Source organism: Chlorocebus sabaeus, chromosome 22 (genome assembly GCF_047675955.1).
Source record: "Chlorocebus sabaeus isolate Y175 chromosome 22, mChlSab1.0.hap1, whole genome shotgun sequence".
NCBI lineage: Eukaryota > Metazoa > Chordata > Mammalia > Primates > Cercopithecidae > Chlorocebus > Chlorocebus sabaeus.
In genome coordinates, this window is record NC_132925.1 from 15818377 (window position 1) to 15890465 (window position 72089).

The 72089-nt window shown below is 34.5% G+C and overlaps 1 pseudogene; it reads right to left on the bottom strand.

Moving 5' to 3' along the window:
- Window positions 1-30668: 30668 nt before the first annotated feature.
- LOC119625710 (bifunctional methylenetetrahydrofolate dehydrogenase/cyclohydrolase, mitochondrial pseudogene) lies at window positions 30669-55111 on the bottom strand (annotated as a pseudogene).
- Between the last annotated feature and the right edge of the window lie 16978 nt (window positions 55112-72089).

Genomic DNA, 72089 nt, shown 5'->3' on the forward strand with positions numbered 1-72089 from the left:
TGATTTTAGCTTTCCAAATAGATTAAATTGACATACACCTGGGAATACTGTGTTGGTTACAGGAAATCCAGGAGTGAAGAGACATTATTAATTTTAAGAGTTTGTATTTTTGGAATAATAAATGTGTATGTAATGCACAGAGTAGAACAGTGTCAGTGGCTATCATTTACTGAGCATTCACTTTGTCCCATATTCCTTACAGACATTTCATGTGATATTAATTTAATCAGCAGAAATAGCAATAATTTATGCTTGGGGTAATTAGGGTACAAAGAGAGTAAATAAATTTACTAAATAGGTAACATTACATTTTGAAAATACTTTTACTGATATAGGACCAATTTAATTTTTTAACCAGCTTGCTTATGATTAAACTATATATATACACACACACACACACACACACACCCATCTTCTTGATCTATTATACTAATAAAAAAATAAGAGGAGTGAGTCAAACATTTGTATTCAATTTTGTAGCATTATCTACATACGTACATCTAACACAAAAGTATCAAAATCAAATTTTATTATATACAGGGATCACTGCTTAAATTATCAGATATTTACTAAGATGTTACCCACCCCAAGGCATTTGGATATATTTTTTTCAACAGATTACTAATTAATGATAGAGTAGCAGAAAAGTTCAAATGATTTCAAATCTAGACATATCGTGAGAAATATTCAGATATATGTAAAATAGTAAAAATGAGCAACTTTTGCATCTTAATTATTCCGGTAAAACATAATAAATTCAACAGTGAAGCAAATCGTGAAGTGAGGGTGTCACAGGGAGATTGTTGCCCAGATATTCCCCAAGGCAACTGGGGAAAAATTCACCGGAGACATTGCTCATCTAATTCTAATGAATAACAGGAACCTTACCAGGTAAATAAGCAGAGAGAAAAAATATCCGACAGAAAATTTACGGAAAGATGATTTTAAAAGAAGAAAATTGCCTAGCAGTGAGAGCATAGCAAGTGAAAGGCAGAGTGGTACAAAATGAAGATGAACAGTTTCCCTAAGGTAACTTATGATTTCTACTAAGAAATGCATGACACATTGACTCTATCCTGTAGCCCAAATAAATGGTAATTTGATGAAATTTTGAGTTAATAATTCTCATATATTAGAGATAAGGAGTCTTCCTACATCTCCCCTATAATTTCTGCATTCAGGTTTTGTTTCCAGTGGGTTAGAGCTAGTAACGGATAGACACTAGGATCCTGGATTACAGGTGTTAGCTTGTTCTCACATTGTTATAAAGCTACTACCTGAGACGGAATAGTTTATAAAGGAAGGATATATAGTTTAATTAACTCACAGTTCTCCTTGGCTGGGGAGGCCTCAGACAACTTACAGTCATGGTAGAAGGCAAACAGGAAGTAGGCTTGGACTTTCTAACATGGTGGCAGGAGGGAGAAGTTCTAGCAAGAACAGGGAAAACTGCCTTATAAAACCATCAGCTCTTGTGAGAAGTCACTCACTATCATGAGAAGTGCACGGGGAATCATCCCCATGATCCAATCACCTCTCACCAGGTCTCTCCCTTAACATCTGGGAATCACAATTCAAGATGATATTTGGGTGGGGACACAATGCCTAACCATATCCTCAGGCTAACTCCTACCCTGATATATGACATATGACATGAGGATGAACGGAGGCAGGGACTGACCTTCCTCCAGATTGGAAAGGATTGGGTTGTGGTGTCATTAATTTAGGAAGGAGCACAAGCCTGCTAACTCTTGCCCTGCTGACCTTTGTGGCTGCTCTGTTAGCGTGTCTGAGTGGCTTCTGTACTGTTGTTAAGCTCTTTCTCCCTATGCAGTACTTCTTCCTGTAGACCTCAATGGCTGCCCTACCACTTCCCATTGGATTTGTCAGCTTTAACCTGCCCCTTTTTTTTTTTTTTTTTTTTTTTTTGGTTCTGATAATCCTTCACATAATTCCAGTGAATAAACCAGAGGTCATTGAACTCAATTTTTCTTCCCACCTCTGATTTGAATTACTGTATTTAGAAGCTTATTTGCCTAGATCAGTCAAAATGTTTCTCATTTTAAGCTTATTGCATTCCTACTATTCATATTTCAAACATATTCATGGTCCCTGAACCCTCACTTTTTCCTTCAGATACTCCTTTTCCCTCTAAAAGAGTGAAATAACTTGCTTTCAGAAATAAGAAATGCCTGCCAATCTTCACTGGTATTTGAAGATGTTGTCACATCAACAGCCTGACTCATCTACTGAGTCTGCAGTGATGGGAATAGGGTCTTTCTTGGATAACCCAGCACATTCCTTCCTTGCAGGGGCTTAGATATACAGAGATCAAGGAGGAAGTCTGTGTTATGCTACTGTTCTGCTATAGTATCATCATTTACCAGCTGCATGTGCTTTGACATTTTGCCTTTCTGTTTATTCATTGATAGAATGGTCACCATAATACATTTTTTTCTTCTGAGGTAAATAGATTCCTGTGTTAGAAATTTCTTTCCAAATGTCTACTGTAAATCATTGCAATCCCTGTACATCCCTCTACAATAAATGCAGCACTGTTTATTTGGGTCAGGCAGATAACCTCCAGACTCTAACCAGGAAGTAGAGATAGCATAGAACTTTGAGGAGGATGTTATACTGGGGAAAAGAACAACAGAAAGAGTTGGTGAGAAAAAAAATATTACAGAGATTTTATGGATAAGGAACCATTAAAAGGAAAGTACAGAGCACACAATTTAAGGCATGAGATTTATGATCACAAAGATATTTAAAAGACGCTCTGCTGTCCCGACTGCAGCTTCTGGGCAAGAAGTGGAAGATGCATCGTGGAAGACCTCCACAGGACCCTTCCACCATCTCTGGTGTTCAGCATTTCTGGTATTAGTATCTGTTGCTCCCTCTATCTTGCTAACCTGACTTGACTTCATTCTTTCCAAAACATTGTGGGTAAAATCTCCTACTGGAAGGCTGTCTTGGAATTCTCAAGTTGTACCACTCCTCTTAGCTCTTATGTCTTCCTGAGCATTATTTAATAATATTTATCACTATATTATATTGAAACCATTAATAAATCAGTCAGCTATTTTCACAGAAAAGACAATGTGTGTTCTTTGGCCTCTGAAAGCACAGGACAATGCCTGGCTGAATTGTTCATATTAGATTCTTTACAATCTAAACGGAACTGCAATTAATTCCTGTAATCTTTAGCCTATATTAAATGTACAGTCTTTGGTCTTCAACCATTTCAGTACTAAGATTTTATCATTCTAATTCTATGCCTAACTCCATTAACACAAGCTGAATTTTTCACTTCCTTTTCTGGAACTTTTCAGAGATTATTTCCTTTAACTGAAATATTTTCATCCAAAGACACCTGTCAAATTCCTCGCCTCTTTGCAGACTTAACTCAAATCTCATTTATAAAGGAGCTGTTTATAAAAAACTCTTTTTGACTTCTCCAGTAACAAAAAAATTATACTATTTTCTCATTGCTTTCCCCCTCCTCAGTTCAATGTACCAGGTCAGTTCTTGTCTCACAGCCCCAAAAGGAGTTTACATTTGTTTTAAAACTGTAAAGCCACTGAAAGGACAAAAGCTACAAGTGAAAAGAATTTGGATTGAGTCCTAGCTCTGCTATTAACTAGTTTGTGGACTTCACCACGCCATAATTTTTGAAAAATTGATTTCCCTTATATTGAAACTATACACATACTCAAATATATTATTTGCATTAATATAACATTTGATGTTATGCTATGTTTCGAGTACGTTACTAGAAAATACGGCTTTAAAAAGCTGACTCATTTGATACTCCTTTAACAAGTGTGGGAACTGGAAGTAATATTTAAGAGAGTAAAAAGTAATATAAAAATCAAAATATGTGTTCCGCTCCTATGGAAAAATATATAACATCATCTAGTTACTCCTTGTCCTAGAAGAATGTGTGGTGTATTTGTTAGAATACATAGTACAATTCAGAATGCATGGTCTATAAATTTCAAATTATAAGTATGAAAAAAATACTGCAACAAAGGATTTATTAGTAAAATGCTTATTTTTTATCATTTCTTGAGGGAGATACTATGCTTGCTGTAATTTCAAACTCTGATTATGATTGATGGAGTCTTTGCTGTGCTAAGTAATAACTTTATAGGAAGGGACCTATCTACTATACAGTATAATCTAAAATGCTTTATTTACTTTCTGTCCCATCCTCCACTTCCCATAATTCAGTTCAAGGTATTTCTATGGTCATATATGATTTTTCTCATTTATTTTAATATATATTAATAACATAAAATCATTAGCACTCAATTTAATTGGAAATCATTCAAAATTATATAATATCATAATTTATTATTAATGTATTACTATTATTATTCCTAGTTTCTGTTATACATGACATGTTGTGGCTGCTGTGTTATTACTGCTTTTTAATGAACACTTGCAGATTTTAGCTAATCTGCAACTTCACATGGTAAAATGTAGACAACAGTAATATTCTGTAGTTTTGAAAATGGCTTTGACTATATTATTCTGTTTGTTTAAAATGTGCTTCATGTCATAAGTATCATGTCCTATAATATGATAATGTAAAACACCAAGGTCAATAAACCAGATCAAATAAATGTAGAAATATTTTTTAAAAATTATGCATGTAGATAATATTTTTGTTTTGACAGTATAACAAAGAGCTAATCAAAAATTGGAGAAAATTTCTTTCCAAATTGGTATAAATGCTGAATTAGAGTTTTTTTTTTAAATATATAGTTTTAGTCTAATGCCACCAAATTTATATTGTATATCTTGGGAACAATCCTTACTTAGTGGAATCCCTTGGGGCAAGTGTTTTACTGCTTAGCTAAGAACTATTTAAGATTAACGTTTCAATTATTTGACAGCAAATGTGATCTTAAAAAGTACTTTAAGAGCTCTAAAACACTTATTATCTTAAGTAGTTTGAAATGGTCTTTCGCTTTATGTACACTATTAATTTGATTAACAAATCATTTTCTTATAGAGCTTATAGAGATAAATGTCAGCCTAAAACCAGGCTGAAGTGCTAAAAATTTTGAATTAAACAAATGCAACTTAATGAGACCTTACTGCAGATCTTCACAAAACCCACATAGAAATGCTCGATGTCTTGGCACTTTGAGTTACTATTAGAATGATATGGAGTCAATACAAGATTATTCTTAAATTATATATTTTCAGTTTATTGTTTTAATATTCTGAAGTGTTTGCATAATAAAATAAATGACTTATATATGTTGTAGAGTAGTATTCCTACACTTATAAAGTTAGAAAAAGAAAGGAAAAATTTTCATTTCTGATAAAATCGACACAGCAGAAAACTCACCCTCTCTTTGAAATATAATCAAAAGATTCACATATTTCAAATCAAGCTATATAATTTTAAGTACTTATCAGAGTTTGAAATTGCAATTAGTATTTTAAATAAAATAAAGTAGAATAGTGACATTACGAGAAAGGATTAATATTCTCCTAGAAATAAGACATATTTATTGACTCTTATGTGTTGTCTGGCATACCCTATTCCCCATGACAATAAAGGTGAAGATGTAACTTTCTACTTGGATTGTTCTGATCTCAGGTGAATTCATGCAGCATGTCGGGAGAGACTTTCTAGAACAATGTTAGACCAAGCAGATGAGAATATTTATACATACAGTGGAAGTTTTTCTTGATATATAAAATGCAATTGAAGACGTATCATAAAGTTGCATTATATTTGACATATTTAAAACAATGCCATGATATTTATAAGTATCAGTGGTATATTTGTGGTATATCTATTTGGCCAATAGATACCAATTTGCATAAAATATACCCTTATGCTTGCAGCATTCTAATTAGAAGGAAAGTGTTAGTACCATCTTAAATAACTTGTTTCAAAAGTTTAAAACAAATAGATTTTAAGAGAAAAAAAAATCTCAGCCTTGTTAATCAGTTTGTTAGCATTTTCTTAAGTAGAAGCTTTCAATGATAATAGTTCAAATGAGAGAAACAAATCAAAGCAACAACAACAAAAATTACTTATTCCAGAGTTTTCTCAAACAGCCCTACCAACTAATTCGAACAATGGGCACTGCAATGAGAATAGATCAAAAAGATGTATTAACTACCCATCAATAACAGAGTCAATGGGAGAAGTATAGCACATCAGCGGAAGTAACAGGCTTTCAGATCTCCAGAAATTCTTTAATCAGTATGCGTAGCTATCCCCAATTTTATATAATCAAACACATTTTCCTTTGTTTTCTCTTTTAGCTCCAGTTCCAAAATCTGTAAAGAATTACATACCACCCAGCATTGCCACCATAGTGCTGCTTGCTTCAGCACCCAACTAACACCTCAACACCCACTTCCTTTTATTACCAAGGTCCTTCTTTGATAAGAAAACATAACAACATATCTATTAAAGAGCATTTAAACCTACACATGATAATATATTTTATGGTCAATTTTATTTCTTTTTATTTTTACACATCACTGGTGTCCATATGATTATTGAGTTGTGGGAGGTATCATTGGACTTGCATTTTTTCTGAATCAGCACGTTAATGTTCTCAGTTGTAACCAGATGACACTGTAATTTTTCTCACTCAGAAGAGGATGCTGTTATGATTAACCTAGACACCAGACAATGTTCCACAGGGCATGGTGTTCTTCTTATGAAATCGCTGAAGTCTTTAAACCGTGTGTGGAAAAATTGAGTGGATTACTTCTGAACTTATAATTAAGGATGTGACAGTTGATTCATGCTTGTTCTTAGGAGAAGGACTCACAGGTGATACTCCGTGACTTATTCATTTAAGTAGGTATGTTATGGATTAAATGTGATTACACAATTTTTAAAACCATAAATTCCTTTATTAAGTAAAAAGAGCTTTTTTAAAAGATGCTCTTAAGATGCATATAGTAAGATGCTAGTGGTGGTAGAACTAATTAGTTTGATAATTATGTAGGAACTTATAATATGACCCTTTCCAAATCACTACAATTTGTATTTAAAACAATGTTAGACCAAGTAGATGAGAATATTTATACATGCTGTGGAAGTTTTTCATGTTATCTAAAATGCAATTGAAGACGTGTGATAAAGTTACATTATATTTGACATATTTGAAACAATGCCATGATGTTATAAATATCAGTGGTATATTCGTGGTATATCTATTTGACCAATAGATAACAATTTGCATAAAATATACCCTTATGCTTGCAGCATTCTAATTAGAAGGAAAGTATTAGTACCATCTTAAATAACTTGTTTCAAAAGTTTAAAACAAATAGATTTTAAGACAAAAAAAAATCTCAGCCTTGTTAAATCAGTTTGTTAGCATTTTCTTAAATGGAAGTTTTCAATGATAATAGTTCAAATGACAGAAACAAACCAAAACAACAACAAAAAAAATTACTTTCAGGCAATATTATTTTCTATCTCCAACAAATGAAGTAATACTTAACATTTTAGTTAATAAAATGTTAAACGGGACTTATGGCTTAAAATTTTTTAGTTTAATGTCAGATTCAATATCTTTTTTCTTTCAAATTTAGTGTAGTTCTACAAAGAAGTATTCAAAATTTGGATAAAGTGAGCATAGTGGTAAGAAAATCTAGAGTTTAACAATTTACTGCAACGATCTCAAGACATCCATTCTTAGTAGAGCTTAGTAAGAGAAACACTAGTAGTGTACTAGTAGTAACTAGAATTAACTCAGTAAGTTACTACTTACTAAGTAGTAAGAGAAACTTAGTAAACTTAGTAGTGCTAGTGTTAGAAACAGCATTCTGAGTGCCTAAAGTGAGCCCCACCCTGTCTCAGGAAGAAATAAGTTAACTTAGCCAGCTCTTTATATCTCTAAATCAGGCATCCTTGTAACTCCAGCTATAGAGGAAGAAATCTAAGGTGAGAGCTAGAAGCTTTTGCTTGAAGTCATATAATCAGTAGGAAAACCAACGCTCACGTGACTTATATTAGCCATTTTCCTTCCTAACTCTAATGAGATTAACTACGATCTCGTCATGACAAACCAAAATTGGTTTGGAGAAATGTGTATCCCAATATAATACAGGAAATTCAATCAACTGTTATATTTGATGCAGAGAACATAGTGCCCTATGGTATTAGAGATGATCTTAAGAAATACGTCTTTGTCTGAACATGCACAGAGAGGTTGAACTAGAAAAAAGAACAAAGAAGTAGCTTCATGTAAGGGGATTTTCAAGTTAATGTTAGTTAATAATTACAGTTGGCCTGGATTCTTAGTCTTTTAAACATCTTGCCCAATCCACAAAAACTATTACTACTTTGTTCATAAATCATAACTAGTTTAACCAGGGGTCAGATATACTTCCAGAGAAAATGTGCACCCTTTCCAAATGATATTCTGAACCAGAAACCTTTCTCCAATGAAACTGTAAGCACATCTTTCAGCCTTCTTGTCTGTGATTTAGAACTCTGCAACAGCTGCTTTTATTCTCCCTCACCATCTCAACATTGCCGTGGTTCTCTTTGCCTAGACTTGCACACCTATAATTTAGTTTTAAGAGGAACTTAACGGAAACTTATGTTACTCCACACTGGCATAAGTGATATCTGCGCTATATGTGGGTAGATCATATTTTTGTTATTATTAACAAAATTTTATTATTTATTTTTTAATTTTGTAATTATTCATAACTATTAATTTTAATTTTGTCATTAGTAACATTTTGTTAAAATTTACATGCAGAGAAATCCACACTTTTTAAGTGTAACTTTTTTTTTTTTTCTTTTTGTTGAGAAGGAGTCTCGCTCTGTGGCCCAGATTGGAGTGCAGTGGTGCGATCTCAGCTCACTGCAAGCTCCGCCCCCCAGGTTCCCGCCATTCTCCTGCCTCAGCCTCCGAGTAGCTGGGACTACAGGCGCCGCCACCTCGCCCGGCTAGTTTTTTGTATTTTTAGTAGAGACGGGGTTTCACCGTGTTAGCCAGGATGGTCTAGATCTCCTGACCTCTGACCTCATGATCCGCCAACCTCGGCCTCCCAAAGTGCTGGGATTACGAGTGTGAGCCACCGCGCCCAGCCTTAAGTGTAACATTTGATGATTTTTTGCCAAGATGACACGAACAAAATCCAAACCCTAATTAAGGTGGATGACTATAGCTAACAAAAATTTATAGAATATTTCAAAATACCTAGAAGATTTAGAATGCTTCTAACACAAAGACATAAAAAATGTTTGAGGTCGGATCACGAGGTCTGGAGATCGAGACCATCCTAGCTAATACAGCGAAACCCCATCTCTACTAAAAATACAAAAAAATTAGCTGGGCGTGGTGGCGGGAGCCTGTAGTTCCAGCTACTGAGGCAGGAGAATGGTGGGAACCCGGGAGGTGGAGGTTGCCATGAGCCGAGATTGCACCGCTGCGCTCCAGCCTGGGCGACAGAGCGTGAGTCCGTCTGAAAAAAAAAAAAAAAGAAGAAGAAAAAAGAAAAAAAGAAAAATGTTTTAGGTGATGGATATCCCACTTACCCTAATTTCATTATTACACATTGTATCAAAATATCACATGTACCTTAGAAATATGTACAATTACTATGAATCAATGAAAAATAAATAATCAGTTAAAAATATTTTCCTTATCTCAGGAAGTTTTTCTCTGCCTCCATTTTAGATACACTCTACCACTTCCGAAGTAAATACTGTTTTGATTTCTGTCATCATAAATTTGTTTATTCATGTAGTATCAGCAATATTTGGTAAAATAAGTATTCTTGAATTTAGCAATTTTAGGGGTACAAAATGTTATTTGATTGTGGGCTAAATATTCAATTTCCTAATAACTAATAATAATGAGCATCTTTTTCTGTGATTATTTTCCATATGTATACATCCTTTGTAGCCATTTTTTCTAAATGTTTGCCATTTAAAAAATATATATATATTCTTATTGAGCTTTTAGTGTTTTTATATATTCAAGTTCTTTCTCAGACATATGTATTGTGAATATTTTCTCTCATATTGATGTTTACATATGCATTTTCTTATTACTATGTTTGTATATGGTTTAAAACATTCAATGAGATCTAATGTTTGAAATTGTTTCACTTCTACTACAGTTAGTGCTTGCTGTGTCCTCTGATAATATTTTATTAACTTAAGGTGGGCACAATATTATCTTATTTTTTTTCCCAGATAATTTGTACTTTCAATTATTATGTTTAGAATTATGATCACGGCTCAAAGTCATTTTTGTATAGGATAAGCTTATTGTTTCTGTGTGGTTTCCAATGTCTCAACATCTTAATAAAATGTTTTATTTTTCAAAAATTTTCTCAGGGAATTTGTAGAAATTCAGATAACCATGGACATATGGATACATTTCTAGTTTCTATTCTTGTTCATTCATCTATAAGCCTTAACCAATACAAAAAGGCAAGAAAAGAAAATGAGAGGCACACACATTGGAAAGAAAGAAGTAAAATTATCCTTATCTGAAGAGATGATGATTGCATACCTAAGGATCAACAGAAACTCTATGAGCTAATAAATATGTTCTCAAGTGTGCAGAATATTTCTCAAACTATTAGGAATGATCTGTAATTTTACTAGTTTAACAAAATGTGAATATAAGCCCAGGGTATGACCAAAGGGAGAATCTAGTAAGTGATCCCAAGGGGCTATACTCTCAGTGTAAATGTAAATAAGAATTAAACCCACCACAACTACTCACCACTTTTAAACCCCTGCAAGAAAACCTGTCTTGGTACAGAGCACAGCAAAAAAAACAAGTGTGCCTGAGAAGTTAAATGACTAGCCAGCTCTCAACTGAATTCACAGCCTGGAGTAATTTTAAATATGTCACAAAACTATTTGATATGTTTCCCTTTAAGGGGTGGATGCTAATTTCCTTTTTCTTGACTGTGGACTGAACTTAGTGCCTTGTAATCAATAGAAAACACAAGTGGAAATGATAGTTTGTGACTTTAAATTCTGTATAATCAAAGATTCTTCCTCTGTCTCTTTCTTAGATTGCTCAACTCGGGGACATTGGATCTTATTTTGAGATCAGGTCAATGCAGAGTTACATTTATCAAAGAAATGCAGTTTCCAGAGAACAGTCAAGTGAGTGAGCTATCTTGTAAGGCAGTTCCCTAGCCCCAGTCAAGCCTTCAGATCATCATTGCCCAGATGACATCTTGACTGCAACATCATGAGAAACTGTAAACTGGTACCACTCAGACAAACTGTCCCTAGATTCTTGACTTTCAAAAACGCTGTGACGTGCTACACTTTATGGTTGTATGTCACACAACAAAAATGTCTATTTCACAGCCCAAATTGCTGTTACACAAGTGTTGAGAAAACTCATAAATTGAAAATAGGTTTAGAAACTTAGAAACCTTTAAACCTATAGATTTAGAAACTTAGAGACTTAGAAACTTAGAAGCTTAGAAACTTAGAGACTTAGAAACTTAGAAGCTTAGAAAAGCCACACCAGGTGGTTATCTAAAAGCACCCACCCAATGACCAGGTGGCCATCTAAAGCACCCGCCTGATGTCCGTGTGGCTATCTAAAACACCCACCCATATTCCTGGAACTCAAACAGAAGAACAAGTCCGGGAAATACCCCGCGCGGGTTCAAACCAGGTTCAAACCAACCAATTAAAGTAAGACATCTCGCTCAGGCCATAACCTGCTCCAATCATCTTGCGCCTCAAGCTTTGTAAAATTTTGTGGTTTTTTGCCTTTATAAACTGTCTGTAACAAGCATTCGGGGTCCTGTGGCCAACTTTGGACATAGGACCCTAGCGCGCTAGCAATAAATCTCTCCGCTGTGACTTCCGTGTCGAGTGGTCTCTCGCGGTGACCCCAGCCCAAGAAGGAATCTGAAAACTGGGTTCCTACAAAATCTAATATGTCTCTTCCCAACAGACACCTAATTTCCTAGTGGAAATAAGAGAAAGAAATTCTGTCTGGAAAAATATACCTCATGTTGACAGGATTCTCAAAGAATTTTCATAAGTATTATTTTCAAAAGAAAATAATGAATGTAATACAAACTATTTCTAAGTCACAAGGAAATAATACACTGAATTAAAATGCATATAAAAATTATACAAATAAACCTATAATAATCTTGCATACTGGAATTAACAGAAGCAGAATATAGAGGGAGGGAAAGAGGCTATTCTTGCTATTAAAAAAAAAAAACTTAAAAGGAGGAAAAGAAAAGTTTCGTTAGTAAATAGCATGAAACCAAAATTGGATGTGCATAACAGGCAAACTTCTGGACATTACGAAGTCAGAAAGAGGTTTTACCCTTTTATATAGCCAAGCAGGTGCAACCCATCTCATACAGGCTCTGAAGACAAACAACAAAGAGTCTTTAATTAAGAGGACTTGACAGCACCATTTGTCATACATAGATCACCTTAAACTTACGTAGTAGTTGTAGTAGCCACCTGTATTTGTTAATTGTCTTAATTCAAATAAAAAATGAAGTACTCATGTCTTTGCAACTTGAAGCTGTGTGCCAGCTGAAGTTAGCCTCACAGTCCCATGGAAACTGGGAGATACAGATGCTACCTTTCTTGATTATTACATCTCAAAAGGAAGGCTCCCAGTTTCCTTAAGCTGACTTCTAAATAGACCATTAAAAGCCACAAGCCGATGGTCACCATGAATATAAAGAAAAGTAAATGTTCACTTAGAATTGAAGGGGTGGCCTGCCCCTCCACACCTGTGGGCGTTTCTTGTTAGGTGGAATGAGAGACTTGAGAAAAGAAATGAGACACAGAGACAAAGTACAGAGAAAGAAAAAGTGGGCCCAGGGGACCGGCGCTCAGTTTAGAGAGGACCCACGCAGGCACCAGGCACCGGTCTCTGAGTTCCCTTAGTATTTATTGATAATTATCTTTACCATCTTAAAGATAAGGGAGTGGCAGGACAATAGGATCATTTTAGGGAGAAAATTAGCAGTAAGACCTATGGATAAAGATCTCTGTGACATGGGTAAGTTCAAAGGAAAATGCTGTGCCTTGATATGCATATGCAAACATCTCCACAAACCTTTTAGCAGCATTGCTCCAGCTAGTCTCGCCAGTAAGTCCCACCTTATGCCTTAAGGTGGTTTTCTCCTATCTCAGTAAACACAGCATACAATCGGGTTTTACACCGAGATGTTCCATTGCCCAGGGATGGGCAGGATTTTTAACCAGCAAGCTGCCTTCAGGAACTTGTTTAACAAAGACACATCCTGCACAGCCCAAAATCCATTAAACGTTGAGTCACCACAGCACATGTCTCTTGCAAGGACAAGGTTGGGGGTAGGGTCACAGATTAACAGCATCTCAAATACAGAACCAAACGGAGTCTCTTATGTCTACTTCTTTCTATATAGACACAGTAACAGGCTGATCTCTCTTTCTTTTCCCCACATAGAATTTTATACCAGTTTTTAAATAAGGGGGTGATGGTTGAATTTATCCCCCAGAAAAATATTTGTTGGAGTCCCAATCCCCAGTAAGTCAGAATGTGTTCTTCTTTGGAGATACAGTCTTTACAGAGAGAGAGAAACAAATTAAAATGAGGTCATTAGGATGGGTCCTAATCCAATTTTAAAAAGGGGAAATTTGAAAACAGAATCAGACACACATAGAAGGAATACAATGTGAAGAGACTCACAAATAAGACAGTCGTCTACGAACTAAGGAGAGAGACCTGGAACAGATCCTTCCCTCAGGGCCCTCAGAAAGAAATGACACTACAGACACTTTGATTTCAGACTTCCAGCTCCCAGATCTGTAAGACAAGGCGTTTCTCTTGTTTAAACTGCCCAGCTTGTGGTACTTTGTCACAGAAGATCTAAAAATCCCATAAAGAGTAAAATAAAGATATTAACAGACAATCTGTGGGAGTTTCCTACTAGCAATTTTCATTAAAGAAAATATGAACCATGTGGAAGGTAATTCAAGAGAGAAGACATGATATGGAAAAAGGAAAAAGGTCAAAGAAGCAACCAGCAGAAAGCAACATTAGCTTTCTAAACCAATAATGTAGACTTACAAAGAATGATTAAATTAAATATCATCTAATACAATACAAAATGGGCTAAATATAGTTAATGTGTTCAAAATTTCTTATTACAGAGAAGACAAAAACAATAATTATACTTTAAAAAATTAAGAATGCAAATTTTAATTGCTAAATTAACCATGAAAAGAATAATAAAAGTTTTGGATATACCAAAAAAGAGGGTTGACTACAACAAATAGATTGAAAGGTGGAATGATAAACTTAATTAACAAACACAAAAGAATACAAGAAAAGAAACAGAAGTATTAGAAGTAAATCAAATGCACAGAAATGGATGATAGATACACATTCAAATACAGATTGAGCTTCCAAAGTTCAAAAATTCAAAATCCAACATACACTAAAATCTGAAACTTTTATGAGTGTCAACATGACACAGTTCAGATTTTGTTTTTTCTTTCTTCCTTTTTTTTTTTTTTCTTGTGAGATGGAGTCTTGCTCTGTCACCCAGGCTGGAATGCAGTGGCACGATCTCAGCTTATTGCAACCTCTGCCTCCTGGATTCAAGCAATTCTCCTGCCTCAGCCTCCCAAGTAGCTGAAATTACAGGCATGCACCACCACACCTGGCTCATTTTTGGTTATTTTTAGTAGAGACAAGGTTTCAGATTTAGGATGCTTAACTAGTAAGTATAATGTAAATATTCTAAAATTCTAAAGAATCCCGAACCTGAAATACTTCTGGTCCCAAGCATTTCAGATAAGGGGTACTTAACCTGTATATCACTAATTATAGTAAATATAAATAGATAAAATGATCCAGTCAAAAGACAATTGTTTTATGATTAGGTTTTTTTTTAAATTCAACAACATGTTTTGTACATGAGCTATATCTAAAACATGTAGTTACAGAAATGTTGAAAATAAATTGGAAAAGATGCATTTTTTAGAAAAGATGAGTGTCAAAAAGAAACATATATATATTAATATAAGTCTGGTCTTTTAGCTCAGACATTTTCAGATAAAAAGAAGGCAATTGAATAGTGATTTCAATTTCCTAGATTGAAGTATTTATTTTATGTGTGTAGGCAGTTAATATTATAATAAACTCTCAATATATATAAAAACAAGTTTACACAAAACAATGAAAAATAGTGGTGACAATGACTTTAATTGATGCAAATTATTTTTCCTGTGAATATTATGTAATTGGAACATCCTCTATAGTTATATTTTGTAATTATTGCATAGGAACTCATTTAGTGCATGGGCACTACATATTTTATTGATAGTTAAATATATCAGTCTTTAATATATTTGGCTCAAGCACATTATTTTACAAATAAAGAAATTCAGGTTAACAGATACTAAAGGAGAACTGCTTGGATAACATTAGTGAAAGAGCTAGAGATTAGTCTTGACTTCTGATTAAAAGCTCTTGGCATTATTTTACGATGTCTGCAGTTATAGTCATTTTTGCACTGAAAAGAAAGAGGAACCATAAACATTCTATTCTCTCAGTTATAATTTTATAGCAACTATTTAATTTAGATCCCAACTTTTATGCACTGAAGACCTGGTCTCATGAGACAGTTCACATTGCCTTCTCCATACACCCCTGCCTTTGCAATTGTGTGCATGTGTGTGACCCAGTAAACATGATGAGAAAGGCTTATAAGGTGCTAATTGCAAGAAAGATAATCTGTGACAAAAGAATAGTACTTTGGGCAACAGCAATGATCACCACTAGAACCATTTTTGCAATGAAGACCTTACTAATGAATCCTAGGTTTTATTAAGGGTGATAATACTAAAAAAAAAACCATTTATTTTTATTCCCAGGATAGACAATAATGCTTCAATTCTAAATATAGAATTAAAAGCTAAAAATTGATAATTTTTTTTCAGACAAATATGTTCATTACTCTTCTTCTCTGCTGTCTGCAATCACTTTTTCTTACGTTTAGAGAAATTTCAGATTGTTCACCCCTACATGATAAACACTCTAATTACTTCTATAGCATCATCTACTAAGAGTCCCCATTACCCTTCCTCATTCCTTCCACAGACCAGTCACCCTGGATTATCTTCAGTACTTTGGAGAAAATTTACCACTAGAACTATTTTTTGCAATGAAATCCTTACTAATGGATCCTAGATTTAATTAAGGTTGATAATATTTTTAAAATAAGTTTATTTTTCTTCTCAGGATTGATGTCAGGATAGGTATCAATCCTTTCCAGTGTCAGGGTTTTGCCCATGCTATTCCTTCTGCCTGAAAGGTTCTATTCCCCAGTCATTAGCTGGTTAACTCCTATTCATCCTTCAGTTATCAACGTGAGTTATTTCTTGAGAAACGTTTTTCCTAATAAAAAGCAATTTAAATTAGCACTTTTAATCAATTAGGCCTCAGTTACAAAGAGTAGGCACTCAGGTAGACAACGAGTAATGGCTCCACGAACAGGCACAAGTGGCTGCCAACCCAGAGAGCCATTGTCATCATCAGGAAGAGGGAGAATCAGGATGTCATTACTGGAATGGCAAACTTCAAGAACTTACAATTACGGCAGCATTAGCCTGCACTTCCCGACTGCCACAGCCCCTGAACTTCCACAAAGCAAGTGACTAGGCTGAACTTATAATTAAGAAAAAAAAAAAAAAATCAACCCGAGAACCATGTTTAAAAGCAGCAATAAGCTCAAAAAGTCTCATTTCTGCCTTTAATATCTCATTTTGGATCTTCTTACTTAATTCAATTTGTATCTAAGTCCCTGACTGCAAGTTTTCTAGCCTCTGTAGAACGAAAAGTACACCAGAGGAAGGCTGAAATAGATGCCAAATGACAAACACAATACCCACAACAGCCTCTTTTTACATTATAATATGGTGCTTTTCTTACCATGATTTTATTGCCTCTGTATACAATAGGCCTCTTGCTGGTTTATTTTCTTTTGTATTATCTGTCTGCTCCATTAGATTATAAACTTCTGACAATATAAGCCTGCTTTGTTTACTGTTATTTTAGCACCTGATGTGCAGAGATCCACAGTATGTTTTTGCTGAGAAAATTAATCAGATGCATCAGACCTCATTTCTAAATAGGTTCAAATCTCAGCTCATTTACTAGTTTGTTAAACAAATGTAAAAACTTCTCAATCTATGTTGCTTCAATGACTTATCTGAAAATCAGGCTAATAACTAGACACGAATAGCACCCATCCCTCTGTTTTTCTCCCGCATCAGGCAGCTTGTATTATGTAGAAGTCCTAAAATTCTTGGCATGGGGCAAGCAGGATCTTCCTGAGTGTATAATGTCCACTAGCCTATGATGCCAAGGGTCTCTGTCCAAAATGAGGTTTGGCAAAACATATGTCAATTGTGTCTTCTTTGTCACACTCAGGTTGTCACTGCTCGAGTACTCCTGATCCTGAGACACCACAGAGGCTTACGGCTTCATCCTCATTTCAAGCATCACTTTTCCCGGGACACAACTTCCATAGGTAGTCCTAGGGATAGATGTGAGTGGGGGAAATTCTGAGTCATTGATTTCCCCTGCCATTCCTAAGCCAATGACAAGTCAAACTCAGTATAGTAGAAGCCATTTCCACCCCAACCCGCTATCTAAGCTTTCCTTCTGCTTAAGAAACTCCCTCCTCCCTCAAGTCCTGGTCTGTCCCTCAAGCCCTCGAAAGAACTGCCCACAGTGGAGTGTTTGTGTGGAGTGTTTGTGTGGGTAGTGGGCAGTAGGGGAATAGTTAGCAATTGGTAGCAACAAGTAGATGCATCTCCTTCTTTCTGTAGAAATGGGAACCCAATACAGCATTAGTTACTTTCTGGGCCAAACGTTCTCAGGCTCAGCTCATACTGCTGTCTTAAGGCTCCATTAAGGCAAGATTCCCAACTTCCAGGCTTCTGTCTTCTGCTTACCATAGATGTCTAGCTCCTTGATAGCTTCTTATGTGTCTGCCAATGTCTCTGTAAGAAACAGGAAAAACTTAGTCACTACCAAAATGAAGGATGTTGAAGGGAAGGGAGGCGACAGAGCAGTTTCTATGCCCAAAACAAACTGAGGTTTGGAATAAGGATGGAAAGCAGGTCTTTCCTTCTTTGTGAAGAAAATCCTGAAAGAGCTACTTTCTGCTTATAGGGGAGATAGGACCAGGATTAGCTTAATTTCCCCTCCTCCTAGTAGGAAGCCTGATACTGTCACCTGTAAAAGTCTCTCTCTCTCTTTTTTAAAATTGTTATCTTCTCCTAATTCAACGCCTGCTCCCTTTCATATCCCAGATGTACTACTGCAGTTCCCTCTATTAACTCTGGGATACTGGCGGGAATGACCACTCCTGGCAACTTTCCTTTAAGATTTATCCAGCCCGGGTTTGAGAAGGAATAGCCTACTCCCTTGTCCAGAAAAGCACTCTTCAGGCCCATTCATTCAGGACCCATATCTTATGTGGGCAGAGGGAGGACGCGGGCAAGATAACTCTTGAGCCTGTGAAATAAATGTCTGCCCAGGAAAGATGTCTTTACTGGAAGGCCAACTAGATGCAGCGGGGAGAGAACTATTTTCCCATTAGGGAGTGTACTCTGTCCCCTCTCAAATGGGGGCAACTGTCTCTTCAGAATATCTGGGCTACCGTCTTACAGCAAATTGTCTTGTACCTTGAAACTTTAGAGGAAAAAGGAAACACACTAGAGAGTCATGTATGTGCCATTCTTGGGGGTCATTTGCATTTATATTAAACCTAAAGTTGGTTTATAAATCTTGACATTATCATTTATTGTATTTTATTTATTTTCCAATTTGTCTGGCGTTATCATATTTACACACATTGTTTAAACAGTATCTACATTTTTTTTCTCAATTGTACTCTGGACTGTAGAACCCCATAGGTAGACTTGATCTATATGAAATTTATAGTCTAGCTTTATTCTGTCCTTTATTATTTTCTTAGTGGACTCCCTAGATAACCCTCTTAAACCTACTTCTATTTCATTGGATTCCAATTACTATAGCTTTCCACCCGGCTACAGTCCACAGACTGCAGAGTAGAACGTCTCTCATTTGTGAGAAGTCCTCTATCATATAAGACACATTTTCCCTCTTTCTAGCTCCATGCAGTTTTTATTTATACCAATGGTCTCATCTTCTTTATAGTCTTATATGAAAACCTTTATTAATGTCTATCTTCTAGAGTTAAATGCTCACTAAAATGAATCCCTATGCTTATAGACTTCATCCCTCCCTAAAAGACCTTGCTCTTGTTTTTATGCCTTCCTTTCCAGCATCATTAATCTTAATATTCCTTTAGTCCAGCTCCTCTACTGTCTTATATATTACTGCCCATGTTATGCTTTAAACATTATTTTTATCATATCACTCCCTTTTCCAAATCCTTCAAAGATGATTTCTTTCAAAGGCTTCCACTTTTTAAAGGCTTCCACTATTTTAATTCCCTCTTTAAATTCAATACTCTATTCAATATTTTCCCCAAACATAATCTTCACTGTATTCAAGCCAGTATCTACAGTGATTCAAATCCATCATTTTCTTGCTACTTGGCCTATGGTGGGCATTCAGGACATAGCGGAAAATCAGATGTGGATGTACACAAATTCATTCTTAATGTCATAAATTCAGGTTGTCTCTCACATCTGAATTCTCATTTTCTTATCTCTTGGGCTATCAGAATCTTAGATGCTTTTAAATCTAACTTTAGCTCCATTTCCTTTATGAAACCTTTCAATATTCAAGTCTTAATTCATATTCCCTTTGTTTGAATATTTAGTAAATATAGATTATACCAAAGAAGTGTACATTAGTCACGGTTCATTATAGGTTTTAAAAAAGCACATCATTTCAAGTAGAAAGAGAAAAATGGATTCAGTAAAGGAAAAGTGCTTACTACATTGAAAGAAGAAGAACAGAGTTTCCATTGACTGGACTTCTGGAAATGACATATAAAAATATACCACTAAACTCTGAGGCTGGAGAAACTGCTAATTTTGCTACAATCAAGGGGAATCGAGAGGCCACAGCACTTGTTAACCACAGGAACACTTTAGTTGTAAACTGGGCATGATAAAGAACCTACCACATCTATTGACAGCAAATGGTACTGTACCTGTTATATTCACACAAAATTGAAGCCTATATCCCAATACCCAGGGATGGATTCAAAGACATTGCCAATGGGATCGAAGAAAAATCGAATGCTTCCGTAACACTGCTTGCAAAAGTGCAGTATTTTCTTTACTTTCAACTTCCAAAACACAGGAGTTCATTTCATGGGCTGAGCTTTAACAACATATGAAACAAGAGATGCTAAAGATCTGAGGAATTGAATTTTTAGGCTTTAGTTTATGTAGTACAGCTAAATGAGAGATGAATATCGGGTACGGACTCAATGTATTCTCCACAAGTGGATTATTACATTTTATTACTTTGTTTTTGTTTGATGCATAAAGATTATGTCTTCCCAAATATATAATTACTTGATAAATAGCTAACTGAGATGCCATCATATTGTAGAAGGAAAAGAAAACACTAAATTACACAAGATTTTAGTACAAGTTTATACCCTAGTCCTCCAACAGGCTTTTGTTTATTTAATCATGGAAACAGACACTTAGTTTCTTTAGGTCATATTTAATTTGAGAAGATTTTACTAGGTAATGTCTTGGTCCCCTCCTGATAGTCTATTATTTCATGATTGATTGAACTATATCCTGTTCAAGTAGACAACCCATCTGCTTGCTGGGAGAAAATTGTGTTTTAGTATTAAATGCTCACTTGTGTGTTTAACCTCAAAAGATACTAGAGGAGAGATTGGGAGTCACACAACATTGACATTTTACTTTTTTCCTGAGGGTGGTTAAATGGACATACTTTTATTCTTTTTAATGATAAGTACTGACTTGAAGTGCCTTGTCTAACTGCTGTTTGAATGACTTTAACACGTTGCATGGAGCACTCACAGTAAGAACTGTTTCTCTAAATTCAATTCTACATGACTTAGAGAGAGTCAATATCATTCTGACTTTTCCCCAATACAAAATAACGTTCTCTTGACTTTCATTCTCACAGTATGCTCTCAGCCATTGATCCCCCATCTAGAATGATGGATCTTCCCTATCTTTTGCTACCACTGGCAGCAAGTCCTTAAACAGATGGGACTCCAATCACTCCCTGTGGATGGTCTCCCTAAATAACTACCTGTCGGCTGAGTTGTAACTAGATTTGGAGACTCATGCCTATATTACTGCACAATAAGATAGTTTGGCTTGAGCTCCACAGTGATTCTAAGAATAAACTCGGCCTTGGTAAGAATCCACATTTAAAGTGGCAGTCTAGTATGCATCATTTCTAATTTCATTTGGAATGGTGTAACTGGCAACATTTTTCCCTTGTATCAGACCTTGATTAATTTCACTGCCAGATCCTCTAAGGAAGGAAGAGAAAATTATCTACTAAAGTTGATAATTTCTTCCTTAAACCCATAGAAAATAGCAAAACTTGTCAGCAAATGATGCTTAAAATAATATCTTCAAATGAAAACTTACAAAACTACCCAAAAATTTGTAGATTCTTGTCAACATTCTCATTATGTATATGTGCCAACTTCCTTTTGTGAAACCCTTAATAGGTAAAGATGTTTAACAAGGCTCATATAGAATTCAAATTAGTTCAGGTATGTTGGTTCATCAAATAATATTACAGGAGAAAAGAGAAATTTATAAATTAGGTAACTAAATACAGAAAACTTTGAAGACTCTTTGGAACAGGATTTCACCCAAAGTAGTTAACATTCCAGTTTCCAAAGGAGAATATTGAATCTCTGATTCATTGGAACCCCTTTGCAAGGTTTTAATACAAAGGATTAAAAACATAAAAATTTATCGTGAAAATCAGGGGTCAGCAATAACTTATTAAAATAAAGCAATGGCAGACTAACATTAATTTATTTTTGGATACTATGTCAGACTGGTATTTCAGATACATGAATTCAAAAGACATATTTATTCCAGTAATGTATTTGGCAGTTTGTTAGTTGGATTTATTTTAGTGACCATGTGCAACACATTGAAGTCAAAATGTAGTAAGAATACACAATTATTCTTCATAAAAAGAAACTCATCAGTACAGTTGGTTCATGTTTTTGCTTCTCCATCCGCAGTTTTCATATTTTTAGATACTCATATAGATAGGACCATATTCTGCTAACGAAGACTGATGTTTCTCTTGTCCATCTCTTTCTTTTTAAGAAAGATGTAGTCTTTCCAGGGTTTGTTATTCTAAGTTCATATCTCAAGGCTCATTGATGAGAAATGTGCTAAAATCAAAGTATCTACCAGGCTACATTTCTTTCTGGAGGCACTAGGGATAAATATACTTTCTTGACTTTCAAGTTTCTATGGTATGCCCACATGGCTTGGACTGTGAAGGCTTTGCATCATCAAAGTCATCAATAGCTGATAAATATTTTTCTTATCATGTCACTGTCACTGACTCGTTTTCCTATCTCTTTTATTACAATGGCCCTTCTAATTATATTGGGGATCCCTAGATAATAAAAAAAAATCTCCTATCTCAAGGTTAGTTAATTCCATCTGCAACCTCAATCCTCCTTTGCCTAGCATAACATATGCACAAGTTCTGGTAATTAGGATGAGAATGTGTTTGGAAGGCCATTATTCCACCTAACACAGTAAGTCACCAATATTTTATATTAGAGTTTCATAGTATTATGAGAGGCACAAGGGTGGTAAATTTGGGGAATACATTTATTGAGCCCCTACTATGTGCCACTTCATGACTTCTGGTTATCTCACTGATCTTTTTTTTTCAAATTTACTCATTAACTCATATACTGATGTATTAGTCCATTTTCTTACTGCTGGTAAAGACATACCCAAGACTGGGCAAGTTACAAAAGAAAGAGGTTTCACAGACTTATAGCTCCACATGGCTGGAGAGGCTTCACAATCATGGTGGAAGGTAAGGAAGACCAAGTCACATCTTACATGGATGACAGAAGGCAAAAAGAGAGAGAGCTTTGAAGGGAAATTCCCATTTTTAAAACCATCAGATCTCATGAGACTTATTCACTATCATGAGAACAGCATGGGAAAGACCCACCCCCATGAATCAATTATCTCCCACCAGGTTCCTTCCCCAACACATCAGGATTATAGGAGCTACAAGATGAGATTTGGGTGGGGACACAGTGCCAAACCATATAATTATATATTTACATAAGTTTGCATACATGTGTGTTTGTTTGTATGCCTGCATACAGTTAATTTGCACTCCAGTTACATTTTGGGGAGCTACTTATGTAATCTTTGATTGGATTTGATTATAATCCTACTACATTAATTCAATCTGCAGAATTAGGCTATCTCCCTAAACCCTCATTAATTCCCTACCTCATATTCTAGTCCTTCTCAAACATGGATGTCTATCCAATAATTCACTTGTTGTCCTCAATTTTAGAATTTGTTGATCTTGTCTTCTGTTCCAAGATGGCTGAATAGGAACAGCTCCGGTCTGCAGCTTCCAGTGTGATCAATGCAGAAGATGGGTGATTTCTGCATTTCCAACTGAGGTACCTGGTTCATCTCATTGGGACTGGTTGGACAGTGGGTGCAGCCCATGGAGGGCAAGCCAAAGCAGGGTGGGGCATTGCCTCACCTGGGAAGCACAAGGGGTTGGGGGATTTCCCTTTCCTAGACAAGGGAATTTGTGACAGACTGTACCAGGAAAATGAGGACACTCTCACCTTAATACTATGCTTTTCCAATGGTCTCAGCAAATGGTACACCAGGAGATTGTATCCCGCACCTAGCTCAGAGGGTCTCATGCCATGGAGTCTTGCTCACTGCTAGCACAGCAGTCTGAGATCAAACTGTGAAGAGGCAGCCTGACTAGAGGCCTTCACCATTGCTGAGGCTTGAGTAGGTAAACAAAGTGGCCAGGAAACTCAAACTGGGTGGAGGCCACCACAGCTCAATGAGGCCTGCCTGCCTCTGTAGACTGCACCTCTGGGAGCAGGGCATAGCCGAATAAAAGGCAGCAGAAGACTTAAACATCCCTGTCTGACAGTTCTGAAGAGAGCAGTGGTTCTCCCAGCATGGTCTTTGAGCTCTGAGAATGGACAGACTGCCTCCTCAAGTGGGTCACTGACTCCTGGGTAGCCTAACTGTGAGACACCTTCTGGTAGGGACTGACAGACACCTCATTCAGCCAGTGCCCCTCTGAGATAAAGATTCCAGAGGAAGCATCAGGCAGCAACCTTTGCTGTTCTGCAATATTTGCTGTTCTGCAGCCTCTGCTGGTGATACCCAGGCAAACAGAGTCTGGAGTGGACCTCCAGCAAACTCCAACAGACCTGCAACTGAGAGATCTGACTGTTAGAAGGAAAACTAACAAAGAGAAAAGAATAGCATCAACATCGACAAAAAGGACATCCACACCAAAACCCCATCTATAGGTCAGCATCATCAAAGACCAAAGGTAGATAAAATCACAAAAATGGTGAGAAAACAGAGCAGAAAAGCTGAAAATTCTAAAAACCATGGTGCCTCTTCTCTTCTAAAGTATCACACATAGACTCAAAATAAAGGGATGGAGGAAGATCTACCAAGCAAAAGGAAGCAAAAACAAAAAAAAAAAACAAACAAAAACAAAAACAAACAAACAAACAAACAAAAAACAGGGGTTGCAATCTTAGTCTCTGATAAAACAGACTTTAAACCAACGAAAATCAAAAGAGGCAAACAAGGTCATTACATAATAGTAAAGTGATCAGTTCAACAAGAAGAGCTAACTATCCTAAATATATATGCAGCCAATACAGGAGTACCCAGATTCATAAAGCAAGTCCTTCATGACCTACAAAGAGACTTAGACTCCTACACAATAATAGTGGGAGACTTTAACACCCCACAGTCAATATTAGACAGATCAATGAGACAAAAGTTTAACAAGGATATCTAGGACTTGAACTCAGCTCTGCACCAAGCAGACCTAATAGACATCCACAGAACTCTCCACCCCAAAACAACAGAAAATTCTCAGCACCACATTGCACATATTCCAAGATTGACCACATAGTTGGAAGTAAAGCACTTCTCGGCAAATGTAAAAGAACAGAAATCACAACAAACTGTCTCTCAGACCATAGTGCAATCAAATTAGAACTTAAGATTAAAACCGCACAACTACATGGAAACTGAACAACCTGATCCTGAATGACTACTGGGTAAATAACAAAATGAAGGCAGAAATAAAGATGTTCTTTGAAACCAATGAGAACAAAGACACAACGTACCAGACACAAACAAATGGAAGAACATTCCATGCTCATGGATAGGGAGAGGCAATATCATGTAAATGGTCATACTGCCCAAGGTAATTTATAGATTCAATGCCATCCCCATCAAGCTACTAATGAGTTTCTTCACAGAATTGGAAAAAAAAACTACTTTAAAGTTCATATGAAACCAAAAATGAGTCTGCATTGCCAAGACAATCCTAAGCAAAAAGAACAAAGCCGGAGGCATCATGTTACCTGACTTCAAACTACACTACAAGGCTACAGTAACCAAAACAGCATGGTACTGGTACTAAAACAGAGATACAGACCAATGAAACAGAATAGAGGCCTCAGAAATAACACCAAACATCTACAACCATCTGACCTTTGACAAACCTGACAAAAACAAGAAATGGGGAGAGGATTTCCTATTTAATAAATGGTGCTGGGAAAACTGGCTAGCCATATGTAGAAAGCTGAAACTGGATCCCTTCCTAACATCTTAAACAAAAATCAATTCAAGATGGATTAAAGACTTAAATGTTAGACCTAAAACCATAAAAGCCCTAGAAGAAAACCTAGGCAATACCATTCAGGACAAAGGCATGGGCAAGGACTTCATTACTAAAACACCACAAGCAATGGCAACAAAAGTCAAAATTGACAAATGGGATCCAATTAAACTAAACAGATTCTGCACAGCAAAATGAACTACCATCAGAGTGAACAGGCAGCCTATAGAATGGGAGAACATTTTTGCAATCTACCCATCTGACATAGGGCTAATATCCAGAATCTACAAAGAACTTAAACAAATTTGCAAGAAAAAATCAAACAACCCTACAAAAAGTTGGCAAAGAATATGAACAGACACTTCTCAAAAGAAGACATGTGTCTGTTGACACATGAACAAATGCTCAACATCACTGGTCATCAGAGAAATGCAAATCAAAACCACAATGAGATAGCATCTCACACCAGTTAGAATGGCAATCATTAAAAGTCAGGAAACAACAGGTGCTGGAAAGGATGTAGAGAAATAGGAACATTTTTACACTGTTGGTGAGAGCTAAACTAGTTCAACCATTGTAGAAGACAGTGTGGGAATTCCTTAAGGATCTAGAACTAGAAATACCATTTGACCCAGCCATCCCATTACTGGTATATACGCAAAGGATTATAAATCATGCTACTATAAAGACACATGCACACACATGTTTATCGCGGCACTATTCACAATAGCAGACTTGGAACCAACCCAAATGTCCATCAATGATAGACTAGATTAAGAAAATGTGGCACATATACACCTTGGAATATATGCAGCCATAAAAAAAGGATGAGTTCATGTCCTTTGTGGGGACATGGATGAAGCTGGAAACCATCATTCCGAGCAAACGATCGTAAGGACAGAAAACCAAACACTGCATGTTCTCACTCATAGGTGGGAATTGAACAATAAGAACACTTGGACACAGGAAGGAGAACATCACACACTGGGGCCTGTCGTAGGGTAGGGGGATGGGGGAGGGATAACATGATCAGAACTACCTAATGCAAATGACGAGTTAATGGGTGCAGCACACCAACATGGGACATGTATACATATGTAACAAACTTGCACGTTGTGCACATGTACCCTAGAACTTAAAGTATAATATTAATAAAAATAAGAATTTGTTGATCTTTCCACAAATATTGAATTCTGCGCCTTATACTATTCATCTAAGTTTTTGGAGCATAATTTCGGCTCTTAGTTTAGCTTAAGGCAAGGGATATGTATGATTCTAAGTCACTTGTATTCCTAGTTCCATGTTGTTGAAATTCGGTATTTGTCAAATTACTATGTTCTGCCTACTAGTTTTCATATTACAAAGTGATATGGGGACATACATGTTCATATATACATACGCGCTCACAAGCCTTGTGGGTGAAGGAGCGAGCATGTATCTCTCCTTAAACCTCAATTGATAAACCTATTTTCAAAAGCTCTTCTTATAGTTAATAAAGTAAATATTGACATTAATGTGTAACTAAAATTGATCATGGTCTATTTCCTTCCTATTGCAAAAAATGTTAATTTATTATTATGAACAGAATGAAATGAATTACATTTAGTACAAAAATAACTTAACTCTGTATTATTACTACTGAAACTACCCTGAAGAAGATATAATAAATAACTAAATTTAGAGTTTTTAATATTATATTTATTTTAGACTCCTTAAAATAGCCTTTCACATTCAGTAATGCTGCCAAGGAGTTATATGGCTTTTGATGTCAAAATATTCATTTTCAGTCATTTAAAAATATCACCACTGATGAAAATAAGTAGAGTTTAACGATTTGATAAGCAAAGTTTTAAAAGGTTACAAAAACTGATATTCTTCCCTTTGTAAAAATATTAACAAAGGATGTAAGAAAACTTAAATTGATTCTCACTTTGAAGGTGTTAATCTAAACTGAAATCTTTAAACCCTTTTCATCAGTGCTTCAGCCTTTGTCAATTTTAATGTTAATTTTTGTGTCAAATTAATCTTCTGTCCTTTTAAAAAATTATCCAAGTACTTTTGTTGTATCCTAGGTTTAGATTTCTACATTTTATTAATTATTATTTTGCTTTGATATAAAAAGATACTATAAGCTTCAAACTTATTTTATGTTACTTTTTAAAAAATATAATTATTTGACATAAGACTCACAGATTAAAATTTTAGAGAGACATTCAGACTGTGTTTAATGAGCATCTATATTCCCTAAAAGGAATTTATGTGTTATGCTGACCGTGGTGGGAATATAGTGATTCCTAGAAATACTAGAAGGTAGAAGGAACAATTGTATCATGGCTTGGTGAATTTCATTTAGGTAATAACATTTTCTATTAAGATTTCATATAGAAGTAGCAAATAAGTGAGCTACATAGGTTAAAGTTTATTGCTTTTTTTCTGTAGCCCTAATTCCATACATCTTCTCACATGTAGTAAACTATGAGGGTTTTTTTCCTTTTTCTTTTTCTTTTTGCATGTTTCCATGTAGTAAACATTAAAAATAGCAGAGTAAAAATTAAAACACATAAATTGTTGTGAAACAATTTTATTTAGAAAACACAAACTTTCAAAAGAACTATTAAAATGTTCTTCAAATAAAACAAAAAAGGGAAAAATGTACATACATATTTACTATTTGAATGGAATCATAACTGAAATTTACCAAGAAATGCTTTCAGTAATTAGCCTGTGATCCATGGTCATTGTTAAGTTCTTCAAAAAGAAAAAAAGACAAAGATTACTGTGCCAAACATTACTTCTTCTATTCTTGGCTTAGAAATATGGTTCTGGTAACATATTGATAACCAGTCTTCTTCATTAAAATCGTGAGGAAAATGAGTAAATGAGCATGACTCATCATTTGCCTTTCTTTTGACTAAGCTAAACAAGTTCATCTTTTATATTCATATAGATTTTTAGAGGTTTTTAGTTTAAATTCTATGTAGTCTTCACATATACATGATCCTGGAGCCAAGGAATTATAAAATAAAAACTAAACTCTGTGTCATAGCATATTTCTGGATTCCTAGTGTCCTGGAAATCATGTTCAAGTCAAAAAGTCTAAGAAAACCATTAGAATACTTTATATAGGCATTTATCTCACCCTCATAATCATGCTTGATCAGAGCATTTTCCAATAGAAGTGTAACCTGAGCCATATATGTAATTTTTAAAATCAACTTTCATACTATTTTGTGTTTAGTCTAATATGTTATATTTTATCTCAAAACATAAAACAAGATGATTTTTAAAATACTAATTCCTTGATATCTACTTTATAGTTTACATGTACAGCTTATTTTAATATAGATACTACATTTTCATTGAAAGCATTTTATGTGTATTTAGATTTTATAAATTTATGTTTGAAAAATTTTCCATACACCAGTTGTTGCAAACATAGTTAAAAGTTTTCCAATCAATGAATCAATATGAAGAAAAAGATTTTGCTTTAGCGTTTGTATCCACATGGACAAAATGAGTTCCTGTTTTAAAATGAAATTTAACTTTGTTTCTTGTTTGTTTGTTTTATTAAAAAAAGAAAAAGATAACATTCAGAGGATATGATTAAATTTAATATTAACCCAGACTCTTAAAAATCTTCTGGGTTAGGTGGCTTACACCTGTAAGCCTGTAATCCCAGTACTTTGGGAGACCGAGGCGGGCGGATCATGAGGTCAAGAGATCGAGACAATCCTGGCCAACATGGTGAAAACCCATCTCTACTAAAAATACAAAAATTAGCTGAGCGTGGTGGTGCACACCTGTAGTCCCAGCTATTCGGGAGGCTGAGGCAGGAGAATTGTTTGAATTCAGGAGGTGGAGGTTGCAGTGAGCCAAGATCACGCCACTGCACTCCAGCCTGGCGACAGAGCAAGACTCCTTCTCAGAAAAGAAAAAAAAATTCTGAAAAAATCAACAGGATACATCTCAGAAAAGCTGGCAATTCTTTGGTGGCAAGTAAGTTTCATACTTATCCAAGCTGCCCAAATGGTTATCAAGCCAAGTTTGTTTTTCAAAATTAGGTTTTAAGATATATTAAATAAACTATACAGATATTCCCTAACAGTACAAAACTTTAACAATGAAGTTAAAGTATATAGCAAAGCCAAATATGATAATACACAAGAATAATATATCAAGTAAGCCTTTCAATCCTAGAAATCTAAAATAGGGAGAACTTACTGAAGGGTAGCATACATAAAATGAGGACTAATATCAAGGAACAATCCTAAACAATCCTAAACATTTTCCCAATGACTAAGCCTCAAAAAGACAGCTTAGGAAAACGATTAATAGGTACTTTTTCTTTTTTCCTAGCCAATCCAGTTCTACTTAGATAAATCTGGTTACCAATCAATGCACACATAAGTTAGAGGAATTTTTTTCTACTCAATTACTACCGTTTTTTTCCTTTTTCACCTTTTCCCTAATTTTGTCTAGCAACACTTTTCCTTTAGTTTGATCAGTTGAACCCAGAAGTTTTTGTACCTAAAATGAGTATCAACTCTTATCGGAACAGGATTTGGGAAAGGCAGTCCTAGTGAAGGCAAACATGTAACCGAGGTGGTTTGACAGAGTTAAGTGTCCATCTCAATATGACAAACGTCTCCCAAGCTCATCACTGGGTTAATGGCTGCTCTTGGCTAGATACACGCCCCTGCATACTGGAATGACCCCTGGTGAGGTACTGCAGAGCTCTGTGCACAAACACCCTCCAATTTAAGCTTTCAATAAATACAAAGCATCATTTTAAACCATTTCAGTAGAATAAATAAAATGTATTGTCTTTCTATTGGCCTGCTTTGCTTCTTGAGCTGGCTTGGAGTGCTCTTCTTGACATAGAAGACACAACAATTCATTAGTGGCTACTCCCAGCTCTTTAGACGTCAGCACTTCCTGTTCTTCCATCCTCAGCACTTTTTTGCAGCAATAATGGTATTCTTCATTAGCATCGCCACCGTCATGGTGCCAACACCTCCAGGAGGTGGCATGATGTAACAGGCTTTTTATCTGACTCCTTCAAAATTCGCATCTCCAACCAATTTGGGGTTTGGCAGTTATGGGATCTTGAACTCTGGTTATTCCCACATCAATAACTGCTGCTCTTTCCTTGATTATATCTATTGTGAACAGGCTTGGAATGCCTGCAGCGGATGTTACACTATCTGCAAAAATTTTATGTTTCTTCAACTGCTGTTTGGGAGAGTATCCAGGAGATATTATAACAGTGGCATCATCTCTGGGACGTTCATGTGCCCCATCTATGTGCAGTGGCATTACAATGGGCATTCTAACAATTTTTGGCCTTCCAGCCACAACCACAATCTTCTCTAGGATTGGAATGTCAGTTCGCTTAATTGTTTCCCGCACATCCCATCGGGTAGCCAGTCACATGGAATACTGGTCTAAACACTTTAGTCCTACATTCATTACAGGAAAGTCATCAACATCCTTGTCTGGAGAAAAAGCATTGCAGATCTTTCTCTCATCAGTGTGCCCTGCAAGAGGCAACTGAACAAGGTGGCCATCTAATTATCAACATTACTCAGTTTATTTATTAAATTCAACAGTTCTTCCTCAGAAACTGAAGCTGGTTTCACAATTGTCTCACTGGTGATTCCAAAGTGCCGCGCGGTGGAAGGTGCAAGAGCGCAGGCGGCAGCTCTGCGGGGGACAGAGCAGTTGGGCAGCCAGCACAGACACGAGGGAAGTCATAGCCATAGCCTGCGCCTGGAAGGAGGAAATTTAACTTAGAAGCAAATGTGTAACATTTCCAAAATTACCACTTCCCAAATTAAATCAATCTACTAACTGTGTCAACTCAGTAGTATTAGCATTAAATTTAAATAGGCATTTGATAAATTAAAATAAACTCCGTTTATTAATATCAGCAAAGCATTCCTCAAAATTTTCTCAGAAAAAGAGTAGCTTTGCAGCCAATTTACATGACACTGTCAATTGCAGTAAACACCTTCTGCATATTTATCCTGTTAGAGAAATGTTATTATAGAGTTGTATTATGAAAAATTTCACTTTCTGCATATATTTCAGTACAGAAATGTACTAAATTTAGCTTCATATATATTATGATATTGGTGAGAAAGTATAAATCACTTGAATTTCAGGGAGGTCTTAACTATCGAATGCATGCATTTCTCTTGTTTCAAGAAAATAATTGGAATTTACCGTACAGAAAATCTGTGTGAAACTCTTTTTTGCCATTCAAACAACAATCATTGGTAGAGAACACAGTATCATTAAGTTAATTGGCTGGGTACGGTGGCTCAAGCATGTAATCCCAGCACTTTGAGAGGCCGAGAAGGACGGATCACTTGAGGCCAGGAGTTCGAGGCCAGCCTGGCCAATATGGTGAAACCCCATCTCTACAAATACAAATACAACAATTAGCCAGGCATGGTGGTGCATGCCTGTAATCCTAACTACTATGGTGGCTGAGGCAAGAGAATCACTTAAACTGGGAGGCAGAGTTTGCAGTGAGTTGAGATCACCCCACTGCACTCCAACCTGGGTGACAGAGTGAGACTCTGTCTGAAAAAGAACCCAAAAACTGTTAGTTGACTACCTTCTTTTTCTTTCAAGATTTGCAAAACCTGGTGATGATTTACACATTTGCATGCACATATTAAATGGTTTTAACAACTAAACATCAATAAAACTTTTCATTAAGTTTGCTTCAGAAAACGTATAGATATTTTCAATGTGTTTCTAACAGTAGAACAAAATGTGAAGAGGAACGCAGTCTGTTTTAGAATTCTAATTAACCCCAAATTTTGTCTAGTTGAAACTGAGGCACCACCCATTGTGATAGAAAATAACATCCTTATGCTTAGCAGATTCTCTTCTTTGACATATGTTAATGACATTTAATTTATGACAAAAGTTGAATATAATTTATGACAAAAGTTGAATAATTTAAGCCACAAATTGACAGCATTTCCTTGCAAAAATGGAGATAAAACATAACCAATGTATTAATTGAAGAGTGCTTTTTATTTTCTGTTTATTTTAGGCTAAAGAAAAATACTTACATTATTTCAATATTTGAATCAATTGATTATTGATATTAGTAGAAAGATCTTGTATACTGTAGACAATTGTTTGATAACTTATTGAGATCTTTTGCTTTGTAAAATATTCCTGATAAGTTTTTGAAAAGTTTGAAAAGTTTTCCATACCTGAAATAACAACTTGTTTTAGGTATAATAATTTATTTAACCACCACTTCACCTAAAACCTTACACACAGAGCCTGGGTGTACTTTTATTTAAACAGTATTTAAAAATAAATTAAAAATAATTTTGTGCATGAAACAAAGTTGCCTACATTAAAACATCAGAAAGCAAAAGTGTGTATCTCATCTACCAATCTGGATCACCTGTGCTTATTTGACAACCCCGTCATTCCTGACAGAATTTTTATGCTATGGATAAGCAATTATTTTCTTATGCATATTCAGACATAAGTACTTAACAGTAAGAAATATGACTTGTCATTAATACAGTGAAAAGATAACGTGTCCGATGTGGAATTTTCCACTTGTGGTGTTATATTGGCACTCAAAAACTTCAGATTTTGGAGAATTTCAGATTTCACATTTTTTTATTAAGGATGCTCAATCTGTACTAGCTTCTGTATCTCCACTCAATTCCATAGGAGAAGTAGTTTGTTTTAAATTTATAAATATGACCATACATTTTTACTTCAATGAGAAAAATAATTTAATTTGAAGGAAAATAAGTATAAAAAACACTTTAAAATAATTAGTACTTACAATTACATTATCAAAATCTGAGAGTTTACATAGTATCACTCTAATTCGCTATGTGAAATGTTCAAATAAGTGCATTACAACATTAAATCATTGTATTGAAAAGATTCATTTAAACTGAAATGATACAATGACATTTTCTAGAAGAAAATTTATGTGTAATAGCAGAAACTACTTATGCATCTGCCACATGGACGACAACTATAAAATCTGGTAGAATGCAGTGATCAAAGTGAAATGTACCTATACCAAACCAATAAACTTGTGTTTAATCAAAAACTTATTTTACACAGCTTGTTTTCAAATTTAAATAGTCAATTCAAATAATATAAATGAAAATTCCATCGAACTGGCTACGTTTCATGTGCTCAATATCAACATACACCTAGTGACTACTGAATTGAACAACACAGCTTTAGAGTAATGGATACACATAAGTAGACATGCAGAATATCGCTTTATGAATTAAATAAAGATGATTGCCAAGTTATGTTGCCCTACTCACTAGAGTCACCTTTTAAATTATTTTCCTTTGTTTTATAATCAAATTCAATTATTTTCACATGTTTGATATCAGACTCACTCTTTGCTTAGTCACCTTTAGAGATGATAAAGTATATATACTGGTATATGTTCTAAAACTCCATTGACACAAAGCACATCAAAATGCACAGAAAAATTCTTTGGAGACCGATGCACCAAAAGATGGGTTTATTATTTTGGAAAATCCAGTCAAAGCTTGGATTTGGAATTGATCTTGAAAGTAAATCCAAAGCTAGGTATGTGAGTCATGTAAGATGACACTATAGTCATTACACTGGCTAAAGAGGTCACATTAATTTCTTTCCAAAATGTAATATCTTATATATAAAACCAACTGTAAATATTGAGAGTTAGTACCTAGAAAATACAAATGTAGTTGCTAAAGCCAGGTGGCTTATTCTAGGAAATCAACTTAATAAAGTGACAATTATATTATTAAAACCTTAAGAGCTTTCCAAGAGAACAAGTCAGTAACAAAGACTGAAAATGCAAAAACAGTTCCCTGATCATTTTTGTAGAAGTGAAATATTGAGAAACTTTATAGTTCAATACAAATAATATGTGAACATCTTAATTATTTTATATAGTCTATGTGTTCTCAATACTAAATATTAGTTCAAATTTTAAGACACAAACAGAGGATTTTAATAGAACAGTTAGGTGCCTTCCCATTGAATTGCTTCTCTGTATTTGTAGATTTTAAATAGTAGACTGATGGCAGAGAGGCGGAAAAAAGTGTTCTGCTTGCCTCACTTTATGATAAAAACAGTTCATAAAATTTACTTGTTTAAACCAATAAAAGCCAAGTAGTTTGGATAGTTGCAAGAAGCAAAGTCCTCTCTTAGTAAATACTTGAACGGTAGTCTTCAACTTCATCTAGTTTGTATGTTTTCACTTCTATTCACACAATGATTACCTGATAAGGCTGTATTTAGGAAATATACTGCACTCTTTAAGGGAAAATTCACATTTATTAAAAGTATCCATTCGATTAAAGATCTTACATGCTATGTAACAGGCTGTAATTTTGCATTTGCAACACAGAATTTCCACTCTAACGATGTTCCAAAACTATTCCACCACGGCCACCCTGCAACCATTCCCTCAGTCTACACTCCTTTCCATTCCTGGAGTTTCAATCTTTTCTTTATAAAACAAATTGTTTAAAAATTGCCTGGAAAATTTGATATAAATGACTTTGTGGTACTGGTAAGTTCTATATATAAGAGCTCATGAAAGGCCTTGGATATAAAAATATCCAAATGAGTATGAAAGTACGGAGGGACTGCAGCATCTCATACTTTTGTATAAAACAAACTTTTTGAAAGAGAGCTTAACTTTTATATGTCTCACAAACTGTGGATAGGTGTTAACAAGAATATATTATTTTCAAAATTTGCAATAGTATAAAAGAGATGAATTTAAAAAGTCAAGGATGGCACTAGGTAGATAAGTAACCCAGATACAATAGGAAAGAATGAGACAAAATGTGAAAACAAGAACACTTACTAAGCTATTCAATTATGTAAATGAAAAAAAGAATGTGTAAGGCTCCCATTTTTCTGATATAGATGAGAGGCAGTAAAACTAAAAACATACAGAAGAAGAATTTTAATTGTATTGTACAACTTGTTCATTTTAGTTACTTCCAATAAAATATTGGTTAGAAAAAAGCATTATTTCTAAATAAAAATCATGTGTGCTACAGAAAACTCTTTAAAACAATAATATACAGTTAATTAAAATTAGGAAAATGCACAGCCTTAGTCTTATATACATAGTATAAGTGTACAATATAAATATTGGTGAGGCTTCACTACTGAACAAGTATATGTAAATATATGAATTCTACAAAGTATCTTAGTAAGTATATATATTTGAAATATGTTGTTAATATCAAGTTTCTAGAAATGAATTGCCTAAAAGGGACAATGCATTTAGAGACCATTAAAAGAATATATAGCAAACTATATATGGCAACTAAACTTATTTTAATTATGAGATATTATTCTTACAAAGACTAAAAATTCCATAGCTGGACTAGAAGAGGTAAAGATAAAATTGGAAGAAAAATATTAGTGTTGGCAGATGTCAAATAACTGCATTTATTCAACCAGAACTGATCATAATTTAGAGTGAAATGATCAATTATTGGAGTAAAATGCATTTTGTTTGCAAGAGGAATAGAGATCATTCTACATATTTGTCAAAATGTCAAAGTGTTTTTGAGAAAGTAACTGTAGCATTAAAAAACTTCATGGAATGTAGAAATTAATGTATGTGACATAATTTTCTGCTTTCTATCCATTGACTGCTGCTTGGCATGAGTGATGGCTAATGGATTAATCATAACCATGAATTTAGGACAAAATCAAGTTTAATGGGCAAGATGACTTTCCTGGGTGTTTAAATCCCAAAACTGCATGCTTTGAAAAAAACAAAGTAGAACTTATTAACGAAACAATTCTGTTGCACAATTTGAAGAGGCTGTATATTTGGTATCATTTTTCTATAGATTACAATAAGCATAGGTAGACTACAATAAGAAATATATTATATATATGATACATATACACAAATGCACATACATACATATGGGGGAGCTTATAAAAGAAGATACGCTTTTATGCTTTCTCTATTTTTCACAGCAGATATTCCACTCTTAATATTTCTAATCCTTTTTCCACACTGTTAACCGAGAGGTATGACTTATACAAGCCTGACCGTGTCTGTTCTACCAATGATATCACACTGCTTTTATGATAGAATCAAAACGCCTCCGTACCGTTTGCTCAGTTTATGATTTTAGGCTAAATGGATTATTTTTCACTTTACACTTATTACTTCAGTTATGCTGTTTATATTGGTCATACTGTTTCAGTTTATCTGATATTTTCTCGTTATCATAGGCATTTACTAGCTCTTTCTTCTTGAAAGAGAGAGAAGGTAAAGCCATTTTCTCTCCCGTCCTTCAACATTCCTGATCAATACCTAAACTTGTTCTACTTTTTATTTCCCTGTAGGGAGGTTCCTGATCACCACCCTAGACGTGGTTTCTCTCCCATATGGGATGGTAACAGTGTTTGCTTCTTCCATTAAATATATTTTTTCTGCTTAATCCTCTACATTTTATGCTTTATGATTTGATAGCCATTGTATTTCCCAAAGAAGCACAGTGCTTATTTTCAATAAATGCTTATGTAACAAATATTGAATTAAAAAATCACAATCCTAGAAGTCTCAGAAATGTCTACTTAGTTCTGGGGATTTACTATAAAACTATGGATAAGTAAAATAAAGCACAGCTAGATATTTTGAGTGGTAAGGAAATGAATTTAGATATATAAAACTACATTGTTTTAGGGATAACAGTAACATCTTTGTAGTCTATGAATCTTATGTTTTCCCAGTAATGATACCACTCAATTTTGAACACATGACCTTTACTATGTGTTTTTATTCTGCTGACATCTTTTATTTCTTTTTATGTGCAATTGTAGCAGAAGGTATTTAAAGAAATACCAAAAAAGGAGAAGATATGTAAATTTTAGTAAATGCAACATATCTGAAACAAAGCTAATAATATGAAAAGAGACCATTTGAGACACAGCAGGCTAATATTTCTTTATTAATTCAAATTCTATGTTATCACCATTATTAGGTGTCTTTAAAAGTGAAAGTATGGATAGATAGGTAGATCAATTAATAAGTTTACATTTATGTGGACTGTAGGTCCATTGACTCTTAAAAATTTCAATGTGTAAAAATAAAAATTTAGATGGTAATTTAAGTATAGTTCAATTGAAAACTATTAATGCTAAAAATGTAAACCTAGAATAAAATTAAAAGAATAGTAGATCATGCTACATCTTTTTCTCAACTTTTATTTGTTATTGTATTAAATTATACAATTAAAATAGAAATTATTTCCATAGGACTGTTAACTTTATGTACAATCTGTTCAAGTAGTTTTTCAGCCAGTAATATGAAGCTGACAAATCTACTTGCTTAAGAAAATCCAGAAAATCAAAACCAAAGATATAACACACACACAAAACATCATTTTATTGTGAGGGGTAAATAAGAGTTGCATAAAGATTTACGTATATTAATAACTCATTTAACAATGACTGATTAAATTAGTTAAAGATGTATACATATGTTGCTGGCTAGAGATGTTGAATCCAGTGAAGAAAACTAATTGAAATTGTTAATTTTATTCTACCAAGAACTTACGTTTTTCATAAGAAGCTAGAGTTGAATTTCTTTCTTTTTTTTTTTTGTTTTGTTGAGACAGAGTCTCACTCTGTTGCCAGACTGGAGTGCAGTGGTTCGATCTCGGCTCACTGCAACCTCTGCCTCACTGCAACCTCTGCCTCACCAGTTCAAGCAATTCTCCCGCCCCAGCCTCCTGAGTAGCTGCGACTACAGGCACGGGCCACCAAGCCCAGCTAATTTTTGTATTTTTAGTAAAGATGAGGTTTCACCATGTTGGCCAGGATTGTCTCGATCTCTTGACCTCATGATCCGCCTGCCTTGGCCTCCCAAAGTGCTGGGATTTCAGGCGGGAGCCACTGCACCAGGCCTGGAGTTAAATTGCTAAGGAAAATAATTCAAAGAGCATTTAGATAAGTATGGATTTTTTATAAGAGTTTAGTGGTTTAAGTTAGTTAGCTAATAGAAATGTTTACCACTGAAAAATTCTTAAGTTTAAGAAAAACTGTAAATACATTCATTGTAGAATATTCCTTATGTTCCAGGATCTATAAAAATGTAATGTAATTATTACTAGAATGCCAACATAGGATTGTTTGGGAAGTCAAATATGAAGTAGTCTGAAATTATCTTAAATTTCATATGAATAAATGAATACTAGGTAGATAATAATCTTTTGCAAAGATAAATAATAATGGGTGATGAGATTTCCTAGTATCAGAAAAATGTATAATGCTATACTAATTTAATAAATGTCATGTTGGTACAGATACAGAAAAAAAAAAAAATCTGTGGAACCAAATAAAGAGTTTGTACTTAGATCCCAGTTTATATTTATAGTTATCAGAATAGAGCTATGACTAAAGTAGTTACCTTCTATGAGAAAAGTAAAGATAAGGTACTAAAGAGTACTTTATATAAGAGGATATTTATCTGTAAGAAAATAAAGAAGTTTATAGTATTTTATATCTTATAAAATAAATAGACACAAAACTTAATATTAAAATAATAAAACACCTTGAAGAAAAATATGAACTCTATATGTAGCATTTTCACTCAGTGTGCTTCAGAATTTACAACACCAACAAAACATTTACTTAGCAAAGAATATCAAATAATAAGCAAATACATGACAGATCTGAAATATATAAATAAGGCAGAAGAAAGATTAAAGAGTCCATTTCTATAGTAATACAGATATCTCTTACAAACTGAGAAAAAATAAAACAACAGGTAGGATTTTAATTGATAACTCACAAAAGAGCAACCCAAATTATCAAGAAATGAGATGATAAAATATATTATGAAAATATAAATTAAATACAACAAGGTAGACTCTCTTCCTTTCAGATTCATTAAAAAATTTAAAATATACAAGAGTTACAAAATCTTCTGGTGGTTGGGATGTAGAGAAAATGACACATTGGTCTTAAAAATATGAAATATTACATCCTTTTGTTCATTTATTCAAAAAATACAAATTGAGCTTAATAAAATATAGGCACACATCTAGGCATTTTGAATACATTGTTGAACCATAAAAAATTCTACGCACCCTTCTAGATACTTGGGACATATTACTGGATGGCAACAAAGCTCTCTGCAGAACTTGTGTTCTAGTACAGTCTCTAAACTCAAATAAACACGTGCATTTCAACACAGAAATTCAAAACCTGATATTATAACCCATAAAAACAAAGGCATCACTTACTGACATTTAAACATTTTAGTATATAATTTTGTAATGGGGAAATCACCTTAAAACCAAGCGAATGCTCAGTCTTCAATAAAGGACTAATTATGTATATTCTAGAAAATATTATACCGTCATTAAAAAAGGTGTAAGAGCTACCTCAGAAGACTTGGAATAATTTATAGAAATTATCTCTGAAAAAAATAGCACAATGCAAAAAACAGTTTGTTTTTGTAAAACTTAAAATTGTGACGTATATATGGGTGTACATCAATATAAACTTCTACAGATATATGTCAATAAGATATTATGGTGGATTCTACTGTTATCCTATATTGCCTGGGGAAACAGGGAAGCAGAGTGGCCAGAAGTAAATACACAAAATCAAAACAAAAATAATAAGCTAAACAAGTAAGTTTGCGCTTATGTAATATATACATGCTTTTTCCACATAAAAGAAGCTCTTTGTGACAGACATTCTTTATAAATTTTTATCATTTCATGGGATCATGCTACCAAATTCCATTCAGTCTTCACCCATATTCTCCCAGAGTCACACCATTATTATCCTCATTTGGCAAATGAGGACATGAAGGTTAGAACACTCCCTTCATTTGTCCAAGTTCACACAGCTAGTAAGTGGTGGGACTGAAAATTAGAGCAGCCTACTGTAGTCTACTGCCTTCCCAATGCATTAATATTTCAAAATATAGCATAACTTGGTAAATACTAAGGGTAAAATGACTTTACGACAATACTGAATAGGAGTTTTATTTTTTTCTTAAAGAAAATGCAATTCTGTCTCTGAAATAAGTTAAATGTCTGCTTTGCAATTTTATCTCAATTTCATTAAAAGGTCATAGCTGAGCGATACATTCTGTAGTAAGAGTATGCCAAAAAATTGCTTGTGATTATTTATGCAGAATCAGTGTACTTTGTATAATTGGTGAAACGACCAATTTTATTGCTTTTACTGTTGTCTCTGTGTTATTAATTTTATTCCTAGTGATGCCATTTTGGAGGAGCCATATATGCTCACAGCTATTATTGATTATGACAGCAAGTCTTTTACCTTTGAGAAACCTAAAGGTGTTGATCTTTACAACACTGTCACTGTCTTTTAACTATGATTTTTTTTTTCTAGTCCTATTTGTTACCATGAAACGCTAGTGTATTTAACATTTTGTCGGGCATTGCATTACCCAAGGGAGAGCTAGTCACGCAATGACTTCAGATTGAATGTGTGCTTTTCTTAGAAGGTAAGTCTCCTTGAATTGTGATGACAGAAGATTTAAAGCTGCTTAATTTACTAACAAATAATTTATGTGATGTTTAACTTGTGACTGAGATATCACTTTAGATGTAATAAGTCCCATCTTTATGTAATTTGACTAAACATAAAATTCTTCAGAAATATGTATCCATTTAGAAGAGTAATATATGATTATCTATTTAGAAGAGTAATATATGATTCTCATATCATGAAGACTTTTAAGAATAGAAGAAGTTTCTATTTGCTTTTTATAGGAGGTAGGTACCTAACAATATGATTTCAAAAAGCCAGTATCATATATTTGCTAATATTTCACTAGAAAGCAAGATCTATCAGAATAAGTAAAATAAATTAATTAATTAATTAAACTGTTTCCATGAGATACTGGAACATACAAAAGTGTCATAGCCATAATGTTCAAGCACAACTAACAATATTTTTTGTATATGTCAGTAAGTTAAATACAAATATAAAGTTATCAGTTATATTTTAAGAAAACTTGCAGTAATAGTTTTCAATATATTTTTAATATCTTTGCATTTCATTTTGTTAACCTAATAGAATTTTGAGAACATATATAATTCATTGAAGTTTTATCTCTACGGTATGTTTGGCAACTTATAAAAATTATTGTAATTTGTATGTGCTTTCCCCATGGAGCATCTGGTTAATTATCTGTCACTAATTGACATTTAAGTGATATTTACTCTTACTTTAGTTGCTGCTCTTCTAAAAGTCATCTGTCAAAAATAACCTTAAAAATTACTAAACATCTGAAAACCAACTTCAAGTTTTTCCATTTGTAAAGAATAATTGTATTCATTTCTCCATGTTACAATATTCAGAGAAGACTAAATATGAAGCACTTTCTGACCTATAGATAACAGATAACAAAATGTTTAGCAAAGTATTCTTATGTGTCCATTTTTATACAAATGTATATATTTTAAGGCAATGCTATTAGGAGTCCAGAAAATACCTGGGTTAATGAGTTTGTTTTGTGAACACTTTTTGTGGTGTTTCTGAACAGAATACCATAGACTGAGTAATTTATTAAGAAAGGAAACTTACTGCTCATGGTTCTAAAAGATAGGCAGCCCGGTATCCAGGTGCCAGGATCTGGCAGGAATCCTTATGCTGCATCATCCCATGTTAAGAGTTAAGAGGGTAAAATAATGAGAGAAACAGACAAAAGGGGAACCCAACTCATTTTTAAAAATCAGGAACACATTGCCACAACAATGGCATTATTACATTCATGAAGGCAGAGCCCTCATGACCAAATGACTTTGTAAAAGGTCTCTGCTGTCAACACTCTTGCACTGTAGATTAAGTTTCCACCACATAAACTTTGGGGGACTTATTCAAACCACAGCATTCCACCCTTGGCCCTGGAAATTTATGTCCTTCTCACATGCAAAATACATTCATTCCAGTCCAATAACCCCAAATTCTGAATTTATTAAAGCATTCACTCAAAACACTCCAAGTCCAGAGTCTCCTCTAAATCAGATGTGGGTGAGTCTCAAAGCACAATTCATCCTGAGGCAAATTTTCCTCCAGAGGTGAGCCTGTGACATCAAAGTAAGCCATCTACTCCCAAAATACAATGGTGTAACAGGCATAGGATCGACATTCCTATTCCAAAAAGGAGAAATAATTCAGAAGAAAGGAGTAACAGATTCCAAGTAAGTACTAAACACAGCAATGCACACAACATTAAATTGTAAAGTTCCACAAAAACATTTCCTAACTCCATGTTCCTCCTCCGGGACGTGCTGGACTGGGGGTGGGCCTTCAAAGTCTCAGGCAGCCACACTTATATGTCTTTGTTGGACACAGGCTACACCACAAATCTCACAGGTTGGAATCTCATGCTTGCAACTCTCCCAGGCTGGAGTTTTATGCTGATAGCTCTACAGTTCTAGAGTTTATGTAATATCCCTGACCCCACAGTTCTTCTGAGCATTGCCCTAGTGAGGGCTCTCTGTGGTGGCTCTGTTCCTGCATCAAGTTTCTGCCCTGCCTGGACCCCAAGGCTGTCCAATACATCCTTTGAAATCCAGGTGGAGTCCACCACAGCCCTACAGCTTGTGTGCTCTGTGTGTCTGCAGAGTCAGCACCATATGGATGCTGCCAAGGCTTACTGTTTGTGCCCTCCAGTGTGGGGAGCCAAGCTGCAATAGGCCCTCTTGAGCTATGGTCGTGGCAGGGGCTGAGACGTGCTCCACCACAATGTTTGAAGCAGCACAGGACGGTGAATACTGAGGTTCCACAGGCTCCTCTCTGAAAACTGCCTTCAAGGTTCTGCTCTGGACCAGCAATGGAAGGGGCAGCCTAATATCTCTGAAATGCCTTGCGTGTTTTACCTCCTTGTCCTGATTAATACTGCCTGGCTCCCTTCTTCCCAATCATAATCTTTTTAGCAAAGGTTAGTCACTTGGCCACACCCTTGGTTTCCTCTCCTAAACCTGCCTTTTCATTCTTTACATGACTAGCCTAAATATTTTCAAAATTTTTACTTTCTGCTTCCTATTTAATTATAAATTCCATCTTTAGATCATTCCTGTTCTCTCCTTTTATGGTAAATGGCCTAAAGAAGCCATGTGCCACCTTCTACCCTGTGCTGCTTAGATATTTCTTCTTCTACAAGATAATTTAGCTCGGCACTCCTAAGTTCTGCCTTGCATAAGACCCTAGGTCAGAAACACAATTCTGACAAGTTCTTTGCAACTGTGTAACAAGGATGGCCTCTGCTCTAGCTTCCAGTGTCTTGTTTCTCAATTTCATTTGAGACCTCCTCAGACTGGCCTTTAGTGTCCATATTTCTACCAACACTCTCATTTCAACCATTTAAGTAACCTCTAGAAAAGTTCAGTTTCCCTGCAGTTCTTCTCTCCTTCTGGGCCCTCACCAGAAATGCCTTTAACTCTCAATTCACAGCAATTTAAGTTTTTTAAGGCTGCTTATCCAAATTCTTCCAGTCTGTACCCAATACCCAGTTCCAAAGGTGCTTCGACATTTTTGGGTATTTGTTATAGCGATAAATCCACTTCTGGTACTAATTTTCTGCCTTAGTCCATTTTGTGTTGCTAAAACAGAATATCATAGACTGAGTAATTTATAGAAAAAATTATTTTTCACAATTCTGGAGGCTTGGCAGTCTAATATCACACTACCAGCATCTGTTGAGGTCTTCTTGTTGCTTTATCCTATGGTGGAAGTTGAGAGTGTGAGAGAGGGCAAGAAAGAGAGAGACAAAAGGGTCTGAACTTAGCTTTTTATCAGGAATCCACTCTCACAATAGCTAAATCACAGTTGCAATAATGGTCTTAATCCATTCACGAGGGCAGAACTCTCACGACCTAATCACCTCTTAAACACGCATTGGGCACACGTTTCTAACACACGAGCTTGGAGGGACACATTTAAACCATATAAATGTGTTGAGTCAAAAACATGCTCTTTTGTTTCTAAAAGGATCCATTTAGCCACGACTTAGCAACTAGCAGAAATACTGTGTAAGGGAATTCATTTCATTATGTGAACTCATGACCTCAATTTTCACAGGTAAATAGTAGAACAGTTTGACTAACCTTCTAAAGCCAATCCACTTATATTTGATGTGGCAATGCTTATTAGGAAATAATTCATGGGCAAAACAGGATAGCAGAACTATTTGTGTTTTCCCCTCCAGTGAAATGTGAAATGAATGACATTAAATAGCCCAAGACTGATTTTAGATAGAGGAAAAAATGTATGCGTTTAATAACAGTATTATGAAAAATTAGTCACATAATTGTTAGAGGACAGGATATATTATTATATGTACCTGAAAGATCATCAAGAACTACAGAAATAAATGCCATTTCTGTTTAAACACCATTCCATTTGTAGCAGTACAAGCAAATATTAAACCTGTACAAAATTATTATATGCAACTATAGTTAAATTTTTTTCAGGAATTATTACTTCAAAACACTTTCTAAGGTGGAATAATTTTAACTCAAAAACAGAATAATTTTGTACTTTGCCTTTTGTTTATTGTATATCATAGCATACTTGGCAAAATCTCTGCTAATTCTGTCATGTATACATTGACATTATGTGAAGCAAATGGTTTGGATTAAAGAGAAAATTCTTCTTTCATGCTGTGCTTAAAATAACTCAATTGGCTTGAAAACCATGTGGATCAAAACCAGCATGACTGAATGATTCAACCTGATACATCATAGTACTAAAAGCAGATTGAAACAAAAATATGCAGCTTATAAAATGCAAACATTATTTTAAAGTATGCAAAAATGCCAGTTCTTATAAACATCAGTTGGATACCAGAGATATTTAAAAATTTACCTTTAATGTTGGTGTCTAGTCTGTGCTTTCGATGCCTGCGCTTTTATAGTGATTACTAGATACTTTTAGAAAATGGGTGATTCAATTCAGTTTTCCATTAAAAGAAATAAAAAATACATCTTCATACAAATACATACCAAAATATTTTCAAATTTAATAACATTCTATTAGAGTTCTGTAGTTCAAGCTACTTTTATAATGTTTTATGTACAGATTTTTTCAATAAAAGTTTGTCAATGAAAAATCTTTTCACTTACTAAATCAAGAGATACTCTATACCTTGCTAAATATGGAAATGCAAATTGACATGTAGACTAATCAAAAATTTAAAGAGGAAAGTATAGTACTTTATTTTCAGATTTTGTAGCATTTCCAATAACATTATTTGACAAACCATGCTACTCTTATAATATCTTTGTTTTTTATAGCACATTTGTTAAGACTGGCATACTCAAATGTCTCCAGTTGGATCTGTAAACAAAAAGGAGTTTCATGATAAGACAGTTTCTTTGAGAACATCGGTGTTTCTTGGTCTAAGCTAAATGCTAAGTCAAAACAACATAAAGGGAATATTCACTCTTTTTATTATTATTACTATGACTGTTGTTACTTTTACCTAGAACAGTTGTGAAATTGAGAGACAGAACACAAAAGCTGTTAGAAAGAAATGGCTACGATTATTTCATGTAAAATGAGGAAAGGAAGAAATCGTTAGCTAGAAATATCAGGTATACAGTGGGGGCTGGGAAGTGCAGCCCCACCATGCAGTGAGCAGATGTTTGAAGCAGCACAGAATGGTGAATACTCACCATCGTTTTAAGGCAGAAGTAAGAGCTGAGAAATAAATGAAAAAGGAGACAATCAAATGTGTAATCAGATTGCCCCAAAGACAGAAATAAGTTATAGCTAAATATAAACCCAATTGCTCCTCATTAAAATAAATTATCGGGGAAAATGTTATTCCTAGTAATAGATTGCCTTGACAATTGAAGTTTACTTTTTCAGAAACTTTTTTGCCATTAGGACTTAAAACAAATTTAAAACAACCCTTGTTTCTAAAACATTGCATACATCTAACAGAATTGACCATTTCTTACCTTATCAGCTTGGAGTGCTCTAATTTGTTGTTGTTGTTGTTTTTTCAGTTCCAAAGTACCTTCTCCCCAAATGCGGTATGCCCAAGGATCCTTTGCTGTTGTCATTGTTTTGAGGGTGAACACACAGACTTTAGATACTTCTTGGTAACTAGATGTTGGGGGTAGACAATGGCAGCTCCAACCAAATAGTAACTTAGGTCAAGTGGTGAGGTCCTTGGTGAAATTTCCACCCACATGAAGTGGGGATATTTAGCAGACAAGGACTCTCAGCAACAGAAACACTCATAGTTTACTGTCTCAGTTTTATCCTTCTCACCAGATATATCAATATCTGAATATTGGAACAAATAACTCCATCTAATATAAAAGAAAAAGACAAAATCCAACCTGACTTTTTCTTTTCTTTTTTTTTTTTTTTTTTTTGACACTGAGTCTTGCTCTATCACCCAGGCTGGAGTGCAGTGGCCTGATCTCAGCTCACTGCAAGCTCCGCCTCCCAAGTTCAGCCATTCTCCTGTCTCAGCCTCCCCAGTAGCTGGGACTACAGGCACCTGCCACCATGCCTGGCTAATTTTTTTGTATTTTTAGTAGAGACAGGGTTTCATTGTATTAGCCAGGATGGTCTCGATCTCCTGACCTGGTGATCCACCCACCTTGGCCTCCCAAAGTGCTGGGATTACAGGCATGAGCCACCACGCCTGGCCTACCCTGACTTTTAATATACAAAGTATGTTGAGGGGTCATATTCTATTACACATCCTTACTTTTCTTTGTTTTTAAATATACAATTAGTATATTTCAGAATGTTAAATATAATTTAACATTTCCTTAATCCTAGGTCATATTATTGATAGGTTTTATTTCCTTTTTCTTGCTTTATTTTGTCAAATTCCTTTTATTTTCTTCTTATTAAACCAATATCTAGCATCACCCTTAAGAAGAAAACATTATGAGTAACATATTAGGTAATTAAAACATTAAAAATATGAAGGGTGTATATTACTACACTTAGCAGTTTCCTGGAAGTAGTGATTTACTTAATAAAGCTGGAAATAGTTATAAACATTTGTAGTTTTTAAAAAGTGGTGAACGTTAAAAAAAATAGAAGAAATCACGTTAAAATAAGTTAAAGCATAAAAATATTTTACAAACAGAATTTATTTAATATTAATATGTTGTTTATATATTCAATTTATAACAAATTAAAAGAGTTCCAGTCAATTTTTTTCTTATCCTAGAATCTAATATCTGACTTGAATAAGATAAGCAATTACATGTATTGGTTATTGCCAATCTTTAAAAAGTTATTGAAAAATTACTCTATGCACGACAATGCTAGGTACTGTAAATAGAGGGTTTATTTATTGTTTATTTATAATGTTTATTAAGCTGTTCACAAATTTAATTAACATCGTCACTGAAAGGATAATTGTGTCCTTACAAGTAATAGACCTGTATTCATTCTTGGAAAATGCTTCCAATATTATTTCAGATACCTAATTTTAAAATTGGAGTCTGTCAATTTAAAGTATTTATTTCCCTTATCCAACAACATCTTATGAGAAAACTCCATATAATGCAAACCTACTCTGGATAACCTTGGCAGATGTAGAATAAAACAGAATGTTTCCATGTGGCCAACATGATTGCCAGGAAGGTGAGAGGGTCAAGTTAGAATAAAAACAGAAGTCAAAGAAGGGTAGGTACTGAGGAAACCTACAAAGTCATGTCATTCCTAGCATGGCTATTCAGAGGGCCACAGGATTTTACTGGAGTAGGGTTAGCACTGCTTCGGTGTAATCCTTGCTGCGGCACAGCTGGACTCTCAATTTTGATATTATCATCATGGATAATTTTTAACTGTTTCATGTCAGGATGACTTCCTTTCCTCTGGGCTCCACATCTTCGCTCCTGGCATCAATGAGGGCTGAAGGTATATTTTCCATTGCCTCCCAATGTTGAATCAGTGATGTAAGCTCTTTCCATCAAAACATGAAATCAATTTCTCTATCCTTGATTTTGGTCTGTTTTGGGAATACATCATGAGAAGGAGGTGAGTCACCATAAATATTCCTAAGAATAAAAGTTATATAGGCTGATGTTCATTTAGTACATACTTTTCATGGATTGAAAATACAGAAAAAAAAAAAAAATGAAAGGGCGCAATGGATAAGGGGGAAAAAGATAAAGTAGAAGGAAGGCAGGAAAGAAATATCAATAATATGGCCGGGTGTGGTGGCTCAAGCCTGTAATTCCAGCACTTTGGGAGGCCAAAGCTGGTGGATCACCTGAGGTCGGGAGTTCGAGACCAGCCTGGCCAACACGGAGAAACCCTGTCTCTACTAAAATTCCAAAATTAGCCGGATGTGGTGGTGCATGCCTGTAATCCCAGCTACTCAGGAGACTGAGGCAGGAGAATCACTTGAACCTGGGAGGCAGAGGTTGCAGTGAGGCAAGATCGCACCATTGCACTCCAGCCTGGACAACAAGAGCGAAACTCCATCAAAACAAAGAAAGAACGAGAGAGAGGGAGGGAAGGAGGGAAGGAGGGAGGCAGGAAAGGCCCTAATTTTTGCAGCTTGGTAAAATTAAAATTGTGAAATAGTTTAGAGAATGGATTTTTTTAGATTTGAAATTGGCTTTTTAACACTTTTTCAACTTTTTTAAATGTAAACTCCATTTTTCTTCTTAAAACCTGAGGGAAATTCAACCATAAATGCCATACACCTTTTGGATAAAAATATACTAGAGTATTGATTGAGAATAGTAAAATTATGTGACAAGAATCAAAGTGTCATAGGCAGAAGTTACTCATCAGCTTCACCAGGGAAAGGATATTGTGTCAACCTGTTTCTTAATCTGATTAATAGCTTTTCTATAGATTGTAATTTATTATCCTCACACCTAATCATTATGCTCCAGTTGAAGTCAGCTGGGAAACACTAAGAGAATTTTAATATTTGTTTTCTAATTAGGATGATCATTTTCAATTAGCCTCTGCTTAAAACTCTTAAATAAAATATAGTTGCTGAAACCCTCAGACCTACCATTAAACAGAAACCTGTGGGCCTTTTATTGCGTCCCCTATATTTAGCTTTCCAAATTACTCATAATGCTTTCTTCTCTTCTGCTGGACATTTTATAAATTCTATTCACATACCCAAAGCTGTCAGCTGGGAATAAAAAACGGACTTTATCACTTGTTAGGGAGATCCCTTTCCAGTTAAACTTCCTAGTAGCCAATCAATTTGTCAGATCAGAGGACTATCTTTTGTGAGAGTTCCTCTGAACTAAAGCTGACAGGGTTAGGCCAGGGTCAGCTGTCTGATAAATCAAAGTGAAAGACAACTTAAAGCACTACAGTAGAAAGGGTTAGGGATCAGCACAGATGGCATTATCTGGGAGTTGACATTGATAAAAATCATATTTGTAAGAGTTAGCCTGCAGGACTTTTTTCCCCAACTCTTCTATTCCCTGTCCTCTCAAATGACATTCAGATTAATTAGAAAAGTTAGAAAAGAACAGGACTCATAAGCCATTTATCGACCAAGTGGTAAGATTTTTAAAAATTAAATCTTGATGGTCTTCAATAAAGCAGCTTAATAAAGAATAAGGGTTATCAATCTTTGCTGTAAGCTATCAAAACTAAGTGACCTTAAATTATATTGAAGTGATATACACTAACACAGTGACAGATACTTTATTGAAGGTATATGTTCCAATTCTGAGAACATTCAGATATTTATTTACTAAAAGTTTATGAATTTTATGAAGAAAAAATAACTTTTTCAAAATATATTTATCAGAAATAATCTTTTGCCCCTAAGGTAGAGTTCATAATTACATTCTTAACTTACACTTTAATTTCTGTAGAAAATCTTGCTATGTTTGAGTCTAAGAATTCCAAACAATGAAGCCAATAAATTAAAACAACTTACATTTCTAAGTTTTAAAGTCAATCATAAAAATCTTCCTAATTTATAGGTAATTTATATGCATGAGATAATACACAATGTATCTAATTGTTGTGCCAAGTTGTCTTAAAATAAAAGCGTGATGCATGGGTAATACCAAGTCTTTTTTTCCAGTACAATATCACAGTCATTCTGTGTGGCTCAAATGGAGAGGTAAAGGTATGCAGATCATCAATCATCTAAAACGTTACCACACACTTTACAAAAAAGAAGAATATATTACTAGCTGGGGATCTGAAAAATGTTAAAGTGAAGTGTTTTCCAAAAATATACCAAAAGAAATTCTGTCTCTACCTCTTCTGCCTTCATAAGAAGTCACCAAACCAAACAGGTTTTTGTTTTGTTTTGTTTTTGTTTTTGTTTTTGTTTTTGTTTTTTTGTTTCTCCTACTGCAAAAAAGTTTCTAAGGAAGGGAACTAATTTAGCAAATTACAAAAATTTACCTCTGTAAATAAAAATAAATAAAAATATTTATTCCCATAGGCTCCTGGACTTTTAATTTAGTGACCCTTGATTTTTATGTAAAATTGCAATAAATATTTCAGTATAATATAAACTTATACTTACTCTATAAGAAGAAAAGGCAATTTACTGAAACAGGACAGAAAGAGAAAAAATAAATTTAAAAGTTGAGAGTGTATAAGATATTTTACAGTATTCTGTGAATCACAAGAAGTTTTACCTATATAAATTATCTCCAGAATTAAACATAAGAATTTTATAAGTGCTATAGGTTTATGAGACTATAAGTGCTACAGGGTTTTTGAGATTCAATTTGTTACAAATGATTTTTTGATGAAATATTAGAAGAAATATTATTTCAGATAAATTTAAGAAAATGTGGAAAGCAAACATTCATTGCATAAACTTTCTTATAATAGTTTTACAAAGTTACATTTTGAACAAAATTCCACATCTAAAGCAATATATTAAATAAAACATATTAAATAGTTAAAGATGTAAAATAAAATTTAACCATGAATATTCATTCTTAAATAATTTATATTCTAAGATATTTGCTGTGTTCATATATTTCATATGTCCAGGGAATACAGAGGCAAAGTAGTTTCTTGCTTTCCCATGGATTGAAAAAATAAATCTAATAACATAGAGGAGTTTCCTTAAGGTAATTATGATAAAGCAAAATTGAAATTTAAAGTAGGAAAGACTGATATCAACATTTGGATACTTTTTGTAAATAATCCTGTTACTCAATCTTTAGTTCCTCTTTCTCCTCCTCCTTTTCTTGTTTACTTGGCACAACTTTTTAATTTATGAATTAGAGAAAACATTTACACTTTTTATGACAATGTAAACAATTTAATCTCCATAACTGGTAAATTAACTGAAAATAAAACCAAAAGATATTTTAGATGCTACAGTAAATATAGACATCTACTGTTTAAAAGGTGTTCTGCATTGTAACCAAAACATTTATTTTTGTTTTCAGAACTTTACAGTTTATTTGGCTCAAAAATGCACAATTTTGGGGTAAAAAGGGAAAGTAAGTTGAAAACAAATGACAGTGTCACTAATCAAAGTAAAATATATATAAAATCTGGAAGTACACACAATTTTTTATAAAAATATAATTCCTCAAAGGGCTTGATATTTATTCAGGCTTATTCATCAGCAGGTACCTGTAAGAAAAAGTCTATTAGGGTAGTGTTGACAAACAGGTATTCACTTATGTACTTACATAATATCCAGGAACTTGGAGTTGTTCCACCACAATGAAGAAAAGAAGTTTCAGAAGGTTTCTTGGATGAGAAGGAAGAGAGCAAGCAATTCCATCCAAGTGAGTTTGCTTCATCCATGACTGGGAGAGGGGAGAGGGAAAAGCCTATTTGTAGTTTGAGAATAGATTAGAATAAAGACTTTTCTTGAATGTCACCAAACACTAACTGATATGGTTTTCCAGGTTCCAAAACTATAAAATGTAGAGACCAATCCATGGTAAAATATGGCTCTTGAACTCAGGGGAAAAGAGAAACATGACATATCTGACCATAATTACTGAAAGGAAAGATACTCTAACATCAGATGAGGTAAATAAAAGAGGACAGAACACAAGACTGCTGTTCCTCAATGAAATATTTCCAAATGTTTCTTAAGACCCAATGAATCTTTCAGAGATAGCATTTCTGGACACATGAAGCTCATTAAAAGCAGAAGACAGAAATATGATAGCTGTAACTTTTATCGCTGGATTAGTCTATGGGTTGAGCCAAAAGCATCACCATGAAAACTGTCATTAAAGATATACTATCATGGCTTATATCAAAGACTATTTTTTTTCCCAAACAAATCAACTATCCCCATATGAATGGGGGGAGAGTTCTTACAAAATAACTCTGTCACTCCTTGGCATTTTTCTTCGATTATGAGTAAAATTGCAACTTAGAGTCAATTGCATTAATGCTATGAAATTGAATGTTTTAGGATCTATAACAACAACAACAAAAAAGGTAATTTCTCATTAATGAGGCTTCCCTAAATGTAGAAAAGTTGCGGAGCTCTTTTTCAAGATATTTTAAATCCCCTCCCACACTTAGAATAAAGGGAAGCACTTATCCAACATCCAGATCTCTTCTTGGCACATACATTGGAATAAAACATCAGCGTTGAATTGGGCTTTGATGAAAAATGGCATGGTTCTTCAAAGGAAGTAAAACAAAAAAGACATTTGACATCATTCATCAAAGAAGCCCAAAATGGCACAGATCAAAGCAACTGTGGTTCCAAACATCTCTAGACAGTTCTTCAGAAATGGGAGAAGCCTCCCGGATTTTCTTGATTAGTTCTTCATTTAGCATTCCAATTAAAATTAAAAGTGTCAAGTCACAATTATGTTCATTTCCGTGTGTGTTCCCATTCAAGATGTAAATGATGCAAAGAAACTCAAGTTGGAATCAAAGTTTTTGCAGACACTTCAGACCACATTGAGTTAGGTGAAGTTCCTTTTTCTCAAAGAAGATCATGGAGATTTTTTCGACAGCAGGAGTGACAGAGACACTACTCTAAACAATCTTCACCCTGTTTCTCAAGAGAAAAGGAACATTTTTTGAGATTTCAGTGCCAGCTTTTTCATTATTCATAAATTATTCACTAAATACTTACTTTTGAATGTTTCTTTCAGACAGAAATCTCTTACATGATCTGGATGTTTTTTCATCACCAGCAAGATTTTGTTCTGAGTTAATTGGAATCTTACTCTTTTAAAATAAATTATCACAATTAACTAGATGTCATTACTTATGACATAATGATATTCCACACACTGTGCATGTCAACAATGTTTTTTAATCAAATATACATATTTCATTATTACATTAATAGAATTTTTTCATTCTGTTCTTAAAACTGAGAATAGAAAATTATACTTTTGAATGTATAGAACTATAGATCACTACATCCTCTGGTACTTCAAACTATCCAGTTAAGTAAGGCATGGGGGCACACACTTGTAGTTCCAGCTACTCCAGAGTCTGAGGTGGGAGGATTACTTGAACCCAGGAGTTTGAGACCAATCTGGGAAATATAGCAAGACCTAGTCTCTAAAGTAATAATGAAAAAGGAATAAGAAAAATGCCCAGATCACAGACCTTTGGTCTTCACACAATGTATAAACAGACAGACTAGCATATCGCTTCATAGATTTTGGCTAAAGAAAATACCATTTGCTATGCTATTTGGTAAGACTTACTGGCTTTTATCAGCATTTTACAGTATACCTTCTGAATTTCCTGGCTCCTTTCTTCACATGCATTCAACGACCAGCCTCTGCCAACCATGAGGAATATTGAGCACGCTAGTGTTTTGAACGTTTCCATTCTCTAGCAGACTTGCTTCTTCCTCAGATGTGAAATGCTCTATATTCTTTTCAGTTACTGCTACATTAAATTTCTGGCACCTTTTGGGTTTTGTTTGTTTTATGTCAATAAATACCACAGAGGTTCCATAAAGGTAATTGTCATTGCAAATAATTTTTTTGACTGCATCCATGATGGTAACCTCTTGTCTACTTTATTTAGCCTCGTAGGAATATAGTGTATTTTGTCCATAACAATTATTATTGTGATTTGAAGAGAACAACAAAAAGACCCACATTTTTCTCACATTATTGATCATGCTGGTCTTTCACCCTAGTGTCAGCTTTGAAGACTGGTATGCATCGCAGCAGAATCATGCTAAGAATGAGACATAGACTCACCCGCTCTGCATTCCGCTCATCATCAAAGAAGCTCTTCATGACTATCACCACCTGCACAGGTCCCGGTCCGTGTGTGTGTGTGTGTGTGTGTGTGTGTATCTTGGTTCATAAAGATACTTCTAATATTTACTTATATTTAATTTACATAAATATTATATATTCATATTTTTATTTTTATGTATTCTATTTATAGAGAATAACCACAATTATAAAACAGTAAAACCACGGCTGGGGGCAGTGGCTCATGCCTGTAATCCCAGCACTTTGGGAGGCTGAGGTGGGCGAATCTCGAGGTCAGGAGCTTGAGACCAGCCTGGCCAACATAGTGAAACCCTGTCTTTACTAAAAATAAAAAAAAAAATTAGCTGAACGTGGTGGCGGGCGCCTGTAATTCCAGCTATTTGGAAGAGTGAGCCGAGATCGCACCACCGCATTCCAGCCCGGTTGACAGTGTGAGACTCCGTCTCAAAAAACAAACAAGCCAAAAAAAAAAAAAAAAAGGAAAACCACATTGTCAGAGCATACAGCACTTATATATTCTGTCTCTTTCTCTCTCTCTCTCTCTCTATATATATATAGATATAGATATAGATATAGATATATCAACTTTGCTTCAGTCTGCAAGTGACTGTATCTTTAAGAGTTATCAGTGTTTCTTAGGTCTCTAGTCACTTTGGTTTTGTGAAGCACATCCTTTAGTATATTTCTCAAGACCTAAGGAAAGCAATATTCTCTGCTTATTCTGCACTGATAATAACAGACTGTCTATGCACTTTTTCATTTTGGAAATAGACACTGTGAAGTACTGGAGAGAGGAGGAGGAGGTGTTTGGTTAAAAAAAAAAAAAAAAAAAAAGCGAAAAAACTACCTATCAGGTGTTTTGCTTACTGCCTGGGTAACAAGATTCGGATTGACAAACAATGTTCTCAACTGGAATCCAGTTTACCGTCTGTTTAGGCAGACTGCCTAAAATATTCACTATCTGATCCTGCATGAAGAAAGTTTGGCAATTCCTGGTCTAAAGTCCCAAGAGACTTTATTTTCTTTGTGATTAAGTATCAATAATTTTATGATAATATACATTATTAGCCATTCTTTTCAAGAATATTATAAGCTACTTTAATAAGTAATTTCATATCTTTTTAATCCAGGAAAGTTTGCTTAAAATATAGTTTTTAGTATTTATTCTGTTACTTATTTTCATCTTGTGTTTCTTTACATTGAAATGTTGCATATTCTTTATTAATCTTCATTGTTCATTTTACTTAAATCCCTTTATGTTTTCTCTTATATTTTGAAAATTTTAAAAATGTTCCTGTTTTTTCTTCCGTTTCTGATATGAAATTATCCGTTGCATATAAACACTCTTGTGTTAGTTGTAGTTTAATCTTCAAATCTCATTTTATTTTGTTCTTTTACTCTTATTTTCCAAATATCTGTTTTTTGTTTTTGTTTTTTTTTGTTTTTTTTTTTTTTTAAGCTCATTTGAGTAGTAGATTATGGTTTCATAATCTGATCGCTTTTGTATACTTATCTCACTGGTAAGTTTGTTTTCATTGTCTGTGGAAATACCATTCTGCTATTGTTTATCCTCCAACTCTGTCATTCTGTTTCCTAATAAAAATGCTGTACGGGCCGGGTGCAGTGGCTCGCGCCTGTAATCCCAGCACTTTGGGAGCTTGAGAAGGGCAGGTCACGAGGTCAGCAGATCGAGACCCTCCTGGCTAACACGGTGAAACCCCGTCTCTACTAAAAATACAAAAAAATCAGCCAGGCGAGGTGGCGGGCGCCTGTAGTCCCAGCTACTCCGGAGGCTGAGGCAGGAGAATGGCGGGAACCCGGAAGGCGGAGCTTGCAGTGAGCTGAGATCCGGCCACTGCTCTCCAGCCTGGGTGACAGAGTGAGACTCCGTCTCAAAAAAAAACAAAAAACAAAAAAAAAAAACAAAATGTTGCATGAAACTTGACCTTGATTATTTTTGGTAGCTCGCTTTTATATGAAACCTGGTTCCCTAAAAATTTAGAAGTTTCATTTCAAGATAATTTTCTGATTTCACAGATCTTCAACTTCTATTGTTATCCATAGCTCGAAAAATTATGGAGATTTTTCTATGAGATTTCCTGGCTCTGTTCCTGTCTCTTATATTTAGCTGGATCATCTTTGTCTTTGCTGTCCTTTCAGTACAATTTTTATTTAATTCTCAGGAATTCCTCTTAAATGTGTAGCACTTTCTCATTGCTCTTTGGTTCGTCAGTTTTGAGTGTAAATTTGAGCTAAACTATTCAAATTTCTTCTAACCTTATAGCCACCCATTACTCTCATGCAATTAGTTTGGATGAAACCCTTCCAAGATTCAGGTGCTATTCTCAAATTAGCCTTCAGTGTTTTCTAGAAATATCTGTTGCTTATGCATACATTTTTCCTGTTCTTAGGTCCATCAGACACCTCATCGCTTTCAACCTGTTTCTCCCCAAGAGAAGGTGATATTATAAATATCATGGGATTCTTTGTTAGTGATTTTTGCCACTCATTTGTTTTTTTAGGGTTGTTGAAAATACCTTCTTGGCTAGGATTTTTGCAAATGTTGCTGGGACTACAGGTGTGTGTCATGTCATGATGCCTAACTAATTTTTTTTTTTTTTTTTTTTTTTTTTTTTTTTTTTTGAGACGGAGTCTCTCTCTGTCGCCCAGGCTGGAGTGCGGTGGCGCGATCTCGGCTCACTGCAAGCTCCGCCTCCCGGATTCACGCCATTCTCCTGCCTCAGCCGCCACCTCGCCCGCCTAGTGTTTTTTTTTTTTTTTTTTTTTTTAAATTAGAGACGGGATTTCACCGTGTTAGCCAGCATGGTCTCGATCTCCTGACCTCGTGATCCGCCCGCCTCAGCCTCCCGAAGTGCTGGGATTACAGGCATGAGCCACCGCACCCGGTGATGCCTAACTAATTTTAAAGTATTTCTGTATAAACAGGGTCTCACTATGTTGCCCAGGCTTGTCTTGACCTCCTGAGCTCAAGCAGTCCTCTGGACTCAGAGGATTAGAGGCATAAGACACTGTGCCTGGCCCTAGTATTCTTATAAATATCTTTTGTTCTTTTTTTTAAAATCAGTATTTGTTCCTGCCTTCTTTTTCTGTGGCTACAGAACACTAAACTGAAGGCAATCTTTTAATGCCAATCCAACCTACACATTCACTAGACAAAATTAAAATCCTTCACTGTGTCTTTTATAGACATCATCAAAAATATCAATTGATCTTTTCAAAACCATTTAGATAATTAAGAGCATCATCTATTTTAATATAAATAAATAAATATACAAATCTAAATGAATACAGAATAATTATTTTTTAAAAATCTGAGGTACCTGGATACTGGTTTTTAACACAAAGAGAAACATAAAAATATCATAACTTTTCTGTTACATATTTCATTTATCTTCTTTGGGCTTAGTAGAAGACCTTGCACTGGGTAGTTACACAATTACTGCTATTCTGTTTTGATTTTGGAAGAGTTTTGGATCTTGTGATCGTTTATTTATATTAAGCTTATTTTTCATTCAATAGATACATGTGTATATATATATATTTTTTTCAGTTTGTGTGAAATATCTGCTTCTAAACAGGACAAATGTTTGTGACTTTTATTATAATTTCTGCTGTGTTATGATGTCACTTTGCCATAAAAGACGAAGTTTGTTTTTAAACAATTTACTTCTTTAAAAAGAAGTTTTAAGCTTCCTTTAAAATAATCAAATTAATGAATATTCAAATATATATATATATTATGCTCGTCATAGACATATTTGCTTCCTAATTTAACGAGAATTTCCACAGGTGGACTGTGTTTACAAAATAATGCTTCTTTTCTTTTATCCTCTATCTCCAAAATGATACCTATTTCTTATCCATATAAACATTGTACTAATAACCAATTTACAATTTTATGGATTATATTATAAAGACAGAGACATAATTTTCACTTATTCATGAAGTATTCATAATTTCATTTTTGTAACATTTTCTAGTTGGATCTGAACACCATTCTTATAAATAAGGATGATTAATAAGAATGTATAAACATGATGTCTGTGCTTAAATTTACAAATATTGTCACTGATGGAATTGATAGAATACATACAACTTACATAAATGTGCTCATACTTCATATTTGATCTTTTTTAGACAGCAAATCTATCTTCCAAAGGCTTCTTAATTGCATTACGAATGTTTCTTATTTTAAATTATTTTTGACAAATAATAAAGCAGCAAGTGTTAATATTGTGCAATTGTCCCTTTTAATAATGTTTTTGTTTGTCTCCTTTCTTTAAGCTACTCTTTAATGTAAGGGTCAGCAAACTATGACCTATGGGCCAAAGCCTGTCAGCTATATACTGTTGTACAGCTCACAAGCTAAAAATTGTTTTTACATTGTATTAATAACTTAAAAATTTAAAAAAGATAATATTTTACTACGTATGAATACAAAATTCAAATTTCAGTGTGCATAGCATATTTTATGGAATAAAGTTTTACTGGAAGAGAGCCACAGTTAATTATTTACATATTGGCTGTGTTTTCTGTTCCATAACACTAGAGTGTAGTCGGTGTGAAAGAAACTGTGTGGGCCTCCAAACCAAAAAATATTTACTCTCTGACCCTTTACTGAAAGAGTTTCATGAGTCCTGTTTTAAATTAATCTGCTTTGTTCAGATGAAGATTGTATAGGGCTGACTAGTCTCATAAATAGCAATGACAAAAGGACTCATGGCTTTTAAATTGGAGCAATAAAAAGCCAATCAAATGAAATGTTTCCAATAGATTAATTGTTTAATGTTATTGAACACAAATTATTCTGCTGTGTTGAATCACTATGAGGTGATTGTGGTTTTGCTCATAGTTAATTGAGTAACCCAGACCACTGAGTTGGAACTGGACAAAACGAGTATCAACTTCTTTTTAACTTGTAGATTTTTGTCACTTCTTAATTAAAAAAAAAAAAAAAAATCAGAAAAATCAGCATTTTATATATAATGCTCAACATAGTATTATAATAAACCATGATGTCAGAAAATAAACTGTATTTCTCAATCAGAGCCATGTCTATTGTCCTGGCTCTTCTTGAGATCATACGCTAGGTACTCCCTTTGGCTCATGGCCACAAGATTTGAAAACGTGCTGAGGAATATCAAGGAGAATTCTGAAAAGGAAAATGAAGCAGAATAAGTTGCACTGTAATTAGAGGTTATAGGTTTGTGATAGGGTAGAATTACTCTCCTAATAGGGATTTGGTATTGGGACTTGGTAGCTTCTGCTTCATACTCACTGTCCTGCTGGATGGTTGCCCATCTTGCCTGTGCTGTCATTCCACTCCTTAAAGCATGGAGGCAAAAGGTAGTGCATAGAATAGCTACACCTAGTATAGAATCTCCTCATATTGCCAGAGTGATAAAAGATAAAGCATGTGGGACACTTTTCTTTTCTATTGTAATTCTGGGCAACTTACTTTTTGAGTTTTATGTTCCATATCTTAAAAGGTGGAAAATACTCATCATGATTGAATGGAGACAGTTATATCTAATATGCTTAGCACATAATATTGAAGCTACTTCCATTACATAACTGATGTACTGGAAATGTAACATAATAAAAACCTATACATTATACGAAAATAATGTTTTATCACAATGCAGTAAAAAAATGTTTAATTGGTTTTGCATAAATATGTATCTATGCAACATGTAAGTCAGCATCAACCTTAGGTCATATTTCTTGTGTTGACATCCAACTGTAATATATCCTAGCTGTTGGAATTTGGAAAGGTCCCTTCACAGAGCTGAGCCTCCTTTTTTTTTTTAATATAAAGCTGGGAAAATATTACCAACACTTGCATTTGTTAAGAGAATTAAATAAAATACTACATGAAAAGTGTATTAAGTGCTCTATAAATGTGAACTACATTCATACAAACGTAATAAATCACTTAACAACATTTGTTAAAGTATGATACAAATATTTGCTAAATGTGTTGACTACTCTCTGTGCTAACAAAACAAATTATTCTGAAAATCTCTGCCATACTGCAAGCATACAGGTATTCATCAAGTACCTGATCATTCAATCTAGCATTAATACTGTGGATGTCTGCAAGCCTCAACAGAGAACACCATGATCCTTTTCAGAATCTGAAAGGTAACTTCCAAGAAGCATTGCCTTTGCAGTTCTGAGACTCACAGTTTAAAATGTGACAGGCCCATCGTGGTAGTTCATGCCTGTACTCCTGGCATTTTGGGAGGCAAAGGTGGGCTGATCGCTTGAGCCCAGGAGTTCAAGACCAGTCTGGAAAACATAGCAAAACTTCATTTCTACAAAATAATTAAAGAAAAATATAGCTGGATGTAGTGGTATGCACCTACGGTTCTATCTACTTGTGAGGCTGAGATGGGAGGATCACTTGAACCCAGGGGGTCAAAGCTCCATTGAGTGGTGATCACACCACTGCACTCTAGCCTGAGTGAAACAGTGAGATGCTGACTCAAAAAACAAAAACAAAAACAAAACCCAAAACACCAAGTGTGACACTTCCTTCCTTCCCCCATTTGTATCCCCCAGTGTCTGTTGTTCACATTATATGCATTTGTAACAAACTTCACATGTACACCCTGATTCTAAAATAAAAGTTGAAAAACATTAGAAAACTTTTTAAAAGAAAGAATGGTTATATTAAAAAGTGACACATACAAAAAGCTTGTCCACAGAACTGCTCTATTAATCTAGCTGTAACATCCAGTTTGTGATTGATCTCCATACTCTAGCATTCCATTAGATTTGTACGTATATTTGGCAATGTTTTTGTAAGTAAATTTCTTGTTATAAAATCAATAAAGTTTCAACAAAAACTAAAGGCCAGATATCATACCACATATATACAGACATACAAACTAATTAAAATAAGAAACATTTTAAAAATTAGCAATTAAAATCATCTTTATCAAGAAGACACATATATATTACATATATGTTTTATATATATATATATAAAATAGGTGGAACAGAGGAAGTACAATGGTTTCAAAGTATAAATACACCTATGATTTAAAAATAACAAATTTGAAAATACAGCTAAAACAGTAATTCAGTTAATATTGACTAGATTGTATACATTAAAAGTAACTATAATTTGTTCCATTGGTTCTCCGAATTATATCTTCCATAGAGTTTATTGCTATCCCCACAGTGAAGACCTGGTGACGGATTGAATTGAATTGGGGTAAGTGGTGATGGTAGATTCGAGGTAGAAGCAGACCTGAGTACTGCAAAGGAGTGGCCTCTAATGGACACCTCTGCATTACTTCACATCGTCTTGGCCTCATCTGACTGAGACTTTTTCTGATTTCAGCCTCAGGTTTTAACAATAGCTCTACCTAGGCTTTGCCCCTTTTGGGGTTTACATTGACTTACTTTAAACGTGTGACATGCACCTTCCTTCTATCCTTAGGGATTTTGTGATCCCAAACGTGTGGATGTCTGCTAGAGCCCACTCAGTTACACCACACTTAACACAGAACTAAGATGGATTGATACCTTTCCAATCCTGCCACCCCGAGACCATCCTTAACCAACAGAAGTTAAGACAAATACACTACAGCTTCTTCCTTGCATTACTCAGATAAACAATTGTAAAATATGTTTTATAAGTCTACTTAGACATTATCAGTAGGCTTGATCTCCCATTACCCACAGTGATAGCCAAGTTTATTTTAATCTTTTATTGGCTTTTCCTAATTCCCTTTTCCTCCTTTACCATTTCACACACTTCCCACTTATTCATGTATGCTAATAAATGAACTGTCATTTATTTCCAAATAAATTCCCTTTAGGTGAACCCTTTTCTCATACTCTGATTTTATGGAATCCAGACATGGCACATGGTATATGAATATTTGATCCAGTGCTGTCCTAGCACTGGGGAAGAAATTTCACATGGAAACACTTCTGTCTTTATATTTATAATATGTGTTATCCAGTTTTCATAGCTTTTTGACATTATTCAAGTTGTATAAAGTACAAAAAAAGCCACAGTAATTATTTTAGTTAACATATGATCCAGTTGTGTTTCATATATAATCTATTTATTTCTTCCAAGTAAAAGTAATTCTCCTTTTTAAGAAATGTTTTGTATCCTGCTTCATTGTTACACATTGTTTTGTTTTTAACTTTTGTCTTCTTTAACTATATCGTACTTACTCTACTTCAAAACAGAGGGAAAATTAATAATTCATATTCGTCTGTTCTTTAGGTTTTTGGTTGTTTTTCCCCCCACACAACATTCTCCTAATCCCCTTAGTTTTTCTTCTTTTTTGAATCTTTACAATTTTCCTTGATGTGTTTTCTCATAAGCAAGACTCCACACTAATAAGATTGGCCATATCCATGGGAAATAAAATATTAGGAAAGTTGAACTGTAGTTTCTTTTGGGAAATGTCAAGCTAAACTTTACATTTACAAATATTTTTTACTTACAGATATAAAACAAATTAGAATTGATTTTCTCTTTCAGCAATAGTTGGAAATGTTTTGCAGTTACAGTTCCAATGCAGAATACTTCTTCATACATATTTTGCCAAGACTTTTATAGATATAACAGCAGGGATATATTTAAAAAATCAGTCTTTCAAATATTCAGAAAAGTAAAATGGCACTTTTAAAAATCCAGATGTTAATATTGTATTCACATAGCCTCCTAAGAATGTGACAAATTCAGTAAAGCAAACTTGAAACATATTTCAGTGTAAATATTTACTTGTTTAACAGTGCAAGTAAGCTACATTAACATGTAGTTGTCACTCATATATGGAACTCCACACACAGTCTTAGTGTATCAGAATTTACTCTTGTTGGACAGACATTGAAGGTGATTTCTGTGTAGAATGATATCACTCTACTCACTCACTTGACAAATACCTGTGCATCACTCTGTCTTAAATACGGGCTGAAAAACATTCTTTAACATTCTAAGAAGTCTTGGCGTATTGTTCTGCTTTTTTTTCATATATTTCCATTGAAATTTGTAAATAGTTCCATTATAGCAATTCTCATAAATTGTGTATCATAAAATATCAAAGTGCCTTCTCCTTGCCCTATATGCTGTCCAGCCTTGGTTCACATGATCAGCATCTCTTGCTTGAAATATCTCAAGTTCTTTTCTTTTCCCATATGGCCAGATCAATTTATATACCACAAATATATTTATATCAGTACCTGCACCATATGCTAGTTTAAAGTTCTTAATTTGGAGGTAAGAAGACCTCTGAAACAATCAGAACTAGATTAAATTATTTTCTCTGCATTTAGTAGCTTCAAAGCTTTTTTTCCCCTGAACATTCTTTTTTGAACAAATCTCCAAATGGAGATATTTACCTTGCATGATCTTTGTGAAGATTAAATGTTGAGCTTTCTCTTTCATATGCTTGGTGGATGCATATATACCTCCTTTTGAAAAGTGCCTATTCAAGTTCTTTTCCAGTTTTTAATGGAGCTATTTGTTTTTTTTCTTTTAAATTTGTTTTTCAGTTTCTTATAGCTGCTGGATATTAGACCTTTGTCAGATAAATAGTTACCAAAAATTTTCTACCATTCTGTAGGTTGTCTGTTTATTGATAGTTTCCATTGCTGTGCAGAATTTTTTTAGTTTAATTAGATATCATTTGTCAATCTTTTTCTTTTGTTGCAATTGCTTTTGGCATCTTTGTCATGGAATCTTTGCCCATTCCTATGTCCAGAATGGTATCGCCTAGTTTGTCTTCCAGGGTTTTCATAGTTTTTGGTTTTACACTTAAGTCTTTAATTCATCTTGAGTTGGCCTTTGTAAACTGTTCTATCATAAAGGCACATGAATGCACAGGTATGTTCATTACAGCACTCTTCACAACAGCACAGATATGGAATCAAGAAATGCCCATTAATGGTAGAATGGATTAAAAATGTGGTACACATATACCACAGAATACTATGTAGGAACAAAAAACAAATGAGATCAAGTCCTTTTCAGGGACATGGATGGAGCTGGAGGCCATTATCCTTAGCAAACTGATGTAGGACCAGAAAGCCCAATACTGCATGTTCTCACTTATAAGTGGGAGCGAAATGATGGGAACACATGGAAACAAAGGGGAACAACAGATATTGGGGCCTGACTGAAGGTGGAAAGTGGGAAGAAGGAGAGAATGAGGAAAAATAACTAATGGATACTAGGCTTAAGATCTGAGTGATGAAATAATCTGTAAAACAAACCCTTGTGCTACAAGTTTACTGATATAACAAAACTGTACTTGTGCCCATGAGCTTAGAATAACAGTTAAAAAAAAAAAAGAAACTAAATGAAATGAAATTATTAAGTGAGTAGCATACTATTTAACACATTTTAGGCAATAAAACATGATAGGTGTTATTGTGATTTACTATCATCTTCTATTTATGAAGTCCAAACTCCTTATCATGCATAGCAGGCCCAAGCAGTTTTGTCATTGTCTGCTTGCTCAGGTTCATTGTCCACCACTAATCTTTTACTTCCTAAAGGGTGGCAATTGTGAGTTATACATAGCTTCCTAACAAGTCATGCTGTCAGATGTTTCCGGTTTTTTTTTTTTTTTTTTTTTTTTTGGTCTAAATATGCTCACATGCATTGAAGGGCATGGACTTACTGAGCTCAATTTAAATATGAATTCTTTACTCCAGCCTTCCTTTGAACATTTCCAGTATTCTCCCATTACGTTATATATCACTTTTTTTCTTTTTGCTATCACCACATCCTCTGAAACCTTTTACACATACATTTATAACAGTTTATTGAAACTATTTTGCATAAATATTTCTTCTCTTAATATGAGAACTCCTTTATGGTTTAGGCAGTTCTTTAATCTTCTTTTAATCCATAAGGCCTAGCACAATGCTTAGGATATTAGGAATACCTATTAAACTGGATCTTGGTAAGTAGATTTGCATGCATGAGATTGAGAATATATTTCCCATCAGGCAGCTCTCAGGTTTCTCTAATGTGTTAATTCTCAAAATTGGTAAGACCAGCTATGAATGTCGGAGATGGTATCAAAGTCAATGTACAGAAAAAGGTTTCCTCATTTGATGGAGATAAGAGCTAAAACAAGTCAACTACAAAAACACTAGCATGTGTTTATTTGATAGGGGGCAGGATGGGTGATGAAGATGAAGAGTCATGGGGTTGTATGCCATAATGATAGTTAGGAACACAAAAGACAACTTTGGGTCTATTCTTAATGAGCCTGTGGATCATAGGAAGAAAATATTTGTGGCATGAGGGATAGCTGAGGTTGGAGATACCTACAAATACAATATGCTTATTTGATAAGGAAACATGTATTATGTCTATTGATTGGCTCTTTGGAACTGCAACTTAGAAAAAGAGACCACTTGAAAAAATGTTCAGCACCTTTATTACTGATGGTAGAGAACAAAAAAGATTTTTGTAAACCTTACTTTCAGGAAAAGAAAAACAAAGGAACTGTTATGGTAACATTTAAGTATCAAAATGGAAAAAAATCTAGAACTTTATATCACTTATGTCAGAAAGATGAAATTTTCCATGAAACTCATGGCTTCATACTTTCATGACCCTTTTCAATATTTTGAGGTAGTTTTACGGAAGTTGACTCTTCAACTATATATATGACCTCTAGGCCCCACAAATATGGAATCTAGCCCTGTACATATATAGAATGTACTGAGAAGCTAGAGATTAGTGTTATTTAAGGAGTCAAAGAAGGTCATCTAAACAAGTTTTTATCTGAGATACATTTTTACACATGGAACTATGGGGAAGGCACATTGCAGGTATATGGATTTCATCCATATAATTAATATATGCAGAGCTCTTACTGTGTAATAGGTGCAAAGCTTGACCTTATAAACATGAGTAAGACAAAACCCATCCCACAAAATCTTACAGTGGGAAGAAAGAAAGACATAGTTCTATGTTACAGTTCTGATGAAGACATACATGCATGCGTGTCATGAGAGCTAGGCATCTAAAAATCACACTTTGTCTCAAGCAAAAGCGTCTAAGTGGCTGCAACTTTGTCCAAGCCCTGAAGGACAAACAGAATTAACCAGACAAAATGGTGGAAGGATGACTTCTTAGTACGGTAAACAGAATAAAAAACTCTAGGAAAAAATATTCTACATAGAAGTGTTTAATATGTGTCCTACCAAATTAGTTGTTTATAGGAATTATTTACCATTTATTTAACATCAATCATAAGGCGTTAATTTTGCTACAGGTTTAGAGCAAAATGATCAGAAATATAAAATCATTTTCTAAGAGTTTGGATACTTTATGGAGACAGAATTATATCCAGTTAAGTTACATAATAAGTAATAAAGGCATATTCAAAACTCTTGAGTGATACTAAAGAAAAAATAGCATACTGCTCTAAAAGAAACAATACAGTTTTCACAGAGTAATAAAATTTAACAGAAATTTAAACAAAAAGAGTTGTATGTCTCTCTTTGAAATAAGAAAACACTAGAAGTAGAAAGTGTAATAACGTGAAGTTCTGAAACAAGGTAAAATGCTTCAGGAAACGAACTAAGATGAAAGCAATGTGAGGTGTATACTGGAGAAGTATGAAGACTGAGCTGGATGTTTATATAAGATCCAGACTATTGGCTATAAGGAAGTATTAATGGATTCTGCATACAGAATCACATTGCCAAATATACTTTTTAGAAAAATAACTATGGGAAGCCGGTATGAATTGAAATTAATCATTTCACAAAATTATTCAACAATTATTAGACTAGAAAAACTTTAGAGAAAAAGTAATGTTTGGCACTTAGTTACTTATGAGGATTTTTACTGTGTTTTAGGAAGATGATTAAAAGTGACAGGGAGCCAGGGCACAGTGGCTCATGCCTGTAATCCCAGAACTTTGGGAGGCTGAGGCAGGTGAATCACTTGAAGTCAGGAGCTGGAGACCAGCCTGGCCAACATGGCAAAACCCTGTCTCCATTAAAAATACAAAAAAAATTAGCTAGGCATGGTGGCAGGTACCCATAAACCCAGATACTCAGGAGGCTGAAGCAGGAGAATAGCTTGAACCCGAGAGGTGGAGGCTGCAGTGAGCCAAGATCAAGCCCTTGCACTCCAGCCTGGGCTACAAGAGTGAAACTCCATCTCTAAAAAGAAAAAAAAAAGTGACAGGGCGAATGATATTTTGAGACAGAGAGAAACAAAAAGAAAGGAAATAAAGTAGATAATAGTAATTGTTCAAACAACACTATTATTTGGTTTAAGGGTGTGGTGAAAATATTAATATGTAAAATAGTCAAGCTTTTGTAAATTATTACATGTTTATGTTAAGGTTAGACTAGAGTTGAAGAATACTTCATAATTTTAACTTGTATAATTATAGTTCACTATACTGTTACTCAGCTTAGAAGGCAAATTTGTGGAGTGTCACATAAGTAAGACATTGTGTTGAAAAAAAAGTTCAATGACTTCTCTGCTCTCAAAACAAAAGTAACTCCTCTTGCCAGTCAAAAATAAGAGATATATATATATATATATATATATATATATATATATATATATATATTTACTCTCAGAGTCAATTGCTTCCAAATTTTGGCTGTAATTTACTTTCTATTAATCATTCCTCACACATGAACATGACCCTATCCATACGGGCGACCTGAACTATATTTGCCAATCTCTCCTTGCTTTTCATTCTGTTTGTGTTATTTTACTAGCAGATTTGCTCTCGTTCTGCTATCCCTGAATCCAGAAATTACACTTCAAAAACCATCTCAATTGTCTCATCCTCTTGGGTTTCCTTTTTTGTTATTCTAATTCTATTTCCAGGAACAAACACCAAATATGATCTTCTCTCTCCTTTAGGTCCTATCTTGACTATAAACAATTATTGGTGACTTTTCTTATCTGTGTATGCAAATTTTTACTGCCCTCCCACCATCTCCATAAATTTAACTGTGAACTTTGTAAAGCCAAATATAATTTTATGCACCATTTTATTGTATTAATTTCTTAATGCCTTCCAAACAGTATTACTTAGTATTAATACAAGAATAAGAATTGCTACTTTATTAAAGTTGTTTAATAATAACATACTGGATCCTCAAGGTCAAATTTTCAAAGAAATGTCTAAAAACTTTTTTTGTCACATATCAGCTATCTTTTATCTTTCAATAGCTTTAGAGGTTCAAGTAGTTTTTGGTTACATGGATGAATTGTATAGTGGGATACAATATACCCCACTGGGAAGTCTATTAGTATAGCCACTACCACAGTAGTGCACATATTGTTCCCCAATAGGTAGTTTTTTATCCCTCACTCCCATCCCAACCTCCCACTCCAAAGTCGGTTATACCACTCTATATGCTTTTGTGCACCCACAGCTTAGCTCCTACTTAACAAGTGAGAGCATGCAGTATTTGGTTTTCCATTCCTGAATTATTTCACTTAGATAATGGCCTCCAGTTCCATAAAAATTGCTACAAATGATATTATTTTATTATTTTTTATGACTGAGTATTATTCCATGGTGTACATATACCACATTTTCTTTATCCACACATCAGTCGATGGGCAATTAGATAGATTCCATACCTTGGCAATTGTGAATTGCTCTGTGATGAACATATGTATGCAGATATCTTTTTAATATAATGATTTCTTTCTTTTGAGTAGATAGCAAGTAATGGAATTGCTAGAACAAATAGCAGATCTACTTTTAGCTGTTCAAGAAATCTCCATACTATTTTCCATATGGAAAATATTACGTCTTACTGATTTACATGCCCACCAGCAGTCACATTACCTGACTTCAAATTATACTACAGAGCTGCAGTAACCAAAACAGCATGGTAGTGGCATAAAAACAGAGACCAATGTTTTTGGACACAAAGACCAATGGAACAGAATAGAGAACACAGAAACAAATACACACACCTAGAGTGAACTCATTTCTGCCAAAGTAGTCAAGAACATACACTGGGTAAAGGAAAGTCTCTTCAATAAATGGTGCTGGGAAAACTGTATATACAAATGCAGAAGATTAAAACTAGATTCCTATCTCTTACCAAATACAAAAATCAAATCAAAATAGATTAAAGACTTAAATTTAAGACTCCACATCATGAAACTACTACCAGAAAACTTTGGGAACACTCTGTACATTGATCTGGACAAAGTTTTTTGAGTAAAACACAACAAGCACAAGAATTCCAAAAAAAAAAAAAAAAAAAAATGGAGAAATAAGATCACATCAAGTTAGAAAGTTTCTTCACATGGCCAGGCGCAGTGCTCACACTTGTAATCCCAACACTTTGGGAAGCGCAGACGGGTGGATCACATGAGGTCAAGAGTTCGAGATCAGCCTAGCCAACATGGCAAAACCCTGTCTCTACTAAAAGTACAAAAATTAATCAGGCACACACCTGTAACTCCAGCTACTGAAGAGGCCGAGGCATGAGAATAGCTTGAACCTAAGAGGCAGAGGTTGTAGTGAGCCTAGATTGCATCATTGAATTCCAGCCTGGGTGATGGAGTGAAACTCTGTCTCAGAAGAAAAAAAAAAGAAAGAAAGAAAAAAAGAAAGCTCTTTCATAGCAAATGAAACAATGGAAACAATCAATGAAGTAAAGAGAGAGACAACCCACAGAAAGGGAGAACATATTTGCAAACTACTCATCTGACAAGGGATTAAAGCAAGAATATATAAGGGGCTCAAATAACTCTATATAAAAATATCGAATAACTTGATTAAAAAGTGGTAAAAATATTTGAATAGACACTTCTTAAAAAGGAGACATACAGGTGACAAACAGCATGTGCAATAGTGCTTGATATCATTGATCATCAGAGAAATGCAAATCAAAACTACAATGAGATATCATCTCACCCCAGTTAAAATGACTTATATCCAAAAGGCAATAACAGATACTAGAGACAATATGTAGAAAGGGAGTATTCATACACTGTTAGTGAGAATGTACATTAGTAAAACCACTATAGAAAATGGTTTGCAGGTTCCTCTGAAAACCAAAAATTGAACTACCATATGATCCAGCCATCCCACTCCTGGGTATATACTTCAAAGAAAGGAAATTGTATTAAAGAGATATCTTCACTTCCATGTTTGTTGTAGCATGTTTCATAATAGTGAAGCTTTGGAAGCATCCTAAGTGTCCATCAGCAGATAAATGGATTTTAAAAAGCAATACTTACACCCAATGGAGTACTGTTTAGCTGTCAAAAAAAGCAAGAATCTTGTCATTTGCAACAACATGGATGGAACTGGAGGTCATTACATTAAGTAAAATAAGCCAGGCACAGAAAGACAAACATCACGTGTTCTCACTTATTTGAGGGAGCTAAAAATCAAAACAATTAAATTCATGGACATAGAGAGTAGAAGGATGGTTACCAGAGACTGAAGGGTTGGGGATGGTTAATGGATTAAAAAAAAAGTTACAAAAGATTAATAAGACCTAATATTTGCTAGCACAACAGAGTGACTACAGTCAAGATAACCAAAATGCACATTTAACATAACTAAAAGAGTGTAACTGGATTGTTTGTAACACAACGGATAAATGCTTAAGAGGATGAATACCTCATTTTCCATGATGTAATTATTATGTATTGCATGCTTGTATCAGAATATCTCATAAACCCTCTAAATAGATACACCCATCCTGCACCCACAAAAACTGAAAGTTAAAAAAAAAAAAAAAAGTTGATGGCTCACTCTTCTCACTGACGATAGCCAGTTAGCCATAACTAAGCAAGCCCCAGTGAAGGACTCCTCTAAACAGGCAGCCTTTTCTCTAAAGCTCTGCATTAGTTGCTAGAGACTTTTGTCATATGTACAATGCAGCAAGATTGCTCCCCTACACAATCTTGATTTGCTTTGTGCTCTTCTCCAAGAATGATTTTGAATTCCTAATTACATCTCGGCGTTGAATA